The 58,385-nt window shown below is 36.8% G+C and overlaps 2 protein-coding genes across 2 annotated transcripts; both read right to left on the bottom strand.

Moving 5' to 3' along the window:
* Positions 1 to 3,028: 3,028 nt before the first annotated feature.
* Positions 3,029 to 4,226, bottom strand: sf3b5 (splicing factor 3b, subunit 5). Its single transcript, XM_058796220.1, has 2 exons — positions 4,032 to 4,226; positions 3,029 to 3,515 (listed from the first exon to the last, which is right to left on the bottom strand). Exon 2 carries the CDS (start codon positions 3,495 to 3,497, stop codon positions 3,237 to 3,239), a length of 261 nt encoding a protein of 86 aa, XP_058652203.1. The 5' UTR covers positions 3,498 to 3,515; positions 4,032 to 4,226; the 3' UTR covers positions 3,029 to 3,236.
* Positions 4,227 to 17,420: 13,194 nt separating this feature from the next.
* oprm1 (opioid receptor, mu 1) lies at positions 17,421 to 44,644 on the bottom strand. The gene is given in 4 exon segments (XM_058794999.1): positions 17,421 to 18,858; positions 18,860 to 19,193; positions 20,611 to 20,972; positions 44,143 to 44,644. Coding segments are annotated over 4 exon segments (1,149 nt in total). The 5' UTR covers positions 44,400 to 44,644; the 3' UTR covers positions 17,421 to 18,662.
* Positions 44,645 to 58,385: the final 13,741 nt, after the last annotated feature.

Here is a 58,385-nt window from a genome sequence, read left to right as displayed (position 1 = left end):
TGTCTTCAGTGATTTTTATAATGAAATGGAGCACTGACAGATATCTGTCAGTGAGAATTGTGTGGTTGTTCTTTTATCAAAAAGCATATCCTGAATATATAGAACATACACACAATCTTGAAATCATGTACATTTTGTGTGTGTGTATCTATGAAAATGTAAATGATTTCAAGCTATAAAACGAAACATATTTGCTAGTATTCTTTGTTTCCTGTCCAACTAACTCTATTACATCTAAATGGTCTCAAACCACTGTTGCCTTCTTTTATTATTGTGCTTAATGAAGATAATGGGCTGAGAATCCAAACATCTTGAGTGCAGTTGTTGCAAAGAATGTTTGGGCAGTGAATGAAAGGACACAAGGACATCTGGCTGGTTTTATTTGATGGTGCTGTCAACTACAAAACTAATTCTAGTAAAACAAAGCCAAATAATCCCTAATGAAATAAACTGGATTCATTATGATCTTTGATTCTTTATTATTTATTAAGCAGAGGGCATAAATGTCATTATTCAGTTTTTGTAAGCATTTTATCATTCATATGGTATGATTTGGAAACAATTACTAGACATTTTATGCTGTAGATACTGAATGACCATACACATTTAATTCTGTATACTAAAAGGCGTCTCATGAAAATGCGTATAAATAGTAGGCTACGCGAAATAAAAACAAAGACTCGTGGCATTGATCCGCAAAAATGGACTTTGGCGTGCATATGATACGCACGTATTTGCTTGCATATATTACGAAATTTGTTTGGCGTGCATATGATAAGCATCTACCCCACAACCGTAATCCTACCCATTGCGAAGCATATACGACAAAGTCAACTTTTGCGTATAAATACCACGAGTTTTTGTTTTGTGTTGCAGTGTCCAGACATAGATTTTAAGTCAAAATGATTGTATTAACATGTCGTTATTGTAAATGATCAATCAGACGCTTGCTGTAATTGTAAATACTGGGTGGCGTCCAGGAAATCTTCGTGCGTAAGAGAGCTAAATCAGCTGTGCTCTTGAACTGTTTTCCCGTTGACGCACAGCACAGTCATGTAGCCTATTGTATATCATTGGGGCATCGTTTTAATACTGACATATGAGTTTGTGCTCTAACCGTGGATCTGTAACGATCCATCTACAAGTCCTTAAGACGCCTTTGATTTTGTGGCACACGTTAGATGGACAGTAAACCACACATACAATAGACAGTTGGCCTATTTCTTGTAAGCGAAACTGCTATGCATACACTTACAGAGCAAATATTGTATATGTCGGCAGGTCACACCTTTCCCATCAAGCCCTTTTAGACATGACCGGTGCTGTCGTCACAGGCGCCAAGTGCACTCCATTTGATTTCATGCTTGTTTTAACTTGTTTTTCTTCTTCAGTTGCTTGTGCCTCTAATCAGATGGTACTGGCATCTGTTCTCACATATTTAATAGTAGATAGGTACTCATACAGAACGTTTTAAATTTTAACTTTATGATCTTATATTGAATTACAGATAGATTTTCAAAGTTAATTGTGCATAAATGACTGGCTGGAGCAAAATGACCTTTAATCTATAAGCACATTTAGGCACTAGCGCAAACTTAAGACTTTCTTTGCTCATATAAATGGCTTTTCCGCTGGAAATGATGGTTATTTGAGATTTTACCATTAGCAATGTTGGTGATGGCTTTATGGTTGGCTAAATGTAACAATGGCCACATCCGTAAGCACATGCTGTCAAGGTTAGTGTCAGCCGCTGAAGGACATGAAATGTTTGCTCATTGACCTTTTTGTGTGGCCAGTCCAGGTGCTGTTTTCTCAGTGACGATATGTTTGAAAGAAGAGCTCAAGCTGGTTGTGTAGGAGGGTAATGAGTGGCTCAAAGGGTTATTTGTTACTGCCTTCATCCCCTCCAAGCAATGGAAAATAAATCTAAGCATTTACTTAACTGCAGTGTTTTTATACATAATTCCTCCTTCTAGAACTTCCTGGACTCTTCAACAGCTTAATTCAGCATTATTCTTCATTTTAAAATAAAAATAGCGGTTGAGCTTCAGCACGAGCACAGCCGGTGATCTGCTGTGCCAGTATGTTATTCCTGATCCTGACACTGCAGAAATGACTCTGTTGTAAGAATAAGTCAAACTGTGTGGCCAGCTGGCGAGGATTTGCCCTGCTATGCTAGTGGCAACCGCTGACTGCCACGCTGCAAATCTCTTATCAGTGAAGTCATGGTGATGTGAAACTTCCTCTGCATCGATTTATCCAGACAAACATTGGAAAATTACACTCCTTTTACATGCATTTGCTTGATTTTCCTTTAAATGAGCAACAAATGAGCCACAGCAAATCGAAGCAGCTTTTTAATCTCATGATCATGTAAATGGATGTTTTCACATTGAAAGTAAACCACTTATTAGACCAAACTTAAATTTCCTTGCTATAGTGAAGGGTTTCAGACCCCCCACTCAGACTCTCAGCCAACCCAGAGACACCCAAAGTAAAGATAACTAATTTTCTTAATAATAATAGTAACTTCCATTAAGAACATTAACATACTACATTATATAACAGGTTGTTAGCAAGTATTTTTTTATTCACCAAAAAAGTATGCTCACCAGGTTGCTTTTATTTGACCAAAAAAAAACAGTAATATTGTGCAATACTGTTTTATTATTTAAAACAATTATCTTTATGTATTTTCAAATGTAATTTATTGCAGTGATGGCAAAACTACATTTTCAGCAGCCATTATTTCAGTATTTAGTATCACACAATACTTCAGAATTCATTCTAATATGCCGATTTTCTGCTCAAGAAACATTTATTTTATTTTATTTTTTAGCGTGGAAAGATATAAGTTCTTTGGTGAATAGAAACTTCAAAAGAAAAATTTATTTGAAATATTTGTAACATTATGAAAGTCTTTTCTGTCACTTGATCAGTTGATTGGGCCCTTGTTGAACAAGTATTCATTTCTTGTAAAAAGTTTGTAATTATTAAAATGAATAATAATACAATCAATGCATTTGTGATAGGGTATCAATTTTATTTTCTTCAAACACTTGTAGTTCAACAATCTATACAAAATATCACAAAAAAGAGAAAACATTGACTGGTTCACAAACAAGAGGATTCAAAGATCACCCACAACCCCCCATGTGTCCAGGGTCTCTATATTTGATCTCCCAGCACTGAATGAACAGAAAACATCCGGCTGCAGGGACCAAGTCAAAACTGTCCTAAGCATCTTCAGGTTTGTCAGCTGGTGGACCACACGGCTGCAGCATCTTCTCCATCAGGTTAAAGCGGACCCGAGCCTTGCTCTCGTTCTCAGCGACGGCAAAGTAATTGAGAAGGTCGAAATGGCCCATGTAGGAGCAGTATGAGTCTCTGTGCTGGTTAACCAGCCATTCCCATTTGCTGGTGTCTGCGTGGCCTGTGCCGATGTACTTCGACTGCAGATGCTCCAGCTGACTGTGGATGTTGTAACGGTCTGTCATCTTCAACTATCTGTATTTCTGACAAAAAGAAAGAAAAACAATAACTTAAAGCCCTTCCGAGGTAACTTCTACAAACAGATTTATTGCTATTCTTCATCTTCAACAAATGAGATCTACCATTTCACTATAGATGTATTTGATGCATTTTTTAATATTGTGTGTGTGTGTGTGTGTGTGTGTGTGTGTGTGTGTGCACATACATACGTACGTACACACACACTTAAAGTGCGGTTTGGAATAACAACACCAGCCCGTGTGTTTAAGGAGAAATATTTAAAGTACAGTAAGAAATAGCTTACATCAAGAACAAATCGAAAAGCAAAACAGTTAATTAGTCTTGTCGTAAAGAAAAACAATAAAACGAAAGCAAACCATCAGCTTGTACTACGTTGTGGAGGTTGAGCATATATTTACTTAGCTAAACTAGTTAAGCTAATTCAGCAGATAACAGGTAACATTCTTTCAAATCAAATATCTCTTTAAATCACAATACTGTCATTGGTTATTGTTTGCAAATATTATTAGTGTACTTACCTAAAGTAAAAACAGTAAAATGCGAGGAACGTAAATGATAGGGTCCTTTAACAGTACTCAGCGGCGTTAGCTTTGAGGCTGTGCGGGGAAGCAGGCTGAGACCGGAGCGGAAGGAGTTACTCAGATATCTGTCGCTGTGGAAAGCTTTGGCTTAGACAAGAGTTCCGCTCGGATGAACCGCGGGTGTGGTAGATCCTGATCACTCTGAAGGGGGTTGTTATTGTGCTATCGACTGACTGATTATCCACCTTATTACACAGCTACCTGAACATGAAATATTGATTTGAGTTTAAAATATATTATCTTACTTGACTATCGGAAAGACTCCACTAGAAAAAAAGTGAAGGGAGCAACAGGACGAACATTTACATTTTAATCATTTAGCATACGCTTTTATCAAAAGCGACTTACAAATGAGGACAAACGTTACAACAATAGAAAATTTATATATAGCCTACATTAATTTCAATTCAGGTTTCTTTTTCTGTATGATTAGTTATCTAACATAATTAGGTAGCCTAGGCCTAATTACAGTGTAATTAAAATCTAATAAAACTAGACTCCTGAGATTCTAGCCATCTGACAAAGGTTGTACAGTATGCTTATCATGAAGCCTTTAGCCTAAATTAAAATTAATACTGTCCTCCCTACCAAATTTTATTACAGTCAGTAGTTGTATCCTTTTTAGTCAAGAAAGCCAATGAGCTATTTTAACTTCTCTTGATATGAAAAGTTCTCAGCGTAATACAAGAACTATAAAAGTAACACAGCATGTTGCCATATTTATGTTCCCCATAGGGATTTTAAAAACGCTTTTGTTAAAGAGTTAACGCCATGAATCAAACCAACAACGAGGTGAATCTCAACATTACAAACCTTGATTTGAAGCAACAATGAGTTTAAAATTAGACAAAATATAAAGGTACAAGACTGTGTACTTAATGGCTTTAATGAGAGAAAGAACTATAATCCCTTCGAGACAGCAGATCTCTTTTTGAAGATTATTAAAAATCTTGGTCCTAAAATCATTTGAAAAACATGTATGTGTCATACATCAAAAATGTAATAAGACACTGAGTTTTGTTTTGTCTCATTAATGCAATTTAGAGAAAATGCCATGAATGATCTCACTTCTGCTACCCATATTTTGTTCTTAATATCAACAATCTATCACTAATGGAGTTTGCCGTCTTCTACAGCTGATAATATCAGTGGTCAAACCCTTTTGACTAGTGGTTGCAGTAAAACATTCTTTGCTGTGCATTTTTTCCATATGTCATGTGAGAAAGCATGCAGCAAGAGCAAATCAGAACTTGGCTAATGTATTTTTCTGGATTATATAGCACATTCTAAGAGTGCTGTTGTCTACAAATATCTGATAAAAGCAGCTTTACCTACATACTAAATTATAAACATCTTAAAGAGTTTCTAAATGTCTAAATTTAACATTTGACAGGAAACGTATTAGGGATATATTGCGCATCAGTAAAGCACCTAAAAATTCATCTTCCAAATGAAAACACCAATTACACTTCAATGCAATATACGAGTGCTATCAGGGATTTTTCTCATATACAGCCATGTGCATCATTGTCACTGTCACGAATCTGGTCTGCACTTCCATTCACCCTCCACCAGAGGTCACTTGCTCACCACATGGACTTCACACCACACATCACAATGGACTCAATTTCCCATCATCCATTGCACTGATTCCACACACAGCTGTAGGCACTGATCACACAGCTCTCACTAATCACACACACTATTTAAACCCTGGACTTTGTTTCCCTCTTTGCCGAGTATTGTATGCGTTTACCGCTCCCCTAGCCGTAGCTACTTTACAGAGCCCACTTAGTTTCCCTAGTCTTGCCTTTTTCGGATTGTGTTTTCCCCTGCCTGGACTCTCGCTGACGTTTTTGGATTACCCCTCTTGTCTAGCCCTTGTGATACTGTTCACCGATCATCGACCCACGCTTCTCTTTGTTTACCCTTTGTCTTGCCCATGTTATACCTGTTTGCCACTGTTCGACCCTGCCTGTTATGACCATGTCTCTGCTAAATAAAAGCTTGCATATGGATCCGCACGTCTCACGTCTCGTCAGCCCCGTTACAGTCACGAATCTGGGGCCGGATTCACGAAAATCTTCTTAAGAAATAAGTTAAGAAATTTCTTAAGATAAATTCCACGAAGTTCGTAAGAATGTTCTTAAGTGCAATTCTTAAAAAATTCTTAAGTTCTCAAATATATTCTTAAGAACATCTTAATTTTTTTCTTAAGAAGAAAATGACAGTTATCTGAGTGAAAACATGACGCACTGATAAACTCACACTTTATTGTCTTTTTGCGCTTCCTGCAGATTACTCTAATAATCATAATAAGCACGCAGACTTTGACTGGCGCTCAGCTTCACGTTTTTAATGCGGCATGTTTTTGAACAGCCTGTCTCAAGTGTCTGTCAACTCGTGCACATCCCTAGTCCTACTACGTATTATATGTAGCTTATGTTGTTGTAATGCTTAAATATAACAATTAATTTGAAATAACCCAATAAATTTATTAAATAATTCTTACTGTTTGGGATTTAAGACAAGTCTGGGGCTGTCCTAAATTTACGTTAAATTTAAGTTATTTACGATGATTTTTAAGAAGATTCTTTTCAAGAATTTGAATTCTTCTTAAGTTTTGTCTTAAGAACAATCTTATGAAAAAAGATAAGAATATTCTTAAGAATAATTTTTGGGAAAACAAAATATTCTTAACTTTTTTCTTCAGTTAAAAAATAAATAGAAAATGGCAGTTAAGAAGAAATTTCTTCTTAAGAATGTTTTGTGAATCCGGCCCCTGCTCCGTGGCTTTCTGTCCAATTGTCACCTGAGGTCGCCCTTCCATCATATTGACTCTCACATTACACAGACTGTTGCACTTACAATGGACTTCAGTTCCCACAATCCAGTTCACTCTGATTATGTGCATGGCTGCAGCCAATCACACTCTCTACATAAGCCATGGACTTCCTCTTTCTCACTGGCAAGTATTGTTTGTGTATATCACTGTGTTGGCGATAGCAACTCTATGGAGCCTTTCCGTGTGTCTAGTCTAGTCTAGTCTAGTCTAGTCTAGTCTAGTCTAGTCTAGTCTTGTTTTGCCTGTTACCTGATTCTTGCCTGTATATCTTGGATTTAACCCTTTGCCTTGCTATTTCGGACTGTGTTTGCTCCTTGCCTGGACTTTGCTTGTGTTATTTGGATTACCCCTCTTGTCAAGCCCTCTGGATATCGTTTGCTGATCGAAGACCCACGCTTGCCCTAGGAATACTCTTTGTCTTGCCTGTGTTATACCTGTTTGCTGGTGTTTCGTCCCTGCCTGTGTTTTTTGACCACGTCTCTGAATAAAAGCCTTGCACATGGATCCGCATGTCTCTCGTTCCTGTCGCCTTGTAACAGAATACTCGACCACACAAAGATCCAACGACTTTTCAAGTGGACACTGGCCAGGTATGGACACAACAAGACTGCTATTAGCTCTCAAGCAGGGCACTCAATCGCTCGAGAGCTATATTCAGGAGTATTTAGAGATCGCTAATTATTCTGATTTGCCTGACTGTGTGCTCATAGACTTTATCTGTGAGGGCGTTAATCCACCGCTGAAATCTAAGCTCATTCAGGAGGGTCCGTGGTCATCACTAAGTCAGTTTGTGGATTATGCTTTATTGACTCTTGGCTCTTTGTTTACTGTGGGTGTTGCGGAGGAAGAATGTGACACAGCGTCTATGCCTGTAATGGTGGCTGCTGAGTTTAGTCAACCACAAGCTCCGGGACATTCAAGTGTACTGATCGCTACTCTAGTGATTCAACCTGCTCGTGAAATGGCGGCTGCATCGGAGCACAAAATAGCGGCCACAACAACATCCCGTCACGTCATTGCTGCCATTCATGAGTCAAGTCAAGTCACAGCTGATCTTGGTGAGTCAAGTCAAGTCGCAGCTGCTCATCATGAGTCCAGTCACGTCTCACCTGATCGTCCAGAGTCTCGTCACGTCTCACCTGATCGTCCAGAGTCTCGTCACGTCTCACCTGATCGTCCAGAGTCTCGTCACGTCTCACCTGATCGTCCAGAGTCTCGTCACGTCTCACCTGATCGTCCAGAGTCTCGTCACGTCTCACCTGATCGTCCAGAGTCTCGTCACGTCTCACCTGATCGTCCAGAGTCTCGTCACGTCTCACCTGATCGTCCAGAGTCACGTCTCACCTGATCGTCCAGAGTCACGTCTCACCTGATCGTCCAGAGTCACGTCTCACCTGATCGTCCAGAGTCACGTCTCACCTGATCGTCCAGAGTCACGTCTCACCTGATCGTCCAGAGTCACGTCTCACCTGATCGTCCAGAGTCACGTCTCACCTGATCGTCCAGAGTCACGTCTCGTCACAGCTGATTGTCCAGAGTCACGTCTCGTCACAGCTGATCGTCCAGAGTCACGTCTCGTCACAACTGATCATCTAGAGTCTTGTCACGTCCTGTCTGTAGCATCCAGATCGTCAAGGTCAGTCCTTCAGTACCCGAGTCTGGTATCCAGTGTGAGGGATGCACCGCTGGTGTCTGCACGCACGGCTGGTATCCCCAAACCTACTCATCTGAGCCCTCCAGTTCTTGAACTGATTTCCCTGTCTGTAGTGCTTCCCACAATGGGGATCGCTTTATGGTGTATTTGGGCTGCATACAGCACCACTGAAACTATAGAGACTGAGATGTCTCCAAAGGTGGCTGATGCTGCAGAACCTCCCGGTGTAGTGGTACACACTACCATGCTTCCCGAGGCGAGGGCGCTCGCTGCAGCTTCTCCTTGCATGGTGGTGGCGCACAGCAATACACTTTCAGCCTGTCATGTCATGGTTGAAGGAACCGTTGCCGAACTCTCCCTGTATTCTGATGGTACTACTGTAGAGCCTCCAGAGGTGGCGGCATCCGCTGCAGAACCTCTAGAGGTGTCAGTGGTACCCACTTATGAACTCTCGTCCTATCCTGTCCTGGTCAAGGAGGCCGTCTGTGAACCTTCAGTCTGTCCTGTCACGGCTATGGAGGCCGTCTATAATCTCTCTGCCTTGTCTATCACACCCAAGGATGCTGTCTGTGAACTTCCTGACTGTTTTGCTTCAGCTACAAGGGCCGTTCAGGAACTCTCATCCCTACCTATCACTGCCATGGAAACCTTAAATGAACTTTTTGTATGCCCTGTTAACACTGTCATTGCCAAAGAGACCATTAGTTAACAGTCTGTCTGTCCATTTCCAGTCAATGAGTTTAATCCTGAACTATCTGTGTGTCCAGTTTCGACCAATAAGCCTGAGAATTAACCATCTGTATGTTCTATGTTAATTAATGAGCCTGAGTATGATTTATCTTCCTGTCGAGTTTCTGTCATTGAACTGTCTGCTTCAGCTTCTGTCAGTGCCCTTGGTTTTGAGCTACCTGCCAGTTCTACTCCAGCCAATAAAGTAGATTTTGAACCATCTGTCTAGCCAGTCCAGTTCCAATCAATGCTCGTGATTCTGATTTTTGTGTCAATGTGTCTGATGATATTCCTGTCTGTCCAGTTTCCACCAATGACCCTGTGTGTGAACTGTTAGCTCGTCCAGTTTCAGAGTTTGTTAATGAAATGTCTATCAGTTTAGTCCGTGAGCTTAATGTTGAATCATCTGTCTGTTTAGTCCTGCCAATTGTGTCTGGTTTCAAAGTGTCTGTCCCGCCGGACTCAGTCTGTGAGTTGAATTACGAACTATCAGTCTGTCCAATTTCCCCAAATGTCTCTGTCACATCCAGGGAACCCGGCTCTGTATGCTGTCTGTCATGAAATCAGAGACTAGAGAGGCACCCAAACTTTACCCCGGTGGCCCTGTCACTGCCATAGGGATCATTCCTGAACTGTCAGCATGTTATGTTATCCAAAATGTGTCTAACTGAATCATCTGGTCCACCAGTTTCAGTCAGTGAGCCTGTTTATGAACTGTCTGCCTGTTCAGTTTCTGTCAGTGAGCATATTGAGGAACTTTTGTTTCCTGCTTTGATCCTTGATACCATGAATGCACTGTCTGTGTTGTCTGTCTCTGCTCTCTCCTTAGGTCTCAGACTCTGCCAGGGTCTCCTAATCAGTCTGGCCCTCCGTGGTGGTCTTCTGCTCCGGCCCGGTGGTCTTCTGCTCCGTGGCTTTCTGTCCGATTGTCACCAGAGGTCACCCTTCCATCATATTGACTCTCACACTACACAGACTGTTACACTTACACTGGACTTCAGTTCCCACAATCCAGTTCACTCTGATTACACACACGGCTGCAGCCAATCACATGCTCTACATAAGACCATGGACTTCCTCTTTCTCACTGGCGAGTATTGTTTGCGCATATCACTGTGTTAACAATAGCAACTCTATGGAGCCTTTCCGTGTTTTTAGTTCATAGTCTAGTCTTGTCTAATCTTGTATTGCCTGTTACCTGATTCTTGCCTGTGTATCTTGGATTTAACCCTTTGCCTTGCTATTTCGGACTGTGTTTGCTCCTCGCCTGGACTTTGCTTGTGTTATTTGGATTACCCCTCTTGTCAAGCCCTCTGGATATCGTTTGCTGATCAAACACCCACGCTTGCCCTAGGAATACTCCTTGTCTTGCCTGTGTATTTCGTCCCTGCATGTTTTTTTTGACCACGTCTCTGAATAAAAGCCTTGCACATGTCTCTCGTTCCTGTCGCCTCGTAACAGTCATCTACTATAAAAACTCTTGAGCTCTGTGTTGCTGATCACAGTAGTGATTTTATCATTAAAACAACAATATATTGTGTGACATTTTTGGAAAGCAGAGATAAGAGCAGAGACTAGTATAAGAGCACTTGTCCTTTAATAGAGGCAGGTGTCGGTGGCATCCGTGGATATGTGATAGCTGAGAACTGCACATTAAAAATAGTCATTACTGGCACAAAGTCAACAGTTTTTCTTTTGTCCTCACAATGACATATGGTAGTGGGTGTGAAAATCATCCCTCTTTAGCTTTCTGACAGCCTCATTAATTTTAACAGCAAAGTGCACCGTGTTTGGAGAGGGAAAGGCTTGAACTGAGAAAAAAAAAAGAATTGAGAATGAATCCAGGATGCAGACAGTCCGATCTCATAAGAAAACATACACACACGTGGTCAGAATTGTTGGTACCCATGGTAAATATGATCAAAGTAGGCTGTGAAAATAAATCTGCATTGTTAATTATTTTGATCTTTTATTTTAAAAATTCACAAAAATCTAACCTTTCATTGGAGAATAAGAATTTAAAATGGGGGGGGGGGGGTATAATTATGAAATAAATGTTTTTCTCCAATACACATTGGATATAATTAACGATTATCCTTTTATTCAGTAATTTTTTAAATTTGCCAAAATAGCAGCTCTGAGTTTTCTCCTATAATGCCTGATGAGGTTAGAGAACACTTGACAAGAGATCAGAGACTATTCCTTCATCCAGAATCACTCCAGACCCTTTAGATTCCCAGCTCCATGTTGGTGCTTTTCCTCTTCAGTTCACCTTACTCCTTTTCTACAGGGTTCAAGTCAGAGGACTGGAATGGCCATAGCAGAAGCTTGGTTTTGTACCCAGTGACCCATTTTTGCTTTGTTTTTAAGGTTTGTTTTTGGATTATTGTACGGTTGGAAGATCCAAACATGGTCCATTATAAGATTTCAAAGCAGTGTCAGTCACTTTTTGATTTTTTATCTGTTGGTATTCGATAGAATCAATGCCATTTATCTAAACAAGATGTCCAGGACCTCCAGCAGAAATATAGGCTCACAACATAAAAAATAAAGCAGTATATTTCATTGTAAATATGGGGTACTTTTTATCCCTGTGTTCACCAAACCCATCTTGAGTGTTTGCTGCTAAAAAGCTAATTCTTTAGTTACATCTAACCATAGAAGCCAGTACCGTTTGAAGTTCCAGTCGTGTCTGACAACTGAATACGCTGGGGATTGTTTTTGCATGAGAGAATTTTCTTTTCTTGATTTTTTTTCTTGAAACCCTCCCAAACAAAATGCGGTGTAGATGTGGTGTATGTTTGATATTTTTTAAAGGTTTTCTGACCCTTCTCCAGCTGTGGTCCTTGGAGAGTCTTTAGCCACTCAAACTCTCTTTCTCACCGTGCATTAGGACGATACAGACACACGTCCTCTTCCAGGCAGTTTTGTAACATTTTATGTTGATTGGAAATTCTTAATTATTGCCCTGATGGTGGAAATGGGAATTTTCACTGCTCTAGCGCTTTTCTTAAAGCCACTTCACTAATTTGTGAAGCTCAATTATCTTTTGCTGCACATTAGAAATATATTCTTTGGTTTTTCTCATTGTGATGGATGATTAAGGGAATTTGGGCTTTGTTTTCCCTCCTATTTATATTTCTGTGAAACAGGAAGCCATGGCTGGATAATTTTATGTTCATAATCATCCTGGTGTGCTCAAAATTGTAAATATGAATGGGAATATACTTCACAGATATTTTACTCAAAATAATTTTTAAGGGTACCAATAATTATGTCCAACGTGTATTTGAGAAAAACATTTGATGAGATGAGAATTAAACGCCCCTTTCTGCTGATTGGTCAGCCAAAGATCAACCGTGCAGTCATCAGTACTTCTGCAGTTCAGCGCTACAGAATAGTAGTCCTCCGCTGCTGCAGGTGTACGGATTTATAACAGTTTTATTGCAACTACATTTCCTCTTTTTCTCATCAGACAAGCAGACTAATGAATAGCTCGACACAACTCGTGCCGAGGCAGTCTCTAGACAAGGCTTGTTTCTGTGTAGACCAGCGGTTCTTAAAGTGATCCGCGAAATAATTCGCTATAGCCTACCATATTTTTCAGACTGTAAAGGCACTTTTTATTTTTTTTATCATGATACATACAGTGATTTTTTTCCAAAGTGACTTATATGATGCATTTAAGGCCAAATAATCTAAATGTAGACTTTTAAAAGTAGGCGCGTCAAGTATCACTGTGGATTGGTTCGTGTGGTGGCGTGCCACAGAAAGATGTTCAGGGAGACCAAGACGCGCCAAAACTGTTGCATGCTGTTGTTTTCTTTATTTTTCAAAGGCATGACATTTTTTAGTTATTTTGAATGTACACACACACACACACACAAAAAAAAAAAAAAAAAAAAAGAGTATTTAGTTATTTCCCCTGTTGAGGAAAAAAAATACAAGTGAACATAAATTAATACTCAATATTAATTAAATAAACTGCTTTAAAATGACTGCTGCATATTTCCTGTGCACTCCAATACTGGTCTGTGCTTGACTGTAGTCCCGTGTCGTGTCTGCTTATTGATTTAACCCATCGCAGTGTATTGGAACTGTGTGAACTAGGGCAACTCACCTGTTCTAAAGGCTATCTACCTTCTTTTTTCGAAATACACACACACAAACAATATCCCGCTCGCACTTGCCCATTTAATGGCAGAGAATGCTCTATTTTTTTATTTTCTTTTTGAAGCGGATGCAAATCTGTCGTAAAATAACTTGTGGTGTATATTCCAAGCGTTCTGAGGGTATATCATATGGGTTTGGTGAGAAACAACCAAAATGGCAAGTTTTTACTTTTCTTAAAATCTCACATTCCTATGTGCGAGTGGGCAGCAGCTCGCGCCGCGCACGAGCGCATATTTTGAGATACAAATTCTAATCAATTTTAATAAAATACAAGACTACATTATAAAACTCAGGAGAGTATGTATTTTAATATCTCTGTTCTCCGGTTGTCAGTCATAATGACAGTTTCTTGCGTGAACGTTATAGGCCTATTATACCCAATTGTATTCTTTCCTTTTCGTATTAGTGTTTAAAATATTTATTTTGAAATGAATTAAGTAATTATTTACTTAATTAAACAAACAATTAAGCAGGGTAGGGTATAACAGCTGTCATATCATACCCAGCCATGCCCAGCTGATGCAAAGAATAGAATTTATATCTACACAGAAGCAAGCCCAGTCTATAGACAACCAAGAACGAATACGTTTGTTGGGAAGCTTTGAGGTCGTTACCATTAAAGAGAAGTGATGAGAGTTCACATGATCCATCTGGCATGTAAACAAAAGTTTTGTATAGATTTATAAATAGATTTATAAAACTTTTTGGAATGGCATTTATAACGTGCTTAAATTGTTTACGTTCAGTAGCTATTTAGAACACAAGTCACTGAAGGATAACAAACTCCTCATTCAGTAAATGAAGAACTAGCCTAACCAAACACCCCTTTCAAGCCAACCAAGAGTACATAGATATATAGCCTAAATAGCCTGTTGTTCTATATTGGGGTTCTGTGTGGAATGAAGGTGTGATTATATAATCTTTTCCAATACAGCAAAACCTGTTGGTGTCTGTGTTTTATTTATTTTTTTATATCTTTTCTTATCTGTGCTTCTCATCCACTCTGCACAGTGCAGCTTCACACTGATTTAACTCTGCACAGCTAAATAAAACAGGCTTGGTGCTGATTAAAATTTCTGAAATAAATATTTCTGTAAAACGCTTAGTTTGCACAGAAGAAAGCCCGATCTAGGACCTGCCCCGTACAGTTTAAGAATCGGTATACTGATACAGCAGCAGAGGACTATTATTTTCTTGAACGGAACAGAGGAAAGACTGATGACGTCACGGGTTCAGATTTGGTTGACCAATCGGCAGAAAGGGGCGTCTCATGACCGCCCACAAGGGGAAAACGAATTTTGAAGTCGTTTATCCGTTTTCTACCCCGTGAACCAAAAAATGAGAATCGAGCCAAAATCTTGTTTTTGCGCTTCTCTGAACAAACGAAAATAGGCGCCGTTTTCTCATTTTTCTACTATCAATATTAAATCAAAAAACGAATGATCAGATGATACACGGACCTTCAGTTCATTCGTTTTTTAATTTAATATTTAAAACAGAAAAATAAGAAAACAGTTCCTTTTTTCCTTTTTCAATTTTTCAAAAAAACGAAAAAACAAGAATTATGCTTGATTTTGCGTTTTTACGCTCCCGTTTAGAAAATGAATTAGCGACTTGAATATTCCATCTCTGCATGTGGGCGGGAATAAAACGCCCCTTTTCGCTGATTGGTCAACCAAACATTAAACCGTGCCATCATTAGTTCTTCCGCAGTTCTGTGCAGCAGAAAACAGTCCTGCTGCTACAGTTGTATGCATTCTTAAAGCGTTTATTGCAACTATATTTAATTACTTTCTCGCCAAACAACCAGACTAACAAATGGCTAACGAATACTTGACTTACTTCTCTATGGGCATAATTTCGGCAACCTGTAGGAGAAATAAGTTAATAAAAAAAATAATGTTATTATTTTCTCGTAGCTTAATATTAATTTATTCACATCTGTACTCATAGCTACAGCCTAGCCTACATCTTTGGCACATCGCTTGTTTTATTGAGTTGAGTTATGGACAAGAGATGAAGTTGAAATTATATAGATATGTAAAGATATGACATTATTTCATATCAGTGTAGTATATGGTTTATTATTCTATTTTTATTTTAAATTGTTTTCATTGTTATATTTTAGGGGTAATGTTAGCCGTTAGCCATTTGTTAGTCTGGTTGTTTGATTTTTGATTGTAATTGCAATAAACACGTTACAAATGCACTCAACTGTAGCAGCAGGACTGTTTTCTGCTGCACAGAACTGCGGAAGAACTAATGACTGCACTTTAATGTTTGGTTGACCAATCAGCGGAAAGGGGCGTTTTATTCCCGCCCACATGCAGAGATAAAAAATTCAAGCTGTTTTTTTATTTTCTAGCCCTGAATGTAAAAACGGAAAATCAAGCATAATTCATGTTTTTTCGTTTGTTTGAAAAATTAAAAAACGAAAAGAGGAACCGTTTTCTTATTTTTCTGTTTTTAATATTGAATTAAAAAATGAATGAACGGAAGATACATGACATGGTCATGAGTGTGTTGCTTTTTAATTCACCCAAAAATGAAATTTCTGTCATTATTTCCTCACCCTGTTCCAAAACTCCATGACTTTCTTCTGCAGAACAAAGAAGAAATTTTGAGACCCCATTGAACCCTCTTGACTTTTACTACATAGGCAAAGCAGTTGAAACACAGCATGAGGGGAATTAAATAATGACAATTTTTTTCATGTTGGGGTGAACTATGGTTTTAATTGTTGCCATTATTGATTGCATTTTAAATTTGCAGAGGACAGGAAAAAAACGAGGACTTTCTTCTAATTAAGCAACCAGTAATTTAAATCAAACCTGACTTGTCAATTCTAGTCAATTCTATAGTTTAATTTCAGGATTGACTGTATTACTACTCTAAATTGGGCCACAAGGGGCGGTCAGTCTATTAAAATGTTTTGAGCAAAGAAAGCGAGGAGTCATAAAACAACTCCGTGTATAAACTCTTTCACACTCCGAGCCATTTTAGGATTAATTAGATCAGATTCAATGGACTAAATTACTACAGCCGCAATCTTTATTACCTCAAGTTTCATTTACCCTCCAGTGCACTTTTTTCCCTCTGCAAGTTTATAGAATCCATGTCAAACTTTAATTGTGTTGTATTCAGCAAAGCTAGTGGGTGAGATGAAAAGAGTAGATGAGCATAAAGCTCTGGTTCCTTCAAATGGAGCAATCAACCAAAATGTTCTTGGTTTCATGCTAAGGAATCCATCTTCTTGATTAAATTTAATTCATCATCATATCTGCTAAGTAAAAGAAACAGTCTCGCATTGGTTGTAAAAATCCTGCACCCTAAGGCCACATTGAAATGCAAACTGCAGTGATGACCCGAATGACTGCCGCCCCCCTCTCGCCTGCTCTCCACTGTTTCTCGCGCCTTAGGTTATGTGCTGAGCAGTCCTGAACATACTAGCTCTCTGTTCCTTAATTTCCCCGGGGTGTTGCAGCAAGACTGCAAGTGGGGGGGAAACTCTGCTACAAAATGACTGAAATGGCAGCTCAAAGGCCATGATTATTTGATTTCAAAGTATTACAGAACCAAATTATTGGCCCCTTACAGCTGACATGGGTCACAAACTAGATAAGAGTTCCTGGTAATAACTGAAAACAGCTGCAGTAGTGTTATATTTTGTCTTTTCACAGAGGGCTCTCTTTCTTACTAATAAGGGACTCGTTAAGTGATATGTTCATTCAAAGAGATATTGATCTGAAAAAAAAGAAAAAAAAGAAAAAAGCATTTACAATACTATAACTGAAAAGCTGAGTACCTGTGAGATTTTATAATATATTAAGGTGTGGTAATTTCTGCAAAAATCCATTATCAATAGTGTGGAAGCACAGCTCACACAGAAGTCATTTTCAAACCAAACACCTTTGTTTAGGTCACTGACCAATTTTTCCCATTGAAATGACTGGATTTGACCAGAACAATGGTTAACATCACAGCATCTTTAGAAATATAAACAATGGTTCACATTTACAGTCAGATTGTGTCAATATGCCAGATCAAATCACATTTAAATGGACATTAATGCATATAACTCACCCATCATTTAACGTTAATTCATTTTTCAGAGCCACAACAATTAACAACTGACACAACACATAATAGTCGCATAACTTTCTAATCAGATCTAATTATGCAGCGCCAACTCTCTACAAACACATTCTAGTGTGAATGATTTATTTATGATGTTGCATATAAAAACTTACAGAAACACCTGCACATAGATCTTCAAGGTATTTTAGAGCAATTAACATTTTTTTCAGACAGAATGTGTTAATGCGAGTGACAATCAGACAATTACACTGGACATTTATATTAGTACACGAGATTTGCATCAGAGTACAAGCACAATACATCTGTCACCACTGAAGCATGAAAATGATCTATTGTTGCAAGAGGCGTTTTTGTTATTGTGTTCGGCTTTTCTATGAAGTCCATGGTAAATCATAGAAACAGTGTGCACGTCACATCCAACAGTCATTTGATGATTAATTTCAATCACTCCAAAGGAACATAACTGAAGACGACTTAACCAAATTGCTTTGTTGGCCATGAAAGCAAGTGAAAATTGATATACTGCATGATTTAAGGCAAAGACAGATACACTAAAGGCTGAACATTTAGAAGAAATGTCATTTTATGTTAAATACATAATTTACATTTTTTTCTTCTTCCTACAAATAAAACAATGTTATCAATCATAAAATAATTATTCATATAGCATTTTAAGTTACATTTATATGTTAAAGGGGACTTAAGATGCAACTCTACACAGTACACCAGTACACGGTTCTTGAATGCTGGACTAACCTAACGGACACATCGGATGCATGGCTGTGAACATCACAGATAGTGAAATAAGCTCAGCTTATTGGGGTAATTTGGGGTCAGTAATCTATATATCTTATTTCACACTGAAATCTACTTCAACAGTCTTTCTCCATACCAAAATTGTGAAACAGCTCTGTGCGGGAGGCCTAGCAAGACGCTTAAAGAGGTTCAACCTCAACCGCAGCTCCTATAGGTGATGGTGTTAAACACCCGTGGTGACCTGTGTGACATCCGAGCTCATGTCAACACTGGGCTGGCAGCGGGACTCCAGTGATGACATTTCCATGACTAGTCATACCTGCTGATTCGTCCTGTCCACCGTGTGGCCGCTGGACTGGCCGTCGCGCTGGGGGTTCCTGGTGCGTGTGGAGTTCTGGAGGTCCAGCACGGACGGACTAGGAACACAGAACTCGCGGAAACAGCGCTTGAAGTTCTCGTCCAAGAAGGCGTAGAGCACTGGGTTGAGGCAGCTGTTGGTGTAGCCGAGCGATGCAGAAATGCCAGGTGACGGTCTGCAGGAGCGAGCTGGGAATGGTCACCAGGGCCTTGATGATGACGAAGATGTGGATCGGCGTCCAGCAGACGATGAAAACCGCCACCACCACCAGGACCATTCGGGTGATGCGCCGAAGGTTGCGGTCCTTCTCCTTGGAGCCAGACAGCATGCGCACACTCTTTAGGCGGAGGATCATTAAGCCGTAACAGATGGTGATGATGAGGACGGGCATGATGAAGGCAAAGATGAAGACGCAGATCTTCAGGAGGTTCTCCCAGTACCAGGAAGGATGGGGAAAGAGCAAAGTGCAGTCAGTGATGCCAAATGCTGTGAAAGTAAGAATATAGCACAGTACAATAACACAGTGAGTCATGTGAAAATCATTTCATATTTGTAAAGATGACAGTTAAAGCACTAGTCATTATTTCTTCAAGGCATTATTTAGGGAGCCTCAGAGACCCAGGCCTTTCCGCTACAGCTATTAAACCGCCTTATGATCTTCTTCCCAAATGACTAGAAGTGACATCAATCTAAATTCACTCAGTAACAATTTTCTGCCTCAACACTTCTTTCGTGTCTGCAAAATCTGTGTTGCCACAGTAATAATACGGGACGTTTCCAGTATTGAGGAAAATGTCTTAATATATTAAGAGGAGATGACGCTAAGAACCGAGTGAGTGCGTTGGAGTGCAGTCTGTTCTGATAGGGCTGCGGAAAAACTATGGTACTGTATGTTATAGAAACATTACTTTCTAACATATTAACATTATATGGTAATGTATGGTTACTAGGATGCTTTTTCTAGTTGTTTTAAATAGAAATGTGTTCCATAAACCAATTCTTTTTTAACATTTGTTTGGCAAAATGATTATTAATTTACTAAGCTCAATATGTGTCAATAATGACATTTTCATGAGCAACCATCATAACACAAAATAGATTTCCTGTTCATTTTGAATCGTTCATTACCAAAAAATAACCCGTGGTTCAGTGAGGGAGTTACTTGTTAAGTCAATAACGGTTGTGACTGATTCACGGATTGAGTGAGTTTTTTAAAACTGCTAACTCACAAAAGCGAATCGTATATTGCCTTTCGCACTAATGCATTGTGTTCATTGTAGTGAGCAGAAAAAACCCTGATGTGCAACACACTTTATCAAGATGATATCTGACGAAACTGCAAATGACTTCACATGGAGATTTACCCAATTGTTGCCACTGCCAGTATTGACTATTTTAAATTACTGTCACAGATTTTTTGATTTAGTAGTATGGAGCACTTGACGTGAAAGTCTGTATCTAGTCAGACAATTGGAATTTTGGTACTTTGGCATGACACCATCTGTTGCTTTGTGCAGCCTAGTTACAATGCAACAGTTAATTTTAAAATGTTAAATTAATTTCATGCTTTTCATTGTCATTGGCTTAAAGAGAAACAAAGACTTTCAGAGGTTCACTACAAAATTTAAAAAATCTTTTATCTATTGTTCACTCTCATCTTTCCAAATCTGTGTGACCTTCTTTCTTCTATGGAACACAAAAGAAGGTATTCTTCTTTGTTGTTTTTTTTCTTCTACTCTATTGTATGGACAAAAAATAATTCAAATATCTCCTTTTGTGTTCCACAGAAAGAATGTCATACAATGCCATGACAGACATTCCATTTTTGGGAGAACCATCACTTTAACTGCAGGAATATCTGAGTTTTACATAGACTGTGCATTGAATGTGGTTGTAAACATACAACTGCTGTGGTACTCAATAGTGGTGGAGGCCATGACCATGACAGGGAGACCGATGGCAGATGAGAGGATCCAGTTACACACGTTGACAATCTTGGCGTTCCGGGGGGTTCTGAAGTCCAGGGCTTTAACTGGGTGGCAAACAGCAATGTAACGGTCGACGCTCATAGTGGTGAGGGTAAAGATACTGGTGAACATGTTGTAGTAATCAATGGACATCACGATCTTGCACAGCACGTCTCCAAAAGGCCATGTGCCCATCAGGTAATTCACACTCTGGAACGGTAGAGTGCTTGTTGCCAAGGCATCTGCTAAAGCAAGGTTGAAGATGTAGATGTTGGTCGCAGTTTTCATTTTGGTGTATCTGCAAAGGATAAAAATAGATCAAGATCATTACGTCAACTGAGTTTATTAAATAAAAAGATATGCAATGTGTATTCAGGGAAAAGCAGTTTGATGAGGGTGAGTAATGGGGAAGTGAAGGTACTGGAAACATTTTCTCAGAAAAATACTGAAATAAAAAGAACAGACATAAAAGGCCTCCCCACATAGTCCACCTTTTTCCATCTAACCGCCTAAAATGATTTCAGTGCCCATGGTGTATCAAGTCATTAAGAAAGGTACCTTGTGCATCTTGTAATGCAACTATGACCTTCATTCAAATGCTAATTTAAGAGGCCAGACAACCACCATTATATACACAATTATGCAAAATGTTGCAGCTTTGAGTAATAAAAAAAAACTAAACCCCGTAACATATTTACAAGCTTTTAAGCAGCTGTTTATCCAATTTAAAGGTAGGAATATGAGGTGAGGTTTGCAGACTCAAGGAAATGTTGTTTTATGGATGACATCCATAAAAACATACATGCATATTTAGAAATGCGCAGGTTCAATTTCATTAGGATAAATAACCCTCTAGAAAAGATCTCTAGTAGAATGTACGTACATGAGCAGACACATGGAAAAATACATTTGTTTGAATGTGACACAAAGAGATGTTCGGATGGTTCAAACCTGATGTAAAGAAACCTTCAGTTTTTTTGTGTTTCTCGTTCTCACAACTTAAATTACAAGACATTTTTTTTCTGGATGGATGGATGGGATGGATGGATAGATAGTTTGTTCCAGACAAATTCTGATTTTGATTTTATCTCAAAAAGAAAAGTTAAACCCTACCGTTCACAGAGGCAACACCAACCTTCACATTCATATTACCACTGTTGGAGTCACATAAAAGAATGGTTTCCACACATCACTAGCACAGAAAGCTAATTACACAAGGCATTATTTCCTTAACTGAGTGGTGCATGGTGTGATGAAATGGAAAGATACCTTTGGTGCAAAAATGGAAGATAATTTTTCAAGCTTTTGTTTGATAGAGAACCCCATGAATAATAGAGCAACATAGGGATCTTTCAATCGCTGAAAAATTAGATATTGATTTAAACAATCATTTAGTCTGTAATAGTAAAAACTGTGTGCCAAATGGATGCCTGCATCAATCTAAATATGTAAGCATTTCATGAATAATGCATAACTCATGGAGACTTGGCTCGTTTCCATGAGATATTCTGACTTTTAGCACCTATTTTCTGTGTTTAGGTCTCTGTCCCTTGCTTAATGCGGAGTTCTGAGACTGTATATCAACTCACTTCCTTCCTTTATCAAGAAAATTTGCGGATCTAAATGGTTAATTCCATTAACTTTGTTTGGGAGAGAATTGCATTAAAGCATTATTTCTATGGCTGGTATTCTTCTGTAGTAAACACTACATTTAGATCAAAGAAATACCTACTTTAAAGTCTCTATGTTTGTTACTGTTCTTCTTGGCAAGATAAACAAAAGATGAGCTGTGCACCAGTCTGGACTACGAAGATACACAAATTCTAATGTATTGCAATAGCAGCGGAGATGATAAATTAACAGCATTTGCACTATGTAAACTACCATCTCAGTTAAAACGATTATGATTTGTTAGAGCTCCACTGTTTGACTTTCACAGAAATAAACATAAATCAGGACAAAGTCTTGTCTGTCAAAATGTATACAGTCAGCTATAAAAATATAACCAGTATGTAGACAAAACAACTTCTGCAAAAACAGAGTGTGCGTATGATAAATGCAGCTGCAGTTCCGCTTAGCTGACTGTCACAGGCCAAACTCAAGAAAACACTGAAAATCACAAACATGCACTGGCTAACATGGCTGTTCCCATTCATAGGGGTTTCATACCTTGCACTTGATTTAATGACGAGAATGATAATGCATTTCAGTACAGAGAGGAAGAAACATTAGCCTTATTTTCTTTGAAAATACAAATATATTATTTAAAATAATCATTTTTACAAAGAACAAAAATAGTTCAGTCTGTTCATCCGTCTGTCAACACTACTTTTTATAAGTTTGGGGTTAGTTAATTTTTTTAAACTGATTTATTAATGCTTTCTACTTTCTATTCATCAACAAATCTTCAAATGCATCACAATTTCCACAAAAATATTAAGGAGCACAACTGTTTTCAACTTAAGCACTTAACTTAAGCATCACATCAGCATATTAGAATGATTTCTAAAGGATGTGACACTGAAGAGTAATGACTGTTTATACTGTATTTTTTATTTTTTATCAAATAAACGCAGTCTTGGTGAGCAGAAGAGACTTTCAAAAACAGCTTTTTACATCTTTTACAATATTTGTTAAATAATTGGAACCAAAAATTAATTAAATTCCCGAATTAAATAAAGAAATAAAATGTCAAAATGATTAAATTAAATAAAAATATTAAATTAACAAAAAAGATATAAAGTCAACTTTGATTTTAGTCTACTACACTCTTAAAAATAAAGGTGCTTATAAGGTTCTTCACAGCGAAGCCATTGAAGAACCATTTTTGGTTCCACGAAAGAACCATTCAGTCAAAGTTTCTTTAAAGAACCATCTCTTTCTTACCTTTTTATAACCTGAAGAACCTTCTTTCGCCACAAAGAACTTTTTGTGAAACAGAAAGGTTCTTCAGATCTTAAAGGTTCAGATATTAAAGACAAAAAGGTTCTTCTATGGCATTGTGAAGCACCTTTATTTTTAAGAGTGTAGATAATTTGGCATACATTGCCAACAAAGTTAAAGGGATAGTTCTGATGTTTGATGTTTATCTGCTTACCCCCAGGGCATCCAAGATGTAGGTGACTTTGTTTCTTCAGTAGAACACAAATGAAGATTTTTAACTCAAACCGTTGCAGTCTGTCAGTCATATAATGTCAGTCAATGGTACCCACGGCTTTGAGAGAAAAAAACCCCTCATTTTTGGGTGAACTTTCCCTTTAACAGGCCATTGTACATCTGAGCACATATGCAACAGATAAATGGAATTAAAAAAAAAAAGTAATTAAAAAATTTCAACAGTTGTAAAGCATTAGTGAAAATGCTTAGACACAACGTTCCTTCCCATGGTGAAGTGGGCAGATTCATTCATCACTAACTGGAAGTCTCATACAAGGGTTTAGGCTGGTAGCCATTACTAATGATTACCTTGTCATCCAAAGGCTCTTTGCACCAGACAAATGATCACACTGCTTATGTTTCCCACAAGGCACTGACTAATTATGAGGGCATCTCAGGGATGCACTGCTCCTCTGTACTTCACATTAAAGACATTTGAGATGAAATGTGAGGCCTTTGAGTCTAATCATTGAGTGGAAGAGCTCCTCTTTGGCGTTGTGAACACCACTTACTGGAAGCACATTAAAATTGTATTCATCTTGCTTGCTGAATCAACATTGATGATTAATAGTATACAGTTGTGTTTTGGATGCTGGTGAGCAGTTCTTTACAGAAACTGTTACTGTACATCTATGCCATCTCTGAATCTTTGGAGGAAAAAGTAAGGGAAGTTTACCGATATCGGACAACATGCCTGGCAACCAAGACTTCTGATTAACCTAGAGGAAGGTGTGCAGTATTGCTTATGGAAAGAATTAGAAGTGTCATCCACCAGCTCAGAGCACACTCCATAAGTTAAGTGAGGACACCCAGCTGCTAACTCTGAGATGAAGACAGACACATGTCTTCCACAGTTAACACACACTCTACAAAGAGCTGTCAAAAGCAACTGTTCAAGCATAAAAACACAGAAATGAAATACCTGTCATTCAGATGGTGTCTTTGTCCATGTCAGTTTTCTTGAGTGAAGTCGAACTGATTTAAAATGTCTGAGTATAATTATTCTCTCTGCCTCTGGCATGTAAAGACCGCTAATGCTCATACAACATGACAGATGACAACCTGTAAAAATAGGGATTTTAAATACCCTGCAAGTGGACCTTCAGGTCTTGATGGTGAGAATATTTGTGGCAAGATGATTCATTTTCATCTGTTACTGTTGTATTCTCATTATTATTTCCATAAATTATTAATGAAATGCTTTGTTTAAAACTCTGAGGCACATGTCTGTGTTAAATAAAGAATAATGACTGTTTAAATTGTATGAGGATAATAGATTAAAAACATAACACCATTTCTCTCATATTAGGTTGTTCATTTGAATTATTCATTCATCAAAGTCTCCCGGGGGGGGGGAACAAATCCACAAACATATTAAGCAGCACAACTTGATTTCACCATTGATAATAATAAGAAATGTTTCTTGAGCAGCAAATCAACATATTAGAATGATTTCTGATGGGTCATGTGACACCGAAAACTATAGTAATAGCTGCTGAAAATTCAGCATTAAAATTATATTAAAATAGATATCATGTATTTTTAGTAGTAACGACATTTTACAATATCACTGTTTTTGCTGAATATGTTATGTGAATATAAGCAACTACTTCTAAAACATTAAATCTTACCTACCCCAAACTTTTGACTAGAAGTGTATTCATTTAATGAGTATTTTTAATATTAGTTCCATAAATCAGAAATTACATGAATAAGAGTATCAAGAGAAACCACAATGTAATTTCACTCATATTCTTCTTTTTTTTCAAAGACAATGCATTTGTAAATGACTTTTGTTGAAGGAACTGTGTAGTAACCAGACAAATCAGATTTTGTTATGAAAAAACCAAGGACTTGCTTGTTGCTAGGGAACACCAGAACATGTGCAGATTTCTCGTACCATCTACCTATCTGCAATCTGCTCATAGATATAGACATATTGCTATGCTAAATTCCAGATATTGGTTTAGAAAACACTTGGAACAAATTAACTTTATGGTGTTTGTGAATTAGATGCTGCACTAAAGCATTAACTCAAAATGGCATTTGATTGCCATAAGTGGGAGATGTGCATCACACAAATAAATGATGATGACTCAAAATAATCTAAGCTTTGAAATTACATGCTGCTTAATAGGATGTATATGAAAAAAAAAATTGTTTAGATACCCAATTATCAGCCTTTAAATGCAAGCTGTCAATCCAAATGGCAAGCTTCTAAAATGGGCATCAGCAAGCATTTTCATCTATAAAAGCCAGAAAAGAAGAAAATGGGATAGAAACAGATGAATACATCAAAAGCTCCTTTTCTCTTTTTGTCATTGTGTGCTTCTGATTTCAAAGCGTCCAAAATGGCAGAGGAAAATATTATAATGTAACCAGAATGCATCAAGACAAACTAATCTGGGTGAGTCATGCATGAGTTGCCTATGCTGATTCAAAACTAATCAAAGGCGACGTTTACATTTAAAATGTCAGACACAGTCTAGCTAATGCACGCGTACTAGGCTGGAGTCCAGTGCCAGCACCTGGAGTCCCAACAACAACCAGCCAGCATGTGCTTATGTTTTCATGCCAATCAGATGGCTGTCAGGTGCAGTCTTGTCATCTGTCAAGAATAAGGGTGCTGACAAATAGTGCTTTTCAAGTCATTCCGTGGCTCTCAGAGGCTGAAGTGTCTCTAGGAATCTGTTTAGGCTTTGAAAATGCTTTTTTTTTTTTCATATTCTCCGTTGCTGCAATCCAACTGCATTTGCTCTTTAGATGGCAAAACTAAACTTAAAAAAAAATTATTTTAATGGTACAATACTGTAAAAACGCTACAGTAAAAATAATAATAGCGATAACCTTACATTTCATGTTATTTTACAGTAAAAAAAAAATCTTACATTTTACAGTGAAAAATGTAAACTGACATTTTTAGAATTCCCTGGGTGACACTTCACATTTGCTTCTTAAAAGTTTTAGTTATCAGTTATTGTATGTACATTAGGGTTTTGTGTTACAACTTATGTTATTTATTTAATATTTATTTCATTATTTTTATGTTGTGTGTGTGTTACCATGATGGTGTATTTGTGTATATGACACTGTGTGGACCTCAGTTTATGGAAAACCTACTTCTTCTTATGGCTGGTATTATGGTAGTTGCAAAAGAGATTTTCATAGTTAAGTAGCCTTGCTTATTTAGCGGAAAATTGTTTAAAATTTAGTAAGTAAGTGTGTGTGTGTGTGTAAATTACAGTTTTAAACAGTCTGTTCTATAAATGTTTAAATTTTTACTGAACATAAATAACTATAAAGATAAATGCCAAGTTCTGTCATGAAACTCTGGCACAAGATGATTGGTTCATATTGCATACGCAGCCAATGAGCGTGCTGCTTTACATTTAAATGGCTGTTTAGCATTCACTAGAGCAGTTCGTAGACCACCTTCCCCTGCTCCACCTGTATAGATCTGCTTCGGGTTATTAAATATGCTATTAGTGCGGCCAAGACCAAATACATTAATATTTTCATATCCATAACCATACTAAAATCTTCAGAGAGTTGTCAAGATAGAATTATATTAGTATCCACTCCAACGCAAAATAACATTGCGTTTATTATAAGCACATGCTGCAGTTCTATTCTGCCTCAAGCTCTTTAAAGCAGGGTGGATTCTGATTGGCTCTCAATGTTTTTATCATTTATCAGCTGGAAAAAATTGTTTTCAAAATGATTACAATGATATCATTCCTCTGTGTTGTTAAAGATATAGGTGTGGTATTTCAATTTAGAATGATTTTTTAAACTATTCATTTATTCTGGCAACCATAGCTGTTTTTTTTTTTTACTACAGTGATTTATCAAAAACACATTATTGATAAATCATTAAGACACCATTATTCATAAGCCAAGGCAAGGACTGTGGTTTTATCTGACACCGAATAACATTTTTTGGTAACTCTTTACAATAAGGTGTCATTTGTTACCATTAGTTAATGCATTAACATGAACAAACAATGAACAGCTGAATTTTTATTAACTAACATTAACAAAGATTAATAAATAATGTAATTAATATATTGTTCATTGTTAGTTCATGTTAGTTAGTTCACAGTGCATTAACTAATGTTAACAAACACAACTTGTGATTTTAATAATCCATTAGTAAAGGCTGAAATGAACTTTAACTAGTTTTTTACGATCGCTATGACAAGTTTTTCAATACTTTTAACAATTTTCCTAAACTCTTAACACAGTTAGCACAACACCCGTCTGTGTAGGCTATACAATTAACACATTTCTTGTTGCTTTGAAACAAAATGCATACAGTTAACACAAATTTAAAATGCTTGAACTTCTTTTACACACAAGCTCAACCAAGACCAAAACAATGTAATTTTACTGCCAAATTTTCAAATGCTTTCACACTGTACATCATGTTCTAAAACTAACTTATATGCTAAAGTCAAAGTGGACAGCTGTTCATATTGTGAATTGAAACACACATATGTCCCCTGTATTTTATTCCATTGCTAATGAGAAACAGATGATTGAAGTTATGCAAATATATAAATTACAGCTGATTCCCCTCTAGGAAATACACTCAGGTGTTGAGGTTCTTTCAATCGCATGACCATAAGATATACAGGTGCTGGTCATATAATTAGAATATCATCAAAAAGTTGATTTATTTCACTAATTCCATTCAAAAAGTGGAACTTGTATATTGTATTCATTCATTACACACAAACTGATATATTTCAAATGTTTATTTCTTTTAATTTTGATGATTAGAGCTTACAGCTCATGAAAGTCAAAAATCAGTATCTCAAAATATTAGAATATTTACATTTGAGTTTGAATAAATGACCATCCCTACAGTATAAATTCTGGGTATCTCTTGTTCTTTGAAACCACAATAATGGGGAAGACTGCTGACTTGGCAATGATCCAGAAGACGAACATTGACACCCTCCACAAAGAGGGTAAGTCACAGAAGGTCATTACTGAAAGGTGTGGCTGTTTACAGAGTGCTGTATCAAAGCATATTAAATGCAAAGTTGACTGGAAGGAAGAATTTGGGTAGGAAAAGGTGCACAAGCAACAGGGATGACCGCAAGCTTGAGAATACAGTCAAACAAAGCCGATTCAAACACTTGGGAGAGCTTCACAAGGAGAGAACTGAAGCTGGAGTCAGTGCATCAAGAGTCACCATGCTCAGACGTCTTCAGGAAAAGGGCTACCAAGCCACTTCTGAACCAGAGACAATGTCAGAAGCATCTTAACTGGGCTGTGGAGAAAAAGAACTGGGCTGTTGCTCAGTGGTCCAAAGTCCTCTTTTCAGATGAAAGTAAATTTTACATTTCACTTGGAAATCAAGGTCCCAGAGTCTGAAGGAAGAGTGGAGAGGCACAGAATCCATGTTGCTTGAAGTCCAGTGTGAAGTTTCCACAGTCAGTGATGATTTGGGCTGCCATGTCATCTGCTGGTGTTGGTCCACTGTGTTTTCTGATGTCCACAGTCAACGCAGCCATCTACCAGGAAATTGTAGAGCACTTCATGCTTCCTTCTGTTGACAAGTTTTATGGAGATGCTGATTTCATTTTCCAGCAGGACTTGGCACCTGCCCACACTGCCAAAGGTACCAAAAGCTGGTTCAATGACCATAGTGTTACTGTGCTTGATTGGCCAGCAAACTCGCCTGACCTGAACCCCATAGAGAATCTATGGGGTATTGTCAAGAGGAAGATGAGAGACACCAGACGCAACAATGCAGAAGAGCTGAAGGCCACTATCAGAGCAACCTGGGCTCTCATAACACCTGAGCAGTGCCACAGACTGATCGACTCCATGCCACGCCGCATTGCTGCAGTAATTCAGGCAAAAGGAGCCCCAACTAAGTATTGAGTGCTGTACATGCTCATACTTTTCATTTTCATACTTTTCAGTTGGCCAAGATTTCTAAAAATCCTTTCTTTGTATTGGTCTTAAGTAATATTCTAATATTTTGAGATACTGATTTTTGACTTTCATGTAAGCTCTAATCATCAAAATTAAAAGAAATAAACATTTGAAATATATCAGTCTGTGTGTAATAAATGAATATAATATACAAGTTTCACTTTTTGAATGGAATTAGTGAAATAAATCAACTTTTTGATGATATTCTAATTATATGACCAGCACCTGTACAGTAAAAGAGGACCTCTTTGGGCCAGGGGCGGATCTAGAAAATAATTTTTAGGGTGGCAAAGGGGTGGCACGGCGTCTATGAGGGGTGGCAACACCAAAGCAAGCCCCCATCCATAGTTTTTGGGGATTGATTGTCTGTCATGCACAGTTGTTCACAAATATTGCATTACCATTAAGTAATCATCTATACTGTTTAAAATGAAAATTTTTCAATATCCATCATGGCACCAAGTCAATACACAATATAAAAAACTTCAACAGGTTCTAAATGTTTCTGAGCTTGTATCACTAAAGAAGACATGCGGTTCTATTAATATTACATAGGCTACTTAGATGGTATAAATCATGTTTTAGTGCAAGTTTAAGAGTAACACTTTTGAATTTTCTAACATTAGAAAGAAATACAATAATATCAAAGCATTGCAACTGGATCAGTTTTGAAAACAATGTTTGATTTTCTGTTATTACCAAAGGTGGGAATGTCTGTAATCACCCAGAACACACTATAAATAGTCTAGCAACACCCCAACAACTGCAAGAGCCTAGCAACCACCCAGAACATCCTAGCAACGCTTTAGCAAACACCTAGAACATCTAACTGACCAAACTATTTATGTTTCTTAAACAAAAATTTAAGACAAGCCAGCATAAATGTGTCTATCAAACTGTTCAATTTAGTTATTACAGGTATTCTTAAATACTTACACACAATTCAAATACACAGATGACGTTCCTGCCCAGTGAAAACTCATGAGATCAAAAACACTTAAAAAACTCTTAGGATTCAGGAATTATTATTGCAGCTCAATGTCTATTACAGAATACAACATAAATTAAATTACAGATAATAATAATAATTCAGCAATGAACTTTGGGGAACAGATCATTTTCATTTTACTACTTTTTTTCAGTAGATGAAAAACACTAGAAAAGTTAAAATACCAAAGAATTGTATATGGACAAAATAAAAATAAGTAAATTCAGCATCCACTGCACATTTGGTCAAATTTCATTACAGTATACAGCAGTTTCCTGGTCTCCTGACACAAGACTAGCTATAGGCAGTCATTTCTCAGTTCTGAAAACATGCAGTAGCTACACATAAAAATTATTACAAATAAAATTTGACAGTCACACGTTTGAAGGTGTACAACATGTAGAATATGGAAAATATGGAAATTTCCATCATCTAATGTACTGGTACTGTACTGTAATTATACTGAATGTGTAAAACCCATGTCTATTATTAATTCAGCTCTCTCCTCTCTCCGTTGTTAGGATGCAGAGATTCTGATTGGTGTAATCAGTTTTGCTACCTAATGTTTAACTTAATCATTGTTAAACTTTTTGAGAAACGAGTCTTTGTTTTGAGAACTGAATTAATGGTTTGGGAAAATGGACCAACTAAAATCAGTTATATTATGTTAACAATCGAGAAAACGTCAATACAATATTCCTACCTAACTCTGCTATTAGTTTTCGTGATCTGCATCTTCTTATTGATTTCATGTTATTGTTTCGTCCGATATGGCAGAAAGGCCTCTATATCCATGATGAAAGTGGAGCGAGCGGTCGGAGAATCGATCACCAAACAATTACGGGATGAATCTCACTTATCTCAGACACATCCGGGCGCGATTAGATTTCTCAGAGGACTTCTGAATAAACCGAGAATCAGTATCTGATTCACGAACAAATGCAAAAACAATTCGTATGGGCCGCGCTTTGTGTTTTCGACTCAAAAATAACCGGTTCATAAGAGTCATTTGTTAATGAAGCCGACTACACTGGGCGCGCTGCGTGCGCGTGCAACCATCGTGCACAGTTTAGTGAAAGACTTGTTTGTTTGTTTTTTGCCATTATTTTCCGTTAGGCTGTCATCGCCGCGGCTGAAAAGTAGCACATGAAGCACTGCTTACATTTATATTTTATTCTGTGATAATTCTGGGGTGGCAGGTGGGGTGGCACAGCTTTTTCTTAGGGTGGCAGTTGCCACCCCGGTAGATCTGCCCCTGCTTTGGGCTGATCTTGTGTGGAAAAGTGCACTCTTGCATAAATGTGAGATTTTAGAAGATCTGCACCAAAGACTGGTGCGAGAGAAAGGGGACAGGTGGGAGACCACTTGCCAATATATGTGATCACATGGAACAATGTGGCATTCCACCATTCCCAGTGCAGTCAGAGCCTGGTTTGATACCCATTCGAGAATGATGTCTCTTTTCCTTGCCCCTTACTCCCCTTTCCTCAACCCCATTGAGGACTTTATGGTGTTTTTCTGACCCTGGAGATGACCATTGTCCACAGGACCAAATGTCCCTCCAGGATGCAATGGATGCTGAATGCCAAGACATCACAGCTGAACAATACCAGGAAGGATAAGGCATACCAAAAGATTCTTCCCAAGATGCCTTGCCAGAGAAGATATCAGGTGTGATGTGGATGAGAACATGTGGCCAAACGCAGAAGACCGGGAAAATTAGATTACATTTATTTATTTATTTATTTTTAATTCTTCTGTGGGTTTTTCTGTTTATATATTCACATAATAAATGACAGCTATATTGCATTTTTTTTCTTGCATTCTTGTTTTCTTTCTTGTTTTTCTAATGTTCTGTAGCAAATAAAGCCTTTAATGCAGCAATTATGTCTCTGTGTCCCCCATAAACCGTTCATCCTATAAAGCTACTCTGAGATGGGTCATTCAATTTTTGTATTGAATTTCTGCAGCAAAATAAACAAAACACGTGCATTTACTAAACCCAAAACAGAAAAAGAAACTGTAGTGTACAACACAATCATCAATGCAATATACTGTCTATTAAGGTCAGACCTGACACCAAAAATAATGCAGCTTCTGTAATTCCATTTGATGTTAGTGTTTTTATGATATTGTGCTTTGACTGACTAAATGTTCCTGTTGGAAGAGAACATGTGTTAGTGTTTTGGAATAATAATTTGATTTTGAGACATGTTTGCAGTGTTTAGGTAGATGTTGTGTTTTGTGTTAGTGTATTATTGTAATTTGAAAATTAGTGTTGGAGTTTAGTTTGCAATGTGTGATTTTGAGCATGAAATTAACTGTTTTGTCAATTATGTGTTGGTGCGTTAAGAGTTTAGGAAAATTGTTAGAAGTATTGAAAAAATGTCATAGCGATCATAAAAAAACTGTAAGATTAATAAATAGAAGTATTGTTCATTCTTAGTTCATGTTAACTAATGTAGTTAACTAATGAATGTTAACAGTCTATCAGCGGAAGTTAAAATCAGCTTGTAAGTGTATTTACTTATCTCATTAGTGTTGCTTGTTTTATTAACTGTGTGCAGACGTGCTGAAATCGCGTTTGGTCTCGTACTGTATCGCATCCCTTGTCAGTGTCGGGTGCTTGCTTGGCCATTTGTTGTGATTAACAAGAAAGTGTGTTCAGCTGAATTCAATTAGTATTTTGTTAGACGGGTATAAAAAAAGCTTAGTTTACCGTGAAGGCCTCCTCGTGTCAAGACCGAAGAGTGTAAAGACCATCGACTCTACCGACTCCACCAGGCAGGGAAACCGACAAGGGAAATAAGTATCGCTTTTTTATTTTTCCTCTTTCCTACTACTTGTCAGAGGTGAATACTTGAGTAATTTTACTTGATTACTTTACTTAAGTATTATTTGGGGAGATTTTTACTTTATTCAAGTACAATTTAAACTGACTAGTACTTTTACTTGATTACATTTCTGAAGAAAAAACTGTACTGTTTACTCCTTACAATTTTATTTCAACTTAAAAAGTACATTATATTTTTATTTGATCTTATGCACATTAAATATGGTAAACGGAATCTCAAACATGTGTTCTTGACGTGATAACCAATGATCATTGTTTTCACGCATCAAACACACAGTTCTGCTTCAGTTATGACTTTCATCAGGTAAATCTGGGTTCAAAAGTTCAATGAATATTTTTAAAATCTTAATAATTACATGATTTGCTCATTAATTCATATAATTAGTCACAAATAATTATGTAGCAATATTTGCTGAGAAAAATCCCAAATAAAAATGCCCCAAATAAACAATTAAAAGATTAATTATCCTTTTAAACAGTGATGTAGACGACACAAAAAAGTGGCCTTTCAAAACGTTAATGTTGTATGTTTTAATTCTATGACACTCCTCATTAATTCAGCCCATTCTTGCATTCTGTCTGGAATATGTTTCTAACCTCTGCATTACATTGTTATTAAGCGATAGTTCACCCAAAAATTAAGATTCTCATGTCGTCCCAGATGTTCATTACTTTCTTTTGACAGATCAACACAAGCGAAGATTTTTAGTCGGTGTAATACAAGGGGACAGGACCTCTATAGAAACAACACAGTGAACACGACGGTCAAGTTAAAAATGTTAGTATTTGTAATTTTCTCACACATGTCTACCATTTCACTTAAAAAGACACTCATTCATTAACAGGGGTTGTATGAGTTACTGTCATTCACTTTGTGCAGTTTTTGAAGTGTCATTTTTGGAAGTCCCATACTTGTCTTATTATACGAAGAGAGATGATTTAGATCTTAGTTTGTGTTCATCTGATAAATAAAAGTCATATATATGGAATGGCATGAGGGTGGAAAGGATGGAGTTTCCTTTTAATTCCTTTCCCTGCAATGTTTTTTTTTGTGTGTGTTCCGCTGTGCTGCACTTTAACTGTTATCGCTGCACTATGTGTTTGACCTGTGCCACTGCATTTTGTTTCATTTTCTCCCTTTAACCAAACTTCTGTATGTCTAAAAAAAATTACTTTTTTAATTTACAATTTAAAGTTTAAAGTACTTTTTTACTTTTAATGAAGTATGTTTTTGGCCAGATACATGTACTTTTAATTGAGTAAAATTTTCACTGAGTATCTTTACTTTCACTTGAGTAAAATTTGAGTACTTTTTACACCTCTGCTACTTGTTTCACTTCTGTTTCAGTTTTTATAACCGTTTATTACTATGTGTATGTAAGTTGTTGCTGTTTTTTAGCATGTGTGTTTGGCTCAGTGTTTTTTTTTTTTTTAGGATTACTGATAAACTAATGCAGTTTGATTTGTATTTATCTATTTTAGTTTTAGCTACAGTTGTAGTAATGTTGTCATTTTATTAGTTTTTTTATGTCTACATAGGTTTTTTAAGTTTCTTAGTTATTTAATTCGAGTTATTTTAGTACTTCAACATACTAAATGGAAATTAAACATATATATATATATATTTGAATTAATTTATGTGTGTGTATATATGTACGTATGTGTGTGTGGCTGTACATACACATATGTAGTTGTTTTTTGGTGTTTGGCTTGGTGTTATGTTAGAATCATTATTATACTCATACCTTTTTGTTGTTTTAGTATTTTGAATTGTTTTTGCTTTATTTTTTGTTTTCACTTAAATGTGTAGTTTTGAAATGTTGTTTCATGCATGTCAATTTTATTTAATTTCTCTATTTTCTTAAATGTGTGTAGGCCTATATATAGTATTTATAGAGTTTTAACTTTTAGTTTTAGTTACTTTTTCTTATTTGTAAGTCGCTTTGGATAAAAGCGTCTGTTAAATGACTTAAAGTAAAGAACCTTATTGTAAAAATTCTGCAGAGAAGCTTGGCCTCTAATATGTAAGGGATAATCAACGGCTAGCTGTGCATTAAACGATTTGAATGCACGACGTGGAGGCGAAGAACCACCCGACGCGAAGTGCATTCAAATCGTTTAATGCACAGCTAGACGTTGATTATCCCGTTTATGCCATGGTCATTTCCCAGCATTCACATATTAAAGATGTTAACAATATTTGTGCTGCAATATTTGACCGGAACGATAAAAGTGACGGTTATTTTCGTCTGTATTATTATTCAACTGTAACTGTATGTTACAATAGTTACCAATGTTTATAGGAAGCGCATTAATATAGAACGTGATTAAACTGACCTGGAACTACCTGTGCGGTTAAAAGAATTTAATCAACACTTGTCAGCCAATCGGAATCGATTATTCAGACTGACCATGGCATAATCTCATTTAGTTCATTCACACAGCACAACAGCTCCAGTCCAACAGCAAGCTTGATTGGCCAACACCGCTCTATATCCTCCTGTGAACAGCCGTTCTACAGTGTCGATTCTCTGTCTTTTTTTTTTTTTTTTTTACAATATCGGCAAAAACATTACTTGGTGGGGATACAACCTCTCAAAACAACATCCTTCCTGACAGAAGCCCTATTTACACACTTTATAATGGATCATAAGGACCAATGCACAAGGATCAATAAACATTTGTGGCTACTGTCCCTTTTGTTAGCTCCGTATACATCATTAGTACACTTACCTAAAAATTCAGAAGTACAGCTCAAAATGCTATAAAGTGAAAAGGGTGTAAAGAGTGGGCGCTGGATCGAGTATAGCTGTCTGAAACCTGAGGACATTCATCATTCAGTTATTGAGAGCACAGTATGAACTGAATTACCCTCTTTTGGTTGTCTCTGATATGATTTTTGCTTTTATCTTAATAATTGAATGTTTGAGCTTCATTTGGCACAAATCAAGGGGAAAATATGCAGAGATAACGGTGGAATATCACCAAGCTTTTGATGAAATTGTGGGCAGTATTGATTTTTTGTGCCTCATCGCTTGTGTACTTTTCTGTGGAAGAGTGGTAAAAACAAGAACAGCTTTTAACCTTTCCTCATGATGTATATGAGAAGCTAATCTAAAATGAATTGATATGTACAAATGTTTACTCTATTCTATATCCTTCTGCCTAAAGAAATATAATTGATGAATGTTTTCCATTTATTTCTCATTTGCTTGTAGCTGCAGGACACATGAAAAAAGGATGCAGTTATTGCCAGAGCTCAAATGCTGTAAACAATTGCATGGCTTTTCCATGGCAACGAGAGGCATATGCTATTATAAATTCACAGCATTTACCCTCTCTTAACACTTAAAACCTGTTTTCTGCACAACTGTGAATGTTTCTCACTTGCAGTAATACCTGAACACTGGATGCTCAACAGGTTTAAACAACAGGAATCCAGGTACAATTTCCACAGTGTCAAGCTATGAAGAACTGAATTGAAATGTTGAACAGATATGATGACTGTTTTAGAACACATTTTACAGCTGTGGGTAAATATTGGTGTTTATCATATTGACACCAAAAGAAAAACAAACTATTTAAAAGTTGAGGTTTTTTTCGAATGAACATCTAGGCTTTGCATCGAGGGAATTCTATGTGGAACTCTATAAATTATTAATAAGCTAAAAAAAAAAAAACTTGCGTTTTTCTTAAATGAGTGCTGTAGTATAAGGGGTGGGTTTTGGTACAAGTGTGACACTAAAAAGTTGCAGAAGCAGGACTTGAAGGAAATGCCTTTGATCTTGACTTCTGATCTTGAGATTGCATGTAGGACGTTCCGATGTGTTTTAGACAGTGATCTTAAATATATTTGAGTTCCACAATACTAGCAACTAGACTTATAAACAAACTAGGGTAATACAATTACAAAAGGTATGTTAATATTTTGTAAGCCAGCTAAGTATGAAAAAAGTCAGATGCTATGTGCACTAATTGTAGATGTCTGCACCAAGCATAAATATCAACAAGTACAATCTTAACACTAAGTGCAAATAGAATTGACATCCAATTTTTACTAAGGGTAAAACATCTGAGCAATGGTGGGTGGAGTTGGATATTCGCAATGCCTCATATTTTGTATTCTATTTTGTTTACAAGCACCAGTTTTCATTCTGTGGACAAAACCTCAGTTGGGAACCATAAAAAGATACACTGTAAAAAAAAAAAAAGAAAAGTTGAGCGAACTTAAAAAAAATTGTTTTACCAGCTTCAGCAGATTTTTGAGTTTGCTCAACTTATTTTTGTTGGAGATTCTCAAATTTTTGTTGTATAAACTTAAAACGACAAGTTGGCTCAACTTTTTTTTTTTTTTTTTACAGTGTAGTTATGTCACCCCCATGTTGTTTAAAAACTTATGGCTCTCTTTCCTTTGTGGAATACAGAAGTTTTTTTTTTCATATAGTGAATGTCAGTGTAGGGGAAAGTTACTTTTAAAAGTAATGCATTACAATCAGTGTTGGGAAGGTTACTTCGGAAATGTAATAGGTTACTGATTACAAGTTACCCTACACTGTAAAAAAAAAATCAGTAAAATTTACGGTAAAAAAATACGGTTGCAACATTTTAAATTTTACAGTTTTAACTTAAATTAACATTTGTTTTCATATAATGTTAATAAACCAACCTATTGAAGTACCTTTTGTAATGCACGGATAACCAAATGCAGAAGGTGATGAGAAAGTCACATGATGAACCAAAGCCCATCACAAGCAGCTTTTAAATAATAACATATATAGAAGGTGTACAGTGTCATTCTCACAAACACTAAACACCATTATGGTGAGACTCATCAAAAATGAAATATGCAATAAACATTAATTTAACAACATTAGATGTAACATACAGCCCTAATAAACATAACTGATAAGAAAAAAACTAAGAAGAAACATAGTTATTTCAAAGAAAAAACATCCAATTTGAAATGCAACGCAGGGAATTCTGAGAACGTCAATTTACGGTTTTTCCCTGTAAATTTTACATTCTTTTTAGTTTCCAAAAACGGTATTTCACCGTAAAAATGTCTGAAATGTCTATTACAGTTTTTCACCATATATATTAGGGGAACTTACCGTTAACCATTTAACAGGTTTTTACTGTAGCATTTTCACAGTTTTTTTTACCGTTAAATTCACGGTAATTTTTTTTACAGTGTATTTAAAACGTAATAGTAGTGTTAGTAATAGTACTATTAGTGTTATTAATATAACGGATTACTTTTGATTACTTTTTGATCACTTTTCTACATTTATAATGAATGTTTTCAACAGTTAATCATTTTCAAACATTTACACCATGCAGGGTTAACCTTACAGTAGTATTCAACACTGATTACTGTCAAGACTTTCAAAACCTTCATCACTTGAATTAAGATGATGATAATAATACAAAATCAGACTTTAGTACCACCTTTTAATTTGAGATTGATCCGAAGTTCAATGCAGATTTAAAATCATAAGAAATAGTTTACTGATACTGTTTTTGAAACCAAATCTTCGCATAACTACTGGCATCTAATGCTTTGGAAAAGTTAACTAAAAAGCATGTGTCCTATTCTGTTTACTAAACTCCTGAAACACTGGTGTCTTTTGAAACATTGGTGTCCATTTTGTATATGGTATGACCATAGTTTTCTGAAAAGAAATTGTAAAATGCTCATGAAGTGACTCAGAGCAGTTCTAGAGATTATGTTTGTGTTCATGTACTCCTATATTGAGGAGGCAGAGGCTGAAAACACTGCGAGCGATACACACGCTTCAGTATGTGTAGTAAATGAAACTGCGCATCTGAGCCGTTAGTTTCCACAGACACACGCAGATTGTGCAGGATCTTTTTGCAGCTTAATGTTAACAGACGCTATATCGCGTTTTGATTCAAGTGTACTGACCTACTTTTGATTTATTCATGCAAAATGTGGCATATTTCGTAACATTCCACGTTATAGGAATTCCATTTTTATGACTGTTCGTGTTTTCCACATTGCGGAAGTTAGTTACTTTTTATGGAAAGTAATGCGTTATTTTGAGTTACTTTTTAAATCTGGGCGGGGCTTGCATGTTTGTTTTTAATATAAAAATGTAGTTATTTTACAAATGTAAAAGCCCGTTCACAACAAAAGTGAAATGAATACACCTCAGGCTGAAGGAAATGTAAATTCATGTCTATACAGTAGAGGGTGCTGCTCAAACAAATTGCACGAAGAATATGAGGCAGATGTTGAATGTTCAACACTATGGAAGGATTTTCCAGACTATTTTCAAAAGCAATTGCAAATTGTATTTTCAATTGCGTTTTCCACATGTGGGCGCATAAATTGGGACATGATCCAAATTGCATGGCCGTTTCGAACTTACGTAGTAATAGAGAGCGCATCACTCAAGATCTTTTACTGTTTGCACTCCGATTGAGGCACATAAACAAACAGACAGTTCAAATCTGCACGTATTTACCTATTTGCCACCTATATCATATCTTATAATAGAGCACCTGCCTCAAGATCTCTCAGTCTGTTTACACTCCAATTGATGCACGTAACAAAACAGAAAATGCTGCTACTCCTGCTCTGCCTGCCCTAGATGTGTCTTCACACAGAACGTGCCACAGCCAAAGTGAATTAATATTAAAAATCATGTGCATCAATCGTAGTGTCAGGTGGCTGTCTTGAGACTTGCGCGACGCTTTGGTGCCACGGCCCACGGGACTCGTGCTCCATAACAGATTAAAACTATTAAAATATGAAATAATATACATTTATATATATATATATATATATATAAGGTGGAAAAATGGGTAAATAAATATAGATTGGCACTGTTTTTTTGTTTTGTTTTTTTCAAACAGTAAAAAATATTGAGGCAGGTGTGACGCGCTCTTTTACAGATTAAAAGAAAGGAATAACATGTACTGTAATAAGTGTAGAATTGCACTGTCTGTTTACTCATTTGCGTCAATCGGAGTGAGAGAAGCAGTGAGAGATGTTGAGACAGGTGAAAAGCGTTTCGTTAATAGTGAATATTGAACTATTGTGCGTACCGTTGTTGCTCCCGCTGTTAGCAGGGGATAATCGCTGCATTTGGGGTAAAAAAAAAAAAACAGAATTATGTATTGTGCCAAGAAGGTTGTCTGTTCGTTCACACAGGCACGAACTGATTGACAGTTGCCTTTAGCGGAGCCTTCACCGATTACCTCCATTAATCAAAGCGTTCAGCGCGGTAGTCTGTGAGTGACGTCACCTCCCAATACAAACCCGCCCCCTAGTATAGTCCCGCCCCCTCACAATGACTGACAGCTTTCCGTGTAGACATCGGAAATTCAAATGCAAAATGAATTGCGATTTCATTTGAGTTTTGGCAGGTTACATGCACAACGCAGAGAAAGTGAAAAGGCAAATGTGGAAATTAATATTGCAATTTAAATATGACAGGCTCATAACTCTTAAGACATGGGAAATACAGTTGCAAATAGACTTTGCTTTTTCATTTGAAATGTGACAGTCACTGTGCGTTCGCGAAAGCGAAAATGCAAACAGTATTAAAGCAAGATTTGCAATTGCATTTGGATTATGTCCCAATTTATGCGCCCACATGTGGAAAACGCAATTGAAAATACAATTTGCAATTGCTTTTGAAAATAGTCTGGAAAATCCTTCCATACAACACTATTCAGCAATAACAAAAATGAAATTTGTAATTTTTGCTTAGTATGGTTGAATTGGATCATCGAAGGTCAGTAGCAAAGACATAGTTTAATGAAATGTAATTACATAAATTATATTTGTCTTATTTAACATTTAATTTTGCAGGTTAGTACAGTATAATGTGATAAGTTTGTATTTAACTGTTTTTATTCATTTTGAGGAATAGCCTACTGAATCTGTTTTTGTGCAGGGGGGGGGGGGGGCATAGGCTATAAATCTGCATGTTTTTTATTTTATCTGAGGGATTTTTATTTTTTTATTTTTTTACCTTTTATAGAGGGCATTTTCCCACTAATCTCATTAAATTTCATTTCAAATTCTTACATTTGATCTATAAATTCAATTATAATAATGTGGTTGTTATTATCTATACGTTATCAAATTAAATCATTTACACTGAAAAATGCAACTACATTAAATTCGTTCATTCAAACGATTCGTTCAAACGGCAGATTCATCAGATGTTTATGCATGAGCTAAAGAAACTTTGACTCAACCGATTCGTTCAAAACACTGAATAATTCAGCAATGAATCGGATGGTTGCTTTGAGATGCGCTGTGGTTCCGCCAAAAATATAAGTGACCAAATATTATTGTATTTGCTCATTGAACTGTTCATAGAACTATTAAACGGTCGTAATGGTGAGTGATGTTGCCTAACTAACTGTATTTTAATTATAAAAACTTTCCATTTTGAATTTTTACCTCAGTATGCTGAGTTTCTTAGTGTTTGCGCGTTTTGATTTCTCCTCGAGAGGCTGCGTGAACCTCGCCTCAGCAGCGCAACCTTATATAACCTTATACTGTCAATAGATGCATTATATACAGTTAGCTATATCCACTACTCGCCACTTACTCTAAATGTAATAAAATCTGAATAATTGCGTTTTGGTGTTTATATGGTTATTTTTGGTTAGTGATGTTTTAATCATGTTACTTGTCTGGCATTAATGAAGCGTTAATGTCGAGTCCTGGAGTCTATAGGCTACAGACTCTATAGCTTATAGAGTCTATAGGCTTAGCCCCGGACGGCCCCGGCCCAATTTAAACCCTGCCCCTAACACTGGTGAATGTTAGTTGGATCTAGTGTTGTTTTGGACCTCATTAACTTTCAGTGAATGGGGAAAACAGTTTTTCAAAGTATCTTTGGTGTTCCACAGAAAAAGTCAAACAGGTTTGGAATGACATGAGGATGAGTAAAATTGTAATTTTTGTGTGAAATATTTCATTAAAGGTTAAAGGTTTCCTAGCTAGACCGTACCTAGATAACTGCGTGAGAGGAAATATGCTAATGTACTTTTAAATCGACTACTGTCATTACTCAGTATTTTTTATTTCTCCCAAGACTTATTTTATTACCACATGATGGGAGTCGATAAACCAATCCCTGCCTGCAATCGGCTCATTAATCACAGAAGTAGATTGCACCTACTGGGCTCTCTTATGCTTCCCACTGTAGACAGCCGCCTCTACAGCTGTGATTGGTTGCTCATAAACTCTCAGAAAGTACTGAGTCTCCACAAAGTCAGATGACCTTATGTAGGGGTCAATGCTTCAGCAATTACAAACTAATTTCTTGATTCCTGTATGTCTTTCCGCTCCATATACCACATATCTGCTAATTTAAATGACATTTCTGATGAGCAAATATTATTCTGTTTAGGAAGTGCATATAAAGGTTGTATTCCACATCTTGGACACAGCATCTCTGAATTAAGTAGTTAATGTGTGCGTGATCTGAAATACAGTGCCACCTATTTAATCACAATTCTCTAAGACAAACAAGCCCCCACCCCCTCATTGAAATTCATTCACTTGTGTTTAATTACTCTATTGATTGCATCCTTCCCTTATGCCTATGACTGTGATCCTAGGTTTAGGATCAGGTCAGATGTGTTTGTCATGTGTCTGGTTAGATGAGGCAAGTCACAAAACACCTCTGAATCATCTTATAAGTTGACAGCTGTGAATTGTAGGTGCATGAAGTGAAAACAGCATGGGCATGTGCACAAACACGCTGTAAAGGTGAAGCTAAGAAGTATAGATAACTTCATCCATTTATCTATATGTCTGTCTGTCTATCTCCTTTAAATTTCCTTTGCCTTTTTCATATATCCATTATTATTAGCCATCCAGTTTGTGCTGCATTTCAGCATCGATTATTCATGTGAAGCATCCGCCCAGTTTTGTTCCATTTGCTTGTTCTTCTACATACAAAATCTCTACTGAACGTCAGTATGTTACTTAACACATGTGACTGAGTAGTATGTGTACTTCACCATATCATATAGACAAGAGTCTGAACAACACGTTGTAATGTAGTGTTCTCCCGTACGCTGACAGGAACGTAACATGCGTGCGCACTCAATTATGTTTCATCAGTGATATGAAATGCAGCCTATAGTGCCGAGCTGAGAGGCATTTATATTTTATAAGTGAGAAGCAGACATGTTATACATAAAACATACATGAACTACAGCAAGCTATTTAAAAAATGTATATAATATTATATTACTGATAGGCCGTTTTTGTGACTGAACGACCGAACAGTAGCCTACAGGAGTTTCTGCAATGAACGTGTCGTTATCGACTCTAATGGCCAGAAACACTTATTGAAACACTATCAGAATCTCTTTCAACAGGTCTCCTTTTGAAACTAACAAGCAGCATAGTTTATAAAAGCAACTATTTATCCTCTAAAAGGGCTGTTTGGAGGGAGCCAGCCGTCTCAGATGTGTTATGCCTCGGCTACAGGTAAAAATATTTACCTACGTGTCATCACTTACCTTATAATAACATACATGACGAGAACGTTGCCCACCAGTCCCACCACACACACTATAGAGTACAACGCAGTGATGATGATCGCCACTATCACAGGAGTTGAGCTTTTGTCCAGCTCCGCCGTCCTGTCACATCTGGAGCTGTTCATGTTCACGAGACTGGAGCTGTTGCTGAAGTTTCGGCAGAATACGCTGCTATTCGACATCGCTGGGTTGGAAAGCGCATAGAGAAAGTCCGAAATGTTGCCACTGGTTTCCATGGCAAATGCTGTTCTGCTGCGTTCTTTACGCGCGAGGTTTATCAATCACGTTCTGTGATAACGATACCTGTCCGACTTCAAAACGCTCCCAACCGTTCTTCCTTAGACGGTCTGCTGCTCTACCAGTCTGTTTTGTTTATGACTCCGCTGTTCTTACATTACCCGCGTGAAATTGTATCGTGCGTCTCTCATTGCGCGTATTCGCATTTTATTCAACAAAATGACGTCACATATATATGCACATGACTAGAGGCTTTTCATCAGTCGCTGTTGGCTCTCCAGTTCCTCACTTTCTCATCGGTGAAGCTGTATGAATTTACAATCACTCTGCGTGTCCAGCTGAGTTTATGGCTTAATGCGCTATTAACAGAATGCATATTATAGGGCAGCTGATTCCCCAATTTAGGATTTAACTCCGCAAAAGCAAGTCAAAACACAAGGCTGGGGATCCTGGAAGTAGCCTATCCTTTTAACGTACAAGTACATTGTTTTCGGCGAGGGTTTAACATTTCAGTAACCTCAGACGTTAGAATACAAGTTAATCAAAGCGCATACTTTCACCTGAAGGTAAATAAACGGTTTATCTGAGGTAGGCTAACCCCCCAAAAACACGTTTGTCTGAGATAACCATGGCAACTGTGCGAAAACGCTTGAGCTTTTTTCCCATTTCAGCGTGGAACATTGACGAAACATACATAATATTGTCATTATTTATCAGTTCATTATAGAGTTAGCTTATATGTCACACAACTTGGCAAGCCCACATTGGTCTCCTCAAACCGAGCATAGCATATTCCACACTAGGTAGCCTGAATCTGAATTAATAGCTTTACTAACTTGTCTTTTTTTTTTTTTTTACATAGGCCTATATAATAAAAATGAGTAGCCTAATTATAGCCATGTAATATTATAGGCGATTAGTCTAGCTCAGCTGCATGCAGGTATTAGACGACTTTATAGATGTCAGCTTTAGCTTTGCCACATTTGGTGTAAAATTTCTATATCAGTTAATGACTGCTGTCAGTGAGCGCTGTCTGTGATTGCTTGTGTCTTTCATCATTTCTTATGTTCAGATGAGCGGAAAGTGAAACAGTTCATTTTTTCACTTCAAGGCTCATGCTAAATACTTTTAAAAATCAATAGCTATTTTTTTTTTTAAATCAGACATAAAACGCATTAATAGAAAGTATAGATGTTTCAAGATCAATATACCCATCCTTACTTTAAAAAATATAGAAGAATAATGCAGGACCTTTGGATTTTACATATAAAACAATGCTCTCCATGACTGCCACTTGACTCTGCTTTGAACTTAACATTATAGCTTATTGATGTATTGAGGGCTTAGAGACATAACAATTTTATCGATGGTCCTAATGATTGTAATGATTTGCCACAGACCAATGAATCCGATGAAAGGTACAAATTACAAATACAAATTAGATTCCTTCTGTCCAGAGACATAAAAGGACTCGGAATACCCCTTCATTTTAATGTTTTATGTTATGTCGTTCTGTTATTAGTATCAGATGTCAGGTGTTAGCTGCAAAGTCCCAACTAATCCAATAGTAATTGATTTTAATTATGCTAATGTAAATGTCTGTGAAATCACTTTCCTTTAAAAATGTTAAATGAAAGAAATTATATTCTGAGGACATGTTGGATGAGCATTATAGTATTACTTGAACATAATATGATCCATCATGAAGAAACTTGTGCATAAAAGTGCAAAATAGAGATGTGACATAAATTAAAGGAATCCAATTATCTTCTGGCTCCTGGGTTGCTTGCAGAAATGATGTTTAACAGAAGTGCACACTGTTCAAATAAAATCATTTTTGCATGCTTTTTTGAGGTGTGCCTGTGATTCAGATTTACTGCAGACAGATCCTTTTGAGTCACCTCATCCCTAAGAGTTCAAAAAGACATTTTCTTGCATAGCTCTACAGTACTTAAACTGATCTGATACAAGATTTGACAATTTTTTTTATTTGCATATACATTTACATTGGTTAAAGGAATAGTTCACTCAAAAATGAAAATTTGTTGAAAATGTACACACCCTAGATGTGTTTGTTTCTTCATTGTTAGAGTTTGGGAGAAATTTAGCATTGCATCACTTGCTCACCAATGGATCCTTTGCAGTGAATGGGTGCTGTCAGAATGAGAGTCCAAACAGTAGATAACAACATCACAATAATCCAGAAGTAATCCACATGACTCCAGACCACGCAGCTTTTTATTTCACAAGACATTATTTGATGGATTGGAGTCATTGTGGATATTGTGATGTTTTCATCAGCTGTTTGGACTCTCATTCTGATGGCACCCATTCACTGCAGAGGATCCATTTATGAGCAGGTGATGCAATACTAAATACCTCCAAATCTGTTCTGATGAAGAAACAAACTCATCAAACAGCAATTTTTCATTTTTGGGTGAACTTTTCCTTTAACTAATATAATATACATATAACGCCTTACAAATCCAAATGCCTTTTACTGTGCTCCACTAATGTTCTTTTTTAGGATCTGCCGAGTGGGTTCCCATGAGGGTGAGATCCTGAGTGACCCTTGCAGAATCTGATTATGCCTTCTATCAATAATCTACCATGTTTGTGTAAGTAGGCTACAGAGTTTCAATAAGAAGAGAAAAATTAGTGGTCACCAAATGTTTTTGTTTATTACTGTTACCTTGTCTCTTTACTACAAATAATTTTTTTTCAATATGTCTATGTCTGCAAAAAAAAAAAAGATATATAGATATAGATATATAGACAGTATCTCACAAAAGTGAGTACACCTCTCACATTTCAGCAAACAAAATTTGTATATCTTCTCAAGGGACAATACTACACAAATGAAATTTGGATATATTTTGGAGTAGTCAATGTGCAGCTTGTATAGAAGTACAAATTTACTGTCCTTTAAATATAACTCAACATATAGCCATTATTGTCCAAATAACTGGCAACAAAAATGAGTACACCCTAAGTGAACATGTCAAAACTGTGTCCCAAGTGTCAATATTTTGTGTGGGCACCATTGTTATCTAGCACTGCCTTAATCCTCCTGGGCTTGGAGTTCACCAGAGCTGCGCAGGTTGTTGCTGGCATCCTCTTCCACTCCTCCATAATGGCATCATGGAGCTGCTGGATGTTAGACACATGGTGCTTCTCCACCTTCAGCTTGAGGATGCCCCACAGGTATTCAATAGGGTTCAGGTCTGAAGACATACTTGGCCACTCCATCACCTTCACCTTCAGCTTCATCAGCAAGGCAGTTGTCATCTTGGCGGTGTGTTTGGGGTTGTTATTATGTTGGAAAACTGCCATTCGGCTCAGTTTCTGAAGGGAGGGCATCATCTTCTGCTTCAGAATGTCACAGTACATGTTGGAATCCACGTTTCCCTCAATGAACCGCAGCTCCCCAGTACCAGCAGCACTCATGCACCAGACCATAATGCTACCACCACCATGCTTGAAAGACACAATTTTCTTGGTGTTCCTCACCAGGGCGTCACCACACATGCTGGACACCATCTGAGCCAAGTTTACCTTAGACTCATCAGACCACAGGACATGGTTCCAGTAACTCATGCTCCTGGCCAGGTTGTCTTCAGCAAACTGTATGCAGGCTTTTTTGTGAGCCAGCTTCAGAAGATTCTTCCTTCTGGGACGACGGCCATGCAAACCGACTTGTTGCAGTGTGCTGCGTATGGTCTGAGCACTGACAAGCTGACCTTCTACTTCTGCAATCTCTAAAGCAATGCTGGCAGCAATCATGCGTCTGTGTTTTGAAGCCAGCTTCTGCAACTGATGCACAGCATTAGGACCTAACTTCTTTGATCAACCCTTGCGAGGCCTGTTCCGAGTGAAACCCGTCTTGGAAAACCTCTGTTTGCCACTGTACTGTAACTCAGTTCCAGGGTGTTACCGTACTTCGGTATGCATCGGCCATCTTTGTGGAGAGCAACAATTCTAATTCTCAAATCCTCAGAGAGTTGCCATGAAGTGCCATGTTGAACATCCAGTGGTCAGTATGAGAGGATTGTACTCAAAGCACCAAATTTTAACTGCTCTAAAAAAAGATACACAAATTGGTATGATAAATGATAAACATGATAAATGGGACATGTGGCTTTGCATGGTTAAACGACGTGGTGTACTCACTTTTGTTGCCAGCTTTTTTGACAATAATGGCTGTATGTTGAGTTATTTTCAGAGGACTGTAAACCTTTACTGCTATACAAGTTGCACATTGACTACTCTAAAATATATCAAAATACGTATACAAGTTTCATTTCTATAGTACTGTCCCTTGAAAAGATATACTAAAATGATTTCTGGAATGTGAGGGGTGTACTCACTTTTGTGAGTATGTGTGTGTGTGTGTGTGTATATATATATATATATATTGTCATACTGTATTGTCAGTGACCCATATGACCCAAGACCACAATGGATGGTCCAATAGCTGCAATTAGAGCTGAACACCATGTTGCTTTATAGTAGCTACTGTAGTTTATAGGAGCAGACCTTGACCTAAACTCCAATCTCTCACTCAAAGGCTTCAACATTTTTCACAGCAAGACTGCCTTTTTACAGAACACAGGATTTACTGGCACCTAAATCCTCCCATTCTTGAGTAAAAATGCTCCCATAAAATAAATGGTGGCTCAATCGGTCTCTCAAAAGCAAATAAAAGATTCATATAAATGATGATGTTAACGAGTCAAACAATTTACAATCAATAATTTACAAGGGTGATGCACTGGCAAAGGTTTATTATTGCTTCCCATTGAATATGACTTTTTGGGTAATATATTGAGAACCATGATTCCTGATCTTCTAGCCAATAATGCACAGGCAGTGGTGCATTAAGGTCTAAAATATTACATATGCTCAACTGACATCTCATCTCATTTTAGACCTTTCATGTAGTTTGGCGCTGGCAGGCCTGCTTCCATCCAGAGCCAACCGAACCGATTCAAAACTGACTTAGAATATTGTTACAGAGTGAAATTATAATGATTAATGATGACTTAAGTATATCAGAGTCTTTACTTCTACTGCTTGCAAACACGTATGAATGCATGAATATTTTCTCTGATACTTTCCAAACATTTTAGTTTTACGTGTCAAATCGCTATCAAATTACACTCGCTAAATTGACAAATGCTTGATCAGATATAACAAATCACAGATGATAGAACTGGCACCGTTTTGCTGCTGTGGTTCGTACCAACAACAAAAAAAAAAGCCGATGAAGCAGTGCTCTGAACATAAGCAGAAATGTTTGGCTGTCATGAGTGGCAGAAGACTATCTCTGTTGCCATGGAGATGAGAACATCCAAGGTGCATCCAAGCAAAGCTTAAAATCCTGTCAATTAGAGATAATTTGTTAAAATGTCCATAAAACAAGGAAAAAGATATTACCCAGCAAGCTTTCAAAGCCATTTTTCTCTCAAGGATTTTGTAACTTGAATGTCCTTATTGAACCCCAAAGCATGGTGTTTATTATTATTGTTAAATTCAGCCACTTGCTAAATCACACTTTCTTTTAAAAAGCACAAATTTCATTTTGTTGTTAAATAATATATTATATAGGAAGGAAATGTATAATAAAATATTTCATATATATAATAATATTAGCACAGCTCATTTAAAAATTAAATAAAATAGGCCTAACATTTTCTATTATGTAATGGTAATGATCACAGGTCATTTGTTTCATTATTTCTGTTTTGCTTCCTTGTTATGTTTTCCATAATGTGATCAACTTTATTAGTAACTAAATAATGTTCATGGCATAATCTTATTTATTCAGCTCTTAGAATAAATAAGGGAAAAGGAAACCACTTTTATTACTTCCTGAATTCAGAAGTTCCATGCAGAATGCGGTTGTAGTCACGCTATTACTATATCCTACATATAGGGCCTGTAAAATAAAGGCGAAAGGTGGAACATGTATGGAACGTAAACTGGAAGTGTCTTGTTTAATTAGTCCCCTTTCTATTATCAAACTGAGTGAATGTCTGTTATTCAAATCAGATTAAAATGAATATAACTCTTTACCTGCATAATACAATGTCACGTTCATTGTATCGAAAGCATTTATGTTAAAATGCCTTTGCGGCTTGTGACATAGTGCCTCTGGCATGGAGGACAACTTCATTATACTGGCCGGGAGCTAATTTGAGTTCAATGTTATTACACATTTGGGAGTACATTAAATATTGATGGAATGGCTCTTTTGATGAGAAAACTATTTACCTCATATTTCGGCAGAGACAACTTGAACGACCTTAAAACCAGTGCTGATGTGCTTTAGTCATCATTCTGGGGGTCATTTCCATGGAGGCCCGTCTTATGAATTCTTTCAGCAAATATGCTGTTGAACAGGAAGAGGACTGTTGAAGAAGAAACGGTAATCGTCCAATGAATCAAAAATATGCAGACTGGCTTTCAGATGTGTGTTTTATTACTATTAAGGTATGGTGGGGTAATATGCACCCTCAGGCAAGATCATAGATGGCACAAAATCTCATCTTAACACATTTAAAAAATGGCTGTGATCTTCTTAATTTTGTCATTTCATTTGAAGATCATCATGTGTGAGATATGTTAAAAAAAAAAAACTTAAGGTTAATTTATCTAATTTTGAGTATTATGTGGAATATAAAAGGTTTATGTGTTAATGTGTGATTTGGGATTTAGGGTGGGGAAAGGTTGAATAATAATCTTGAAGATGTTTACATTTTGTGCCATGACAACTAAATTCACACATTTTTATATTTATTTCCCTTAATAACATGTTATGGAAACTTGGGATACTGCAAATTTGTATCTCACAATTCAGACTTTATTGCAATTCTGAGTTTGTATCTCACAATTCTGTCTTTTTTCCTGAAATGTGAGATATAAAGTCAGAATTGCATGATAAATACAATTCTGAGAAGAAAAAATTGAATTTTGAGATATTACCTTGCAACTGCAAGAAAACAAAAGAGAACTTTTGTAATTTTTTTTAATCCATGGTGAAAACAACAACAACTGAATTACAAGATATAAACTCAGAATTCAGAGAGAGAGAAAAGTCAGAATTGCAAGACGTAAACTTGGAATTGGGAGGAAAAAGAAGTCAGAATTGTGAGACAAAAAGTCCACCTATTTGTTTTATTTTTATTTTTTATCCTGTGATGGAAACAGGCTTCCATATTTGTTTCATTATCCTGTACATGCTAAACTTGTGTCTAAATATGTTACAGTTTAAAACATTTTCTTACAAGCAGAAAATTCCCTTTTTCCCGTTTGCAATCTTCTGTTTGGTTATATATGAAAAGTATGAGAGAATAAACTTGTCAGGCAGACGTGTTAAACGAACCACAAGATTTTCAACATGGCCAATTTGAATAAGCCTCTTCAGCCTTGTTGCATTTACACTTACACTATAATTTAATCCTCTCAAAGATCACATAGCGTAACAAACACATGAATTTAGTTTGTGATGGAAAAGTTAATAATCATCCCCTGCAACCAATTTTTTTTATGCTTATCTCTTGTATAGTGACTTAAATGATGAAGGAAATTAGAGGGCAAGGGTATTGCATTTGAAGGTCCCTACCTCCTGAATGATTGAACGCATGCTTACAGAACATAGTTTTATCCTCCTGTCCCTAAACATTCATTTTGGATACATCTATCTGCTTTTTCACCTTCTCATTACAGTCTGTTTGAGAAAAGGCAGACTTGCATGGCCGAGTTGCACTGGCTGTGTGCTTACTTGTGAGTCACTACTCGTGCTCATCTGACATATTTCTACACAAAAAACTGTCCAGAATAAATGTGTTATGAAAGCACTCAAGCATGGAATTTGAATATTTCTTATAACTTCAGTGCAGGTGTAAACTTAGGATTATTAATGATATGCACAGTGATGCTTTCGCTCTAGTTTAAAAATCCACAAAGAGCACAACCAATAAATACACCAAGCATGTAACTGTGACAAGAGGTGCCCTAATTCTCACAGTTTTATACTGATTATATAATTTTTGTGCTTTCTTGTTATTTTTATTTGTGAAATACTAGATCATTTTCAAAGGGAGTTCAGTTTATTCATATTTTGAAGAGTGTTAATATATCAATTTCACATATTTGGCTGCCTGTGGTGTCGTAACGTTGTTTCACAATTTTGCCCTTAGGGAATATATTCTTAGATATGGTACAGAGACTAGGCTTGTAAAGGCAGGTCAGTAAATGGTGAAAAAAACAAAAAAACAATCACCTGTACAATTCTATCACAACTTTTAAAACCCCCGTCGAGACTCAATCTGAATTCCTTCAAGATTCACATAAACAAGAGGCTAACAGGCGTTCACTATAATGTTACTTATCAAGATTGTGAAGAGCCACCACTTTGTCATCGTCACAGCCAATATTACATCTCCTGAGATCGGCTGACATTATAGTAGAGCATGTAGGATTGAAAGTCAAGGAAAAATGGGACGTCTGATGTTTTATTTAAACTGCAGGAAACTGTCTGCTGCTGCTGCCTTGATAAATGACTTTTAGGGAGATTGTGAACAAATGTATTTGTGCTTGTAATTATGCCTGTCATTGAAACCTTTCAAGCAAACATTTAGGATTAGTCATAGAGTTGACAAATGTGACCGTAAAAAGCCTCCATGCTGTGCTCTTATCTTCTACTTTAATGTCCATCAGATGGCACCCATCAGGTGAAAAGGTTCCACTTTGCATTCATAAGTTACTCCGTGTCAGGTTTTAGAGACCTTGTTTGTCATTACTGTCAGTACTGCTCAGTTTCACGAGGAAGAAGTCAAGTCACCTTTATTTTTTTATAGCACTTTATACAATTCAGATACAATTAGGAAGCGGCTGCACAGTATTAAACAGGAAAGTAACAGAATCAAAAATGAGGCAAATCCAAAAGCAGCTGTAAAATGGCAATAGTGCTATTATTCAAGAAGAATTACAATAGACTATTTTCTTTTTGTGGAAAAATAAGTGTGATTCAAATGCTTAGAAAAGAAAAATATTTTTGACTTGAAAGGCATTACATTGTTATGCCAATAGGTGGCGACAAGTGACCGTATTTCTAAATGAGTCATTCATTCAACCAACTGGTTTGTTGATTTGATTGAGGCTAAAAAATCTTTACACATGAGTCATTAAATCATTCACTTTACCAATTTGTTCAAAAACGAATATTCACTAATGAAATGCACAAGTCATTGAATTATTTACTCAATACACTGATTCATTCAGTAAATAAACACTGCTAGCAGTGACGCATAGGCCTTATGGCTGTGCCTGGTTTATTCTGTAATTTTTTTTTGTTGTCACAATGAAAATTTACAAAGTAACTGGCAAATTGTGTATAAATTGTAAGTCACTTAAATGTCTTGTTAAACTGTTATATATTGTAATCGTGCTGTTGGTGTGAATATTTAGAATGGCAGGTGTGGTAGGCCTATTGCTTCTGAATCAAAACGATAAATGAGAAAAGTTTGAGCACCCTGCCTCCGCTGCCTCCGAGTGTTTGTTGATGTATGTAAATAATCAAACTGCAGATGTTATCTGCATGTTGTAAGGTTAAAATCGTTTAAACATTACACCCTTTCACAATGCATTTCATTTATTGAATAATAAATGAACCTCAGTGCCTATTCTTGGAATCATTCTTTTTAAATCATTTAGATTCTTAATAGCTTATTATTTTATGTGTGAGATTCAGCAACAAACAATCTCCTCACATTTGATCTGTTTTATGAAACCGCTGCAGAATATCTCTCTGCAGCATGAAGCCCTGAAAGTCAGTTCATGTCGTCATCATCATGATATTGTGGATTGTGTTGTTCAAGCCGATGCCAAATCTTTATCCTGTTTGGACAAATGCTTTAGCTGTAATTGTAGGCCTGTGTTGTGGATGATAAAGTGAGTTTTTGATAAAGTGATTATTGGAGTATCCATTGAAAAATCATATTTTATTGGGTGTCCAAACAGTTTTGTTGTTCATTGAGATTTTGTATTGATATTGCAAAACAATGAAAGTTTGGATACAGAGGAGTACCATAAATAGATTTTGTCAAACATGCAGTTATGCTATACAATGTTGAAACTTTTTTCTACTGCCATTTGAGTATATTATTATACAAGTCTGCAAAGTGCATCCAACATGTCTGGCATAGCACATCCATACAACCACAAATTTTACTGAAATTGTTTGCTCTTAGAGAGTTGTCAAGAGGCCCGGAAAGGGGAAGGATGAGGGTTGGGAGGGGGGCTGATGACAGCTGTTTGGAGTGGAGTACAGGCTTCCTGATTTCTTACAGGATAAATGCTTCTTCATTTTCCATTGGCTCAATTCCTGATGGATTTGTCTGGACTGAAACTTTGCTGCTTTTCCTCACCCTTCTCTCAAACGTTGGGAGAGCGTCTGTATTGGAGAACAGAGAGGCAGTGATTTGTTGCAGCAGAGGTTCTGCTCTGCAGCACACCAATCACACGCATCTCAGACAGCTCCGTTTGTTAGTGCTTTGGCTGAGAGAATCGGATGATATACTATGTTCAGTGGTCAAGCTTGAATTCATTTTGTGGCCTTTGCGTTCCCAGCTATGGCTGTTCAATCTCATGCAGTCTTTGGGTTTCATCTAAATTTAAGAGCAGTACCTGTTCATGTTCATTAGCTTTGAAGGTGGAAATAATGTTGTAGCATTTACAAAAGTGTGAGAGCATATTTAAAATCTAGCATTCAGAAACAAATAAACCTAGAAAGAATGTTTTAGGATTTTTAGACATTGAAAACAATCGCGCGCTATCACAAATGTTTCAAAGTACTTTTGTTTCAGACTGACTACATCTTAAATGGAACAATACCTTGTCACTTTCAAAATAGTCTATAAAGCACCCCAAGTGTCATAGAACTTATAAGCGTTATCCTTTATTGAAAACCTAATTCTTTCTAACTGGAGATAAAAATAGAAGCATTTTTACTTGTGGTTTGACCATACTCTGTATTTATGATCTCTGGAATATTCTGTTCTGACTGGTCAATTGCAACATTTTGTGGTCAGATGTTTTTGTATAATGATAACTGGGCCAGCATACATAAACAAAAAATAATTAAGTGCACAGCTCTGATCATGCTGTTAGATTGATGACTCACTGCAGGTTTGAGCACTGTAGTAGACCATAGTAATGTTTTTTTTGGGAATCTAGTGGATATCTCACTTTTGACAGGTGTCTAGGCATTAGTCATCTACAGAACTGTCGTATTGGTGATATATTTCCCATACTGCCATTCTGCTAATATAATGTGTGAAGTACAAAATAAGACAAGCTGCTTTTTATTTTATGCTTTTATACTCTGCAACTCAGTGTATGTAAGCTATCTATGTAAATGAGGTCATTTTAGGTTTAATTTTTTATGTAGAACTGTTCATATTCAGGTCAAAATACTGCTACTAACTAAATTTTTGTAGAGAGCTCACACAGTTATTTTTACATTTTTACAGTCTACTGTGTTCTGATTATCATTGAGTGTTGCGGTAGTTGCTTGTTCAAACACTGAATGAATCTTTCACATGCAGTCCAAATATTTGGCTAGAAAAGCAATTATAGTGAATTATTAAAAAAAGGATTATAGGTTATCAAACAAGCAATTCACTTGTCAAAATAACAGCAGTGCCCAAGGCAGAGACTGTTATTAATTTGACCTCGGGAAATGTGAGAATGTGAACATTTGGCTGAGCAGCGAAGTTGTGTAAACAGCTAAGAAACTAATTACAATGTATTATTTGTTTGGTTCAAATTGCATTTAGTAGTTTTTTTTTTATAACAAAGTCATCACGCATCCCCAAGGTGATAAAATATTATGCAAAAAATAGCTTCTGAGGCACCTAATGAAAGCACACCAATTCTGTTGTTTTAGTTTATGGTTAAAAAAAGGAAAGAAAAAAAATTAGATATTTATTTATTCTGCTGGTGTTTAATTAATTGAAAGGATTTAGATGCATTGATTGGGCAGAAACTAACTGGAAAGGCAAGTGGCTTAAAGAGGCTAGAGGATTAAACTAAAAGGCTTGTTGCTTAATTCTAACTGCTTCCAGTTTAATTGAATTTCAGAATGTGCTGGCAATGGGATCCTGTATTCCAATGCATTCAGCATGGCCGATTTAGACAAAAGGGATTATACTGTCAGGAAATAAGGCTTCTGCATGGGTACTGATTTATAACCTGCATATATATATATATATATATATATATATATATATATTACACAAACATTTACATGTTCTTATATGTCTCTATTACTCTATGCTAGCTACACTCTTAAAAATAAAGGTGCTTCACGATGCCATAGAAGAACCTTTTTGTCTAAATGGCTCCATAAAGAACCTTTAACATCTGAAGAACCTTTCTGTTTCACAAAAGGTTCTTTGTGGCGAAAGAAGGTTCTTCAGATTATAAAAAGGTAAGGAAGAGATAGTTCTTTAAAGAACTTTTGACTGAATGGTTCTTTGTGGAACCAAAAATGGTTCTTCTATATGGCATCACTGTGAAGAACCTTTTGAAGCACCCTTAATTTTTAAGAGTGTACAACACTTACATTTACCCCAATGGATATGTGAAACAGAAGCTCTGCACAATACGTAATGTATAAATCAAATAATGAGGTTTTAAGAGAATAGGATTATCGTTATACTAATAATTATACATCTCTCAGTGTTTTCAGCATTAAACAGTGGACAGCACTCTGGCTCTCCCACAAGAGGGAGACAGTCAAGATTGTCATAAATCAAGGCCCGAGTTGGCAGAATTCATGCTGGGGGAGAAAATGTGACCTGTGCCGTTATTTTGATCCAGAAACACCCTAGTGAAAAAAATATATACTTAATTGAATGTAAAATATATTTATTTTATGATATGTATACTAAAAATAGATTGACATGTCTATACTAACTGAAAATACACTCTAAATGCAGTTATTTCATGCTTTCATCAAGCACAAACTTAGTGCACTACAAATTCATTTGTAAAATGCTATACTTTTTACAAATGCATTTGGGGAAGGATGATATATATATATATATATATATATATATATATATTCATCTTTAAGAAAGTACACTGGCCAGGTTCTTAATTCCATCTACATGATGTTTGAAACTTGTTAAAAGTTATTTTCACACATACATACCCATATAAACTAACTGGACAGAACCTTTGAAAGAGGACGCCACTTCATAAACCCAATGACATGTCCATGCTCACTCAGCCCAGCTAGTGTTGATAAGGGATGAACGACGCAACTCATCTCATGATCCTGTAGCTGTATGAAGGCCATATAATGTATGTCTGTGGGGATTGTTTGTATTGTATTTTGTTTTGCATGTTGTCATATCATTTAGGTAAACAAGGCCGCTGTATGAGTTCTCACCTAAGACTATGGCACAAGAGACAATATCACATTCTGTGTATTGATATTTGTGTCTTCCTTCACTCCTTAAAAGTGTTTTAAGTATTAATACTGTGATTTTAACATTGGCCTAAATATAGGCTACAGTATGTTCAGTGAAGGGGGCTTGATAAGTCATTCTCTCCTCACCTTATACTTTCATGAGCTCTGAAATTCACCAACAATGACCACGGACTTAATTAACCCCCGAATCTGTGGTGGCATCACGGAATCGCCGAAAATTCCATGATGGGCTCACAGAAGGCATCAGCCGTGGTCCATGCACGGATTCACTGGTTCAACACCAGCGCTGCATCGGACCACGTAAAAAGAGTGACTCCGATGCAGTTATATTTTGTATATGAATTTATACTTTCACTGGAGTACCTGACCCCACCCCTACCCTAAACTTACCCAGTTCTGAACAATAATGATGACGATAAATTCCCATTATCTCGTCGGCATATTGATGCTAAGGGTTTCCTATTTAAAGTGTTGAACCAGTGGA

Source organism: Onychostoma macrolepis, chromosome 13, assembly GCF_012432095.1.
Source record: "Onychostoma macrolepis isolate SWU-2019 chromosome 13, ASM1243209v1, whole genome shotgun sequence".
Taxonomy (NCBI): Eukaryota; Metazoa; Chordata; class Actinopteri; order Cypriniformes; family Cyprinidae; genus Onychostoma; species Onychostoma macrolepis.
This window is presented reverse-complemented; position numbering and strand designations above follow the sequence as displayed.

What these genes read in the sequence shown, in the direction of transcription:
- sf3b5 (XM_058796220.1), bottom strand. Translation starts at nt 3,497, where the DNA reads ATGACAGACCGTTACAACATCCACAGTCAGCTGGAGCATCTGCAGTCG.